Source organism: Rutidosis leptorrhynchoides, chromosome 4, assembly GCF_046630445.1.
Source record: "Rutidosis leptorrhynchoides isolate AG116_Rl617_1_P2 chromosome 4, CSIRO_AGI_Rlap_v1, whole genome shotgun sequence".
NCBI lineage: Eukaryota > Viridiplantae > Streptophyta > Magnoliopsida > Asterales > Asteraceae > Rutidosis > Rutidosis leptorrhynchoides.
In genome coordinates, this window is record NC_092336.1 from 127,253,419 (window position 1) to 127,325,507 (window position 72,089).

A 72,089-nucleotide genomic window follows, 5' to 3' on the forward strand; every position below is an offset into this window, starting at 1 on the left:
TCTTGAAATAATACGGAGTAAATATATATATGTAAATCGATTGAGAGAGTTTAGAGAAAAATATTTTCAAGTTTCTATGAAATAATGAAACCTATTGAATTCTATTTATAATAGATTTTTGAATTATTAAAGTGAATTATTAAAGTATGAATTATTAAAGTGAATTATTAAAGTATGAATTATTAAAGTGAATTATTAAAGTTAAAGTAAAGTAAAAATAAAGTAAAGGTAAAGTTTAAGTATAGTAAAAGTATAAAACTATGTACGTATAATACGCGTATAAATATATATAATATTAATTTAAATTGTTATATATATTTAATAAAATAAAATATAAATATCGTTATCTTTATCATACTAGTTAAGTAATGAGTTGTCAAAAGTGGTTCTAGATATTTATAAAAGTTATATACGTTTTAATAATAAAGTTCTTTTTAAACTGAAAACATTTTTGTACGTTTGAAACTAAATAGATCAATCGAGTCTTTATGAGATTCAATCTTCCACTATCCTTTGTCTAGTTCTCAATGATTGACAATTTGTTCTTATTTATAAATCACTTTACCATTTTCCGAATATTGTTAAAATGGAAAGATTTCTCAAATCAACGTGGGCCTTTCAACAGAGACTTGTAATCATAATTCAATATATCTGATAATTCAATCATTTGATCTTATCTTCTAATTCCATTGATAAACATTTTGAAACAGATACAATCATATAAAGTATTTAATCTAATATTTTGTTTACGTTTCAAGTTATAATATATATACACATATACATATATAATCATATTCGTTTAATGGTTCGTGAATCGTTGGAACTTGGTCGAGGTTGAATGAATGTATGAACATAGTTTAAAATTCTTGAAATTTAACTTAACAAATATTGCTTATCGTGTCGGAAACATATAAAGATTAAAGTTTAAATTTGGTTGGAAATTTTCGGGTTGTCACAGTACCTACCCGTTAAAGAAATTTCGTCCCGAAATTTGAGTGGAAAGGACGTGAATGATAATAAGTATGTTTTCATGATGCATACGGGTTGAAAATTAGAGTTTTATCATCAGCGAATAATTTGGATAAACAATCCATTTATATGAAGAGTACGAATGAAGCTAACATAGAAGAGTGAAATGAGTAAGTGTAGATTCATCTTATCATTTGACGTAGATATGATTGATTCCCAGATTTCAAGGGATTTGAAGAAAATCTTCTTAATAAGATTTGACTCTCCGGTAATCAAGGGAATTAGGATCCGCTTTAAATGCGATCATCCATTTTAATTGTTCTGTGGGAGATTTTCTTATAAATTCACCTCCTTCGTTTCTTTACAACTCACACCTTCTATTGATGCATTTTATGCAAGTCCCTAGACATCTACCCACGTCCATTACAGGTACAAAAATTTACAGGCCACCATGATTGCTCGTTATTATCCTATCCGTGTTTGTATGTGGTTACAGGAACTGCAGGAACGAGATTTAGATGTTTGACTATGTTAGACTTAGTCAGACGTACGAGTGAAGCCTCACTAGTACGGCTGACAGGCTCATACGCACGGTTGATGCTGAGCTAAGTCAAAATTACAACCTAAATGAGAAGACACGAGTGAGTGATCACCCGTATGGCTGATGAAGCCAACTCGTACGTGTGATGAATGAATCGTATGGGTGAGTCAACAGCAGGGGTATATAAAGTCTTATGTTCTTCATTTTAGGTTAAGCCTCTCATTTGTTACACACACTCAGATCTAGTGAGCTCCTCCGATTCTCTCTCAGTCCAAATCACCCAGGTGGTGAATAATAGCTCTAGGTGTTGATCTAATCACACTTGATTTAGTTGTGGTTTGACTAAATTAATAAAAAAAAACTTAACCTATTCACTAGAGGGTTTGATTCACTTATTCCACCATTGTGTGAGTTAAATCTGTTGATTTCTAAGTTCCTAGTCATGTTTCATCACCTTCTATTCTTTCCCCCTCAACTCATATTTTAAAGTATTCATCAATATGCTCCATCCAGTTCTGATTCTCGATATACTTCTAACTTTCATATCGATCATTCTTCTTTTTCATCTACCGCCGGAAGAATCTATTTACTTCTACTATACTCTTGGGTTTATAGTGTTTCTAGTTCTCCCGTGTCTTTATATTGCTATATGCATCGATATATATGGTTTATAATTTCTGGTTTGTCGTTGGGCTTTATATGTTCCCTTATATTTCAAAGTCTCCTCTTCTGTCTTCTATAATCATTATCATTCACAGTTAATGCTCTCTTTTATTTGTTGCAATTTATACCCCAATTTCTATTTCTAGTTTTGTCCTTTTGTTTCTTCTTCTTGCAATTAAGCACCGCTTGTAATGGTCCAGAATTCACAGATATGAATTTCGGAATGAACATTGTTAATGTTCTAGGAAGGAAATTGTGATGGCACGATCTTGACTTGTCAAATTACTAGAATACCTTGGAAAAGGCCGAATCATCAAGAAATATTTTCTTGATATTTTAGAGAATAAATAGAATACAAGAGTCATATAACATGGCACATGATGATGTTATGATCTGTAAATCTTCACGTTCTATTTAGAAACTCAGCATGACTTACTGTAATATAATCACATTGATCAAGTGTCATTATATTATACTAATTCATGCTTCAGTTCCCAACACTACTTCAAAATATTCCTATTTTAAACTTGAATGTTTCAGAATTTAGAAACTAAAATAATTTCTTTTATGATATAATACAGATAGCGCGAAGAGGTAAATGATTTCAAATAAGAAAAATTAAGAAAATATCTTCAGAAATATGGAGGAAATTTATAATGAAAGATATGATGATATTTTAGAATTTCTAATATCAGAGGATGATGAAGAATATTGTCCGCAGGGGTTTAGAGTCAGGAGCAAGGTATTCATTAATGACTTCAGCAGGTACTGAATCATTTGGATCCTTTGAAGTCAGGTTCAGTCTTTGTAATTTGTCCACAGCCTTCTTCCTACTTTGCTCAATCCGTTTTCCAGTTCCAAAACTTCTCTTTTTCTGCGCTTTGCCAGCACACTTCATCATTATCATCCAGCTTTTGCCGTTTAAAGTCGTTTATAGTTTTTGCTGCTTCATCAGCATTTTTTTTCGGAGAACCAATTCGTAGTTCGGAGTGTTTTTCAGAAACTTCACATTCAAATTAAGTCCAGAAGATAGACGTTATATATACACATATAACTGTTGGCGTAGACATGCTGTGAGATTTCAAAATACTGATTGCTAATTCCCAATGATTCGTATGACAATTCTCATTACAAGATGCGAATGAGTAAATGATGGGGTTTCAATGAATAATTATAATGACTTTTTGGAGAGGCTAAAGTCAAAGAGTAATGAAGTTGTTGGTACATCTGCTAATAATGTGGTGGAATGTAAAAGGTTCCCTGATAACGATGGTGTATATCTCAAGGTTATAATAAGGTTAGTCTGACTGAAAAGTCGAAGTTGACTTGCTGGAGCTGTGACAAAACTGGCTACTTTGAATAGGAATCGCAAAGTTATTTTTGCTAATAAATGCCAAAGAATCTGACGCGGATACGTTGTTTAAACTTTTACTTTGGTTTCAAGAGTTTTTCGGGTACATAACTGTGGGTAACATGTGGTTGGATCATCATCTCGATTACTCATCATTCGAAGTGTCTTCAGAAATTTTCGAAGGGTTTGAACACAGATTGTAATCGTTAACATACATTTGATGTTCTAACACCGTTTTGAAGTAAAAATATAGCTTGTGAAAGATGTAAGGATCTAAGAGTGATGATTTTGGTCATATCTCAAGTTGAATTTTGAGATTTCAAAATCAGAATATGTAATTAAATTTTGAATGAGTATGGTTGTTTTGATTTCTATAAAAGAATGTATATTGTTGTGAAAGTAGGGAGTATAATGGATGATTTGCTGAATCAGATTCGAAGAATGTAACATATTAATTGTGAATTTATATATCTCTCGGGTATTACCTACCCGTTAAAAAAAATTTCACAATTAATATTTTGTACAAAAGAATTTTATTACAGTCTTTATGAAAATATATATATGTATATTTTCTTCAGATGTAACATAGATTTAATGAGTTAATGTTAAATTAAACTCATTTGATTTACGGTTGAAACTAGAATTGAATAATCCCTAAAGGCTTTAAAAAGTACATAACTTTTACGCAGTATTTCTTTAATGACATTGAAATTATGAATCAATACTTCTTTATTTGTTGATGTATGATGTTCGGTTCGTGGAATTCTTGTGAATTTCGCAAAGTACGAATGATGTTATCTGAAAAGTTTCGGGTACATCGATGATGAAAGTGTAAAATCAAATATATACTTGATTTATTATGAATTGGAATTTGTTAAATTGCGACAGAGATTGTAGTTAACGCTGGTTAAGTTGCGGCCGAAGGACGTACATTATTGCATATTTGTAATATGAATTAACCGAGTAGTTAAGATTCACACACAATAGCTTAGTACGGAAAGATATATTTCAATATATATATATATATATATATATATATATATATATATATATATATATATATATATATATAATATACATATAATTTCTTCAGAGAGAATGAGTTAATTCTTCATAACTCGTTGATACAATATACATGTTATTAATTCGTAATGATGTCCACAGTGATTCTTGAACTGACGGAGTTTGTGATGTTATCTGTGTTGTTGATTCGGATGTTGACTGTACTGACGATGCTGGTAACGCTGACGGTGAAATGTCCCGTTCTTATTGATTAAAAATGTTCCATATTAATTGATTTCGTTGCGAGGTTTTGACCTCTATATGAGACGTTTTTCAAAGACTGCATTCATTTTAAAACAAACCATAACCTTTATTTCATCAATAAAGGTTTAAAAAGCTTTACGTAGATTATCAAATAATGATAATCTAAAATATCCCATTTACACACGACCATTACATAATGGTTTACAATACAAATATGTTACAACAAAATAAGTTTCTTGAATGCAGTTTTTACACAATATCATACAAGCATGGACTCCAAATCTCGTCCTTATTTAAGTATGCGACAGCGGAAGCTCTTAATAATCACCTGAGAATAAACATGCTTAAAACGTCAACAAAAATGTTGGTGAGTTATAGGTTTAACCTATATATATCAAATCGTAATAATAGACCACAAGATTTCATATTTCAATACACATCCCATACATAGAGATAAAATCATTCATATGGTGAACACCCGGTAACCGACATTAACAAGATGCATATATAAGAATATCCCCATCATTCCGGGATCCTCCTTCGGACATGATATAAATTTCGAAGTACTAAAGCATCCGGTACTTTGGATGGGGCTTGTTGGGCCCGATAGATCTATCTTTAGGATTCGCGTCAATTAGGGTGTCTGTTCCCTAATTCTCAGATTACCAGACTTAATAAAAAGGGGCATATTCGATTTTGATAATTCAACCATAGAATGTAGTTTCACGTAATTGTGTCTATTTTGTAAATCATTTATAAAACCTGCATGTATTCTCATCCCAAAAATATTAGATTTTAAAAGTGGGACTATAACTCACCTTCACAGATTTTTACTTCGTCGGGAAGTAAGACTTGGCCACTGGTTGATTCACGAACCTATAACAATATATACATATATATCAAAGTATGTTCAAAATATATTTACAACACTTTTAATATATTTTGATGTTTTAAGTTTATTAAGTCAGCTGTCCTCGTTAGTAACCTACAACTAGTTGTCCACAGATAGATATACAGAAATAAATCGATAAATATTATCTTGAATCAATCCACGACCCAGTGTATACGTATCTCAGTATTGATCACAACTCAAACTCTACATATTTTGGAATCAACCTCAACCCTGTATAGCTAACTCCAACATTCACATATAGAGTGTCTATGGTTGTTCCGAAATATATATAGATGTGTCGACATGATAAGTCGAAACATTGTATACGTGTCCATGGTATCTCAAGATTACATAATATACAATACAAGTTGATTAAGTTATGGTTGGAATAGATTTGTTACCAATTTTCACGTAGCTAAAATGAGAAAAATTATCCAATCTTGTTTTACCCATAACTTCTTCATTTTAAATCCGTTTTGAGTGAATCAAATTGTTATGGTTTCATATTGAACTCTATTTTATGAATCTAAACAGAAAAAGTATAGGTTTATAGTCGGGAAAATAAGTTACAAGTCATTTTTGTAAAGGTAGTCATTTCAGTCGAAAGAACGACGTCTAGATGACCATTTTAGAAAACATACTTCCACTTTGAGTTTAACCATAATTTTTGGATATAGTTTCATGTTCATAATAAAAATCATTTTCTCAGAGTAAAAACTTTTAAATCAAAGTTTATCATAGTTTTTAATTAACTAACCCAAAACAGCCCGCGGTGTTACTACGACGGCGTAAATCCGGTTTTACGGTTTTTTTCGTGTTTCCAGGTTTTAAATCATTAAGTTAGCATATCATATAGATATAGAACATGTGTTTAGTTAATTTTAAAAGTCAAGTTAGAAGGATTAACTTTTGTTTGCGAACAAGTTTAGAATTAACTAAACTATGTTCTAGTGATTACGAGTTTAAACCTTCGAATAAGATAGTTTTATATATATGAATCGAATGATGTTATGAACATCATTACTACCTCAAGTTTAGTAGGTAAACCTACTGGAAGTGACAAGAAATGATCTAGCTTCAAAGGATCTTGGATGGCTTGAAAGTTCTTGAAGTAGGATCATGACACAAAAACAAGTTCAAGTAAGATTTTTACTCGAATTAAGATAGTTTATAGTTATAGAAATTGAATCAAAGTTTGAATATGAATATTACCTTGAATAAGAAAGATAACCTATTGTATATAACAAAGGTTTCTTGATCTTAGATGATTACTTGGAATGGATTAGAAAGCTTGGAAGTAAATTAGTAAACTTGAAGGGATTTTTGAAGTGTTCTTGAAGTGTTCTTCCTATGATGATTATAGCTTGATTCTTGAAGTGATTTTTGATGAAGATGATGATTAACTACTGGAAAAATACGTTCATAATAGTGTGTGTATGTTGAGAGAGAATTAGAAAGAGAATTGGAAGTGAAATGGAGTGAATGATGAGTGGTAATTGGTGAGTGGTGAGTGGGGTTAAAAGGAGTTCTAGTTAGTTGACTAGCTCATGGTAGAAGTTAAAATTGATTAGTCATACATGACATAATCAAGAGTGGAATCCCATGCTAGTTCCTATTGGTATATACCTATAGTAAGTACGTTTTGAAGCTGTGTATAATACGGGTAAGAATACGACTAAAATTCTTGATGAAAGAAAAGAATGGGAAAGTAACTGTAACCATTTTCATTAAGTATGAGTGTTTTGATATATGTCTTGAAGTCTTCCAAAAGTATTTTAATACATCTAAATACACTACATGTATATACATTTTAACTAAGTCGTTAAGTCATCGTTAGTCGTTACATGTAAGTGTTGTTTTGAAACCTTTAAGTTAACGATCTCAATTAATGTTGTTAACCCATTATTTATTATATCTAATGAAATGTTAAATTATTATATTATCATGATATTATGATATATTAATATATCTTAATATGATATATATACATTTAAATGTCGTTACAACGATAATCGTTACATATATGTCTCGTTTCGAAATCCTTAAGTTAGTAGTCTTGTTTATATGTATATAACTCATTGTTAATATACTTATGGAGATACTTACTTATCATAATCTCATGTTAACCATATGTATATCCATATATATATCGTCATGTCATTTTTACAAGTTTTAACGTTCGTGAATCGCCGGTCAACTTGGGTGGTCAATTGTCTATATGAAACATATTTCAATTAATCAAGTCTTAACAAATTTGATTGCTTAACATGTTGGAAACATTTAATCATGTAAATATCAATCTCAATTAATATATATAAACATGGAAAAGTTCGGGTCACTACAGTACCTACCCGTTAAATAAATTTCGTCCCGAAATTTTAAGCTGTTGAAGGTGTTGACGAATCTTCCGGAAATAGATGCGGGTATTTCTTCTTCATCTGATCTTCACGCTCCCAGGTGAACTCGGGTCCTCTACGAGCATTCCATCGAACCTTAACAATTGGTATCTTGTTTTGCTTAAGTCTTTTAACCTCACGATCCATTATTTCGACGGGTTCTTCGATGAATTGAAGTTTTTTGTTGATTTGGATTTCATCTAACAGAATAGTGAGATCTTCTTTAGCAAAACATTTCTTCAAATTCGAGACGTGGAAAGTGTTATGTACAGCCACGAGTTGTTGAGGTAACTCAAGTCGGTAAGCTACTGGTCCGACACGATCAATAATCTTGAATGGTCCAATATACCTTGGATTTAATTTCCCTCGTTTACCAAATCGAACAACGCCTTTCCAAGGTGCAACTTTAAGCATGACCATCTCTCCAATTTCAAATTCTATATCTTTTCTTTTAATGTCAGCGTAGCTCTTTTGTCGACTTTGGGCGGTTTTCAACCGTTGTTGAATTTGGATGATCTTCTCGGTAGTTTCTTGTATAATCTCCGGTCCCGTAATCTGTCTATCCCCCACTTCACTCCAACAAATTGGAGACCTGCACTTTCTACCATAAAGTGCTTCAAACGGCGCCATCTCAATGCTTGAATGGTAGCTGTTGTTGTAGGAAAATTCTGCTAACGGTAGATGTCGATCCCAACTGTTTCCGAAATCAATAACACATGCTCGTAGCATGTCTTCAAGCATTTGTATCGTCCTTTCGCTCTACCCATCAGTTTGTGGATGATAGGTAGTACTCATGTCTAGACGAGTTCCTAATGCTTGCTGTAATGTCTGCCAGAATCTTGAAATAAATCTGCCATCCCTATCAGAGATAATAGAGATTGGTATTCCATGTCTGGAGACGACTTCCTTCAAATACAGTCGTGCTAACTTCTCCATCTTGTCATCTTCTCTTATTGGCAGGAAGTGTGCTGATTTGGTGAGACTATCAACTATTACCCAAAAAGTATCAAAACCACTTGCAGTCCTTGGCAATTTAGTAATGAAATCCATGGTAATGTTTTCCCATTTCCATTCCGGGATTTCGGGTTGTTGAAGTAGACCTGATGGTTTCTGATGCTCAGCTTTGACCTTAGAACACGTCAAACATTCTCCTACGTATTTAGCAACATCGGCTTTCATACCCGGCCACCAAAAATGTTTCTTGAGATCCTTGTACATCTTCCCCGTTCCAGGATGTATTGAGTATCTGGTTTTATGAGCTTCTCTAAGTACCATTTCTCTCATATCTCCAAATTTTGGTACCCAAATCCTTTCAGCCCTATACCGGGTTCCGTCTTCCCGAATATTAAGATGCTGCTCCGATCCTTTGGGTATTTCATCCTTTAAATTTCCTTCTTTTAAAACTCCTTATTGCGCCTCCTTTATTTGAGTAGTAAGGTTATTATGAATCATTATATTCATAGATTTTACCCGAATGGGTTCTCTGTCCTTCCTGCTCAAGACATCGGCTACCACATTTGCCTTTCCCGGGTGGTAACGAATCTCAAAGTCGTAATCATTCAACAATTCAATCCACCTACGCTGCCTCATATTCAGTTGTTTCTGATTAAATATGTGTTGAAGACTTTTGTGGTCGGTATATATAATACTTTTGACTCCATATAAGTAGTGCCTCCAAGTCTTTAATGCAAAAACAACCGCTCCTAATTCCAAATCATGCGTCGTATAATTTTGCTCGTGAATCTTCAATTGTCTAGACGCATAAGCAATCACCTTCGTTCGTTGCATTAATACACAACCGAGACCTTGCTTTGATGCGTCACAATAAATCACAAAATCATCATTCCCTTCAGGCAATGACAATATAGGTGCCGTAGTTAGCTTTTTCTTCAATAACTGAAACGCTTTCTCTTGTTCATCCTTCCATTCAAATTTCTTCCCTTTATGCGTTAATGCAGTCAAGGGTTTTGCTATTCTGGAAAAGTCTTCGATGAACCTTCTGTAGTAACCAGCTAGTCCTAAAAACTGGCGTATGTGTTTCGGAGTTTTCGGGGTTTCCCACTTTTCAACAGTTTCTATCTTTGCCGGATCCACCTTAATACCTTTTTTGTTCACTATGTGACCGAGGAATTGAACTTCTTCCAACCAAAATGCACACTTTGAAAATTTAGCGTACAATTCTTCCTTCCTCATTACTTGTAACACCTTTCTCAAATGTTCACCGTGTTCTTGGTCATTCTTTGAGTAAATAAGTATGTCATCAATGAAAATAATGACAAACTTGTCAAGGTATGGTCCACACACTCGGTTCATAAGGTCCATGAACACAGCTGGTGCATTAGTTAAACCAAACGGCATGACCATAAACTCGTAATGACCATAACGTGTTCTGAAAGCAGTCTTTGGAATATCATCTTCTTTCACCCGCATTTGATGATACCCGGAACCTAAGTCAATCTTTGAATAAACAGACGAGCCTTGTAGTTGATCAAATAAGTCGTCGATTCTTGGTAGTGGGTAGCGGTTCTTGATGGTAAGTTTGTTCAACTCTCGGTAGTCGATACACAACCTGAATGTACCATCTTTCTTCTTGACAAACAAAACAGGAGCTCCCCACGGTGATGTGCTTGGTCGAATGAAACCACGCTCTAAAAGTTCTTGTAATTGGCTTTGCAGTTCTTTCATCTCGCTGGGTGTGAGTCTGTAAGGAGCACGAGCTATTGGTGCAGCTCCTGGTACAAGATCTATTTGAAATTCAACGGATCGATGTGGGGGTAATCCCGGTAATTCTTTCAGAAATACATCGGGAAATTCTTTTGCGACGGGAACATCATTGATGCTCTTTTCTTCAGTTTGTACTTTCTCGACGTGTGCTAGAACAGCATAGCAACCTTTTCTTATTAGTTTTTGTGCCTTCAAATTACTAATAAGATGTAGCTTCGTGTTGCCCTTTTCTCCGTACACCATTAAGGGTTTTCCTTTTTCTCGTATAATGCGAATTGCATTTTTGTAACAAACGATCTCTGCTTTCACTTCTTTCAACCAGTCCATACCGATTATCACATCAAAACTCCCTAACTCTACAGGTATCAAATCAATCTTAAATGTTTCGCTAACCAGTTTAATTTCTCGATTCTGACATATATTATCTGCTGAAATTAATTTACCATTTGCTAATTCGAGTAAAAATTTACTATCCAAAGGCGTCAATGGACAACTTAATTTAGCACAAAAATCTCTACTCATATAGCTTCTATCCGCACCCGAATCAAATAAAACGTAAGCAGATTTATTGTCAATAAGAAACGTACCCGTAACAAGCTCCGGGTCTTCCTGTGCCTCTGCCGCATTAATATTGAAAACTCTTCCGCGGCCTTGTCCATTCGTGTTCTCCTGGTTCGGGCAATTTCTAATAATGTGGCCCGGTTTTCCACATTTATAACAAACTACATTGGCATAACTTGCTCCGACACTACTTGCTCCACCATTACTCGTTCCGACACCATTTGTTCCTTTCGTTCTATTAACCCCTGGTCCGTAGACCTCACACTTCGCCGCGCTATGACCATTTCTTTTACACTTTTTGCAAAATTTGGTGCAGAACCCCGCGCGATACTTTTCACACCTTTGGCATAGCTGCTTCTGATTGTTGTTGTTGTTGTGGTTATTATTGTTGTTGGGATGATTGTTGTAGTTGCTGTTGTTGTTGTTGTTGTTGTTGTTGTTGGGCCATTTGTTGTAGTTGCGATTGATGTTGCGATTGTTGGGATAATTGTTGCAATTATTGTTGTAATTGCTGTTGTTGTTGTATTGGTGATTCTTATCACCGTTTTCCTCCCACTTTCTTTTAACTTGCATCACATTGGCCTCTTCAGCAGTCTGTTCTTTAATTCTTTCTTCAATCTGGTTCACTAGTTTGTGAGCCATTCTACATGCCTGTTGTATGGAGGCGGGCTCGTGTGAACTTATATCTTCTTGGATTCTTTCCGGTAATTGATGTCGAACGAGGTGTATATAAAATAGTTTATAATTTACTAGAAAATACTATTAAATACGATACAATTTTACACAAGATATTTATTTATTTATAGAATGGATATACTTAAACCTTGCTACAACACTTATAGGCAGTGTACCTAATCGTACAGTAGTGTAGTTTTTAGTAAGTCCGGTTCGTTCCACAGGGAAATCTTAAAGCAAAGCTCAACGCTATATTAGTTTACTTTTATAAAAATACAAATATATATATAAGTGATATTATTATTATAAAGGGGGGTTTTTACCGTTTAATGACCGGTTTGTCGATTTTAAAACTTTAGTCGCAGTTAAAACCTAATGTAAAATATAAAATAAATACAAGACTTTAAATTAAAGCGTAAAGTAAATAACGATAATGAAATTGCGAATAATAAAAATGCGATAAAATTAAATTGCGATAATTAAAAGTATGATAATTAAAAGTGCGATAATTAGAAGTGCAATTAAATATAAAATAAAGGAAATAAAATATGAAATAAAAGAATTATGCTTATTTAAACTTCCGTAATCATGATGTTTGACGTGTTGATTTTAGTTTTATGCCCATGGGTTAATTGTCCTTTGTCCTGGATTATTCAATATGTCCGTCTGGTTTTTGTCCATAACAGTCCATCAGTCATAAATATAAATTGCAAGTGTCCTTGTCAAATTATTATTATACCCGAAGATAAATATTCCAACTAATTGGGGATTCGAATTGTAACAAGGTTTTAATACTTTGTTTAATGAATACACCAGGTTATCGACTGCGTGTAAACCAAGGTTTTACTACTTTGTTAACAATTACACCAATTACCCTTGAATGTAATTTCACCCCTGTTTTAATTATTCTAGTGGCTATTAATCCATTCCCGTGTCCGGTTAAATGAACGATTATTCGTACATATAAATACCCCGCCCATCGTGTCCGATCGAGTGTATATGGTAATTTATAGGGACGCCCAATTGTAAATCTTTATATTAACATTAACAAACTTTCATTTAGTTAAACAAATATAAAGCCCATTAATAGCCCATAGCCTAGTTTCCACAAGTGTCGTTCTTTTGTCCAAACCCCAATTATGGTACAAAGCCCAATTACCCAATTTTAGTAATTAGCCCAACATCATGATTACTTCGTTTTAAATAAGCATAATAATAACTTAGCTACGAGACATTAATATAAAAAGGTTGAACATAACTTACAATGATTAAAAATAGCGTAGCGTTACACGGACAGAATTTCGACTTACACCCTTACAACATTCGCTAACATACCCTTATTATTAGAATTATAATTAAAATATAAATTATAAATATAAATATATATTACTCGTATATATTGAGAGAGAGATGAAAATAATGTGTAAAATTCGATCAGAATTCGGTTGGCTTTATAGCCAGAAATGATTTTTGGGGCTCCGCGACTCGCGGCAAAAAGCCCTTCAAACTCCGCGAGTCGCGGAGAGGTATTTTCATTTCACACCCTTAGAGTTTCTGGCTGCCGACGGTTTTAATAATATATATATATAATATATATATAATTAATATAATTAATTATATATTATATTATATTTATATACATAGTTAACTTGTAATTTTTAGTCCGTTGCGTCGAGCGTTAAGAGTTGACTCTGGTCCCGGTTCCGAATTTTCGAACGTCCTTGCGTACAATTTAATATCTTGTACTTTGCGTTTTGAATCTTGTACTCTTGTGATTTCGAGACGTTTCTTATCAATAATTGGAACCTTTTTGATTGTCTTTTGTACTTTTGAGCTTTTTGGTCGTTTGCGTCTTCAATTCGTCGAATCTGTCTTTTGTCTTCACCTTTTATTATTTAAACGAATATCACTTGTAAATAGAACAATTGCAGCTAAAAGCTTGTCTTTCTTGAGGAATAATGCTATGAAATATATGTTCGTTTTTAGCATTATCAAATATTCCCACACTTGAGCGTTGCTTGTCCTCAAGCAATATCGTCTTGAAATACAAGAATCACTTTTTTATTCTTCACACTTTGTACATCAGTGATTTCTATACGGCGGTATAAACAATGGTAGTAACGATATGGTTTACAGTCCCACATGACTATAAAAATTTAGATCCATTAAGGAAATTGGATCTTTATGAAAACATTTGATCTTTTGAAAATTAAATCTAGTTTTTACCCTAGATAAGTTTTCCGGAATAACCCTTTACCGGTGTTTGCAAAATATTTTTGTGGGTTTGGTGGGTTTCAGATTTGAAAATTTTAGCTCAAAACTTGCGGTTTTGTGTCACCCACTTGCTAACCTTGTATTTGGAAAGCAACACGTCCAGTTTACTTGTTCCGTATATTACCTTTCGGCAAACTACCGTCCGGTTGTAAAGGAAAGCGTTGAACAAGCAACTGTTAAGGCAATGTCCCGTGACATGCTTTTGATTATGGTCTATAACGTGTCGGATGCAATTACTATCCTTGGTAGGAGCAATAGTAAAGCTCACCCTTATAATTTGTCGGTCTGGCACAAGGTCCTGTCTTTGACCATGCTATGCAACCACCGTTCTTACGGTTGACACCCGATTTAGTTCAGGTGACCTAATGAATTCTAGGTGAATTCCTAGGATTTTACGTTCAATGGTAATGAACGCATTGAAAAATAGGGTTTTCAGAAAACAAATCGGTTTATAATTTTGATCAAAATATTTTTTCGTTTAAGCTCGAGTTTAGATATCATTGAATTCCATGAGTTTTGTAATTCTCAATCTTTAAGGTCAATCTCTAGGATTGAGTAATATCAGTCTTAAAAGCTGATTTTTAATCTTTAAGGAGATTATCCTTTTTGGGGATCTGATTCATTAGTCTTATCCAGCTAATTTGCACGGTGCCTCCCCATTGTACGAGATAAATCCTTCTCATGGTTAGGATAAATCTGACCACTTGGCGACCCTGTTTAATGCTGAGGTCCGTGGATTTCCTGCTGATTTTAGTGATGACTTTTCTAGATTTTTCGTCAACCTACAGCTGGTCTGGACGACAACTTCATGACCTAAATCAAGAAGCGCGTGTCTTTTTCGGAAGACTTTACTTCCTTTTAATGATGGAATTGATTCATCGTGTAGATCCATCTCTTCTTTTCTTTCATCGGGTAAAACAGTTTAGTTTAGTCCAAAGCAAAAGTATTTTCAGTTATTTGTTACAAATATATGTGGCATATGTTTAAAATAACTTGGTAAATTTTCCCACACTTGGCTTTTTATTTTTCTTTTTATCGTCCTCTATTCCATTTTAAATGAATTTTAACATTTTAGTTTGTTTCTCAATTTATGTCCTTTCCGAGGTAACAATAATTTCGGTGTTAAAACCTAGTTTTATCGTTCATAAATATGTATAAACATGATTTTAATTCATTTATTTGAAAATTTCGAAAAATTTTACTAGAATTGGGTAGTCAGTATATAAGACTAGGGCTGTTCTTTTTATCAGAGAGCACTAGATTCTAATACAACTACTGCTTTACTAGTATTTTTAATGGTAACCAAGTGTTTAATATAAAAATTTTAAAATCCGAAAGAATTTAATCCCTTCCCACACTTAAGATCTTGCAATGCCCTCATTTGCAAGAAATCAGTAACAATTTAAATTATTGAGGGTGATTTGTGTGAAAATGATTAAATTTTTACCAAAGTTTCCAAATATATTGGCGTTTGTTTGCTGAATGATAAATGGTGCACGTCATTTGTTCATTCCGTCTTGTTGTTATTTCACATGTATTTTGCATCATTGTCGTCAAAATTACTTTCTTTTGCTGAACTTAATGCCAGTCTTTGAAAATGCGTTGTTTTACCCTGTTGTGTACATAAGATAAACTGCAAACATATATACATATTTTTGAAGTTTGGTTTATTACCCCACATTCAAAAATTATTAAAATCTAAGAATAAAAGTTAGAAATTATAAAAATGATTACAATATTAACAAAAATATTAAATATATCAATAATTACAAATTACAAAATAAAAATAAAAATAAAAAAAAACTAAGGATGATATTGGTACCAATAGGGGTTCCACGCATAACCATAAGTGCTATAGAATGCCTCGGCAGGGTCATACGTAGGATATGGTGGCTGCATCTCTATCGACCAAGGAGGGAAGACGGGTTTCGGTGTAGGAATATAGTTTCTACCTATGTGTTGGCAATGCGCTATGATCTGGTTCTGATGAACTTGCCAATCTTCAAATGCTCTCTGTCTAGCATTTTCGTATTCCTGAGAAGCTATAAACCTATGTATTTCTTGCCCCCCTCCTACATTACCTTGTTCCTGGTTTCTCTCTACCTGTGGATGTCTACCATTGTATCGTACTGCGGCGTTGTTTCGCCGTTTCAAAACTTTCGCACCATGGTACACATTTAAACCTATAGTGTCGCGGGGTTCCGGCTCTTCTACTAATAATCCCCCCCGACTTATATCCACACCGAGATATTCACCAATCAAAGTAATAAAAATACCACCCCCTATTATGCTATGTGGACGCATCCCTCGAACCATAGCTGATAAATAATAACCCACACAATATGGTATACTTACAGCGCTGTGTGGGTCTCGAATACACATATGGTAAAACAGATCTTGTTCATTTACCTTTTCTTTGTTTTTACCCCTTTGTGTAATCGAGTTAGCTAAAAACCTATGTATTACTCTTAATTCGGCTCTATCTATATCCAAATAAGAGTAGTTTCCCCCTTTAAAACGGTGATGGCTTGTCATTTGACTCCACACACCGTGTGTATCAAAATTTTCATCTATTTTCCTACCGTTTAGTATCAATCCTCTACAATCGGCAGACGCTAATTCCTCAGGCGTATATATACGTAAAGCCTGAGCCATGTCCAGTAAAGACATGTGGCGCATCGAACCGCCTAACAAAAATCTAACAAAAGAACGATCGGTTAAACTAGTTACCCGATCATTCAACTCTATACTACATAACAACTCTTCACACCATACTTTATATACAGGTCTGCGTATGGTGAATAAACTTATCCAGTCATTAAAATAAGAATTACCATACCTCTGTACCAGTAATTCCCTAATTGGCCCGGCCAATTCTACAGCTTCCAAGGGTCCCCATTCTATGACCCTCGGTACCTCAACAACCTTGGAATGAAGAGTATGCAATCCCCGTTGATATTTTGGATAATCTATCCAAAGTCTGTCAAATCGCAAGTTCGGGTGCAACTGTTCCAAGTGCATATCTGAAAAGGTCATGACTGGATGAGGTACATCCTGCTTGTAGTAGTTATCTACCTCCTGTTGTTCCAAGTTCTCAGCAGGAGCGTGACGGGCTTGGGATGAAGATTCACCCCTTTCAGTCTGCAAAACACATCAAACACAAATTTTGTGCATCCAAATATGCATTAGTGTCAGCAAAATCATCAATCAAAATAATTACAATGACATTATCAATTTATATCAAACTTAAGCTTATTTTCACATTTTTATCAAATCTACACTTTTTCAAATAAGCATATACGAAAATTTTCACCAAGTTCATAAGCATTCAATTCAAATAACATGTCAAAATAATCATTACTAGCAAATAAACAAGTCTCAAATGGCATTATCTTTCGAAAATCAAGTTCATGAATTTTGGACTTGAAAAAGTCCACTTTAATTCTCAAAATCATGTTTAGGCTCAAAGTTTGGATCATTTAACTACCTAGACATGTTACACTACTCAATTTAGCAATAATTCATGACAAAAATCGGCCATAACCTGTTTATATCAAAAAGCCCCAAATTTGCTCAAGAACACAAACCCTAGATTCTAAAGATTTTGAAGTTTTTGGCTTCAAATCATGTTAACAAGCATCAATCTAGGTTATACATGCATAATATACTAACAATTTAACACTAATTACACTAAAAATTAACAAAATTCAAATTATTAAAATATGCTCAAGAACACACTAAAATTCGGATTTAAAGGTGATTTGGGGTGTAATTGTACCTGTTTTCTTGAGTAGTTCCTAGATATCATCCTTCTCAACATGATTTTAGCAAAAAATTTGGTGATTAACGGTTAAAAATTGAGATTTTTGGGGGTGAAATTCGTGGGTTTTCGGGTTCTGTTCGAGCTGTATTTGGGTGTTTATGTGTGTGTGAGAGTGATCAGTTCGAGCAGCTAGTTTTATTTTTTTTTCTGTAATTTGGTCCCTCCGCGAGTCGCGGAGGTTTTCACTCAAAACTCCGCGAGTCGCGGAGTTATATTTTTTTTTTTATTTTTTTTTTTTTTTTTTTTTTATTTTTTATAATCTTTAACTTATAAAACAATTAAGAAATTAATTTTAAAATTTTGTTTCCCTTGTTATTTAGGACGAGGTCGTTTCGGATCGATGTCCTAGTCCGTTCCTCGACAAAATTTTAAAATTTGTCTTTTTGTAGCGATTGTTTTAAAAGCTAAGATTTTTGGGTTTTTTAATGTTTTTGGCATACTTTAAATCAACAAGATTAAAAATAATGATAATAAAAGTTCTCGTCCCTCCCTCGGGTAAAGCAATTTCGGTTCAAAGACCTAGTCTTCAACTTACGACGAATTTTAAAAATCATATTCTTAACTTAATGAGATAAAGTAAATTTTTTTGTTTTTAAATTCACACAACTTAAATAATAAATTCAAAATTAAAAAATTAAAAATTAAAAATTCACACCAAACTTAAAATTTGAAATGCATAAAATTAAAATTCATATTTTAAAAATTAAAAATTCACACCAAACTTAATTTAAAAATTCATAAATTCATATCAAACTTATATTAATTTTTCAAATATTTACAATTTTAAATATATTGTTTTTATAAAGTTTACAATATTAATTTAAGGTTTAAATATTAAGATTAAAAACATAATAAAATTAAAAATCTTTTTGTCTTTTTATCCCACTTTAATCAATCAAATATTATCAAAAATATGCGCCCCTCTTTTCGGTAAAGTAATTTCGGTTCCAAGACCTAATTTAACTCATGACGAATTTTTGAAATATTTTGGGTTGATTGTTTAAAGATATTTATACCTTAAGAATAAACGTTAAATTTCGCAGTGATGTAATAAATTTTTGAACGATATCAATAATTTCGGTCGCCAAACCTAATTTTATTTAATACCAATTTAATACTTTTTAGCGAACAAATTAGCGTTTATTATCAAAAGGTTAAAAATAAAAATAAAAATAAAAACTGTACAGACATACCTGTGAAATAGATTTCTTAGTTATATGATCTATTATATTCATAAGATAGTCGGTTTAATTGGTCTTCCATGGCTGCATAGGCGTAACCTCTAGCATTCATTGTCTTTTCTTCTAAACATATGAACGGTCCGTCTCTGCATAAAGTAACAAATTCGGTATTTGAATAGGTTTGATTATTTGAACATTTACCTCCATGTGACCATTTTCCGCATTTGTGACATTTTTCTAGGTGTCGTGCTCTTCTTTTCGCTGCGGATTTTGATTTTCCTTTACCAAATTGTAACTTATTATCTTCGCATCTGGATCCTTTTCTAACTCCGTCCATTCTTTTTCTGATTACTGATACTAATTCACTCGGTAGTATGTCATTATTTCTTTTAGTGATCAAAGCGTGTAGCATTAGACCATGGTTTAGTTCACAGGCAGTCTTCATTTTGTAAAAACCTAAAAAAAATAAAAATTCAGAATGGGGGGAGAAGACTAGTTCTTTAGGGTCTGCTAGGGAAAGACCATACGTGTTCCATTTTCGAGAACTACACGAAAACAGACAATCTAACTCTAACAGAAATACATATTATCCTTTAAAGACTTGATTCTCCCCACACTTAGTTAGCTGTGGTGTCGAAATTGTGATTAACTTCGTTGTCGACTTCCATCGGACCATGTATGTAATGTTTAACTCTGTGACCATTAACTTTAAATTCAATCCCATTTGAATTTATTAATTCTATCGTTCCGTATGGGAAAACTCTTTTGACTATGAATGGTCCAGACCATCTTGATTTCAATTTTCCAGGAAATAGCTTGAATCGTGAATTGAAAAGAAGAACTCTGTCTCCTTCTTTGAATTCTTTTGAACTTCTGATTCTTTTATCATGCCATTTCTTCGTTCTTTCTTTATAGATTAACGAATTTTCGTATGCTTCATGTCTTAATTCTTCTAATTCGTTTAGTTGACTTAATCGTAGACGTCCGGCTTCATGTAAATCAAGATTACATGTCTTCAAAGCCCAAAATGCTTTGTGTTCAATTTCTACTGGAAGATGACATGCTTTTCCATAAACAAGTCTAAAAGGTGTGGTTCCAATTGGAGTTTTGTAGGCTGTTCTAAAAGCCCAGAGTGCATCCTCCAATTTAATGGACCATTCCTTTGGATTTGATCCTACGGTTTTCTCTAGAATACGTTTTAAAGCTCGGTTGGTATTTTCAACTTGTCCACTTGTTTGTGGATGATATGCGGTGGAGATTTTATGAGTTACTCCATATCTTTTAAGAACTTTCTCAAGTTGATTATTACAGAAATGAGTACCCCGATCACTTATTAAAGCTTTCGGTGTTCCAAACCTTGCAAAAAGACGTTTTAAAAAGTTGACTACAACTCGTGCATCGTTAGTTGGGAGAGCTTGTGCTTCCGCCCATTTAGATACATAATCAATGGCTACGAGTATATATAGATTATTATGAGATTTTGGAAATGGACCCATAAAGTCAATACCCCAAATGTCAAATACTTCACATACTTGGATGACATTTTGTGGCATTTCATCACGTTGACTTATTTTTCCGGCCCTTTGACATGCATCACAGGATTTGCAAAGAAGGTGTGCGTCTTTGTAAATTGTAGGCCAATAGAATCCAGCTTCATAAACTTTTCTTGCTGTTAGTTGAGGCCCATAATGCCCTCCTGTTGGTCCTGTGTGACAATGGTTTAAAATTTTACTAGCTTCATCTCCAAATACACATCGGCGTATTATTCCATCGGGACAACTTTTAAACAGATGTGGATCTTCCCAGAAATAGTGTTTTATATCACTGAAGAATTTCTTTCGTCTTTGGTACGATAATCCTTTTTCAAGGAATCCACAAACTAAGTAGTTTGCATAGTCTGCAAACCATGGGATTTCTTTATAATCTATCTTCAATAGATATTCATCGGGAAAGTTGTCTTGTATGGCCGATTCATTTAGAACTTCTAATTCGGGATTTTCAAGACGAGAAAGATGATCAGCGGCGAGATTTTCTGCTCCTTTTTTATCTCGGATTTCAATATCAAACTCTTGTAAGAGTAAAATCCAACGGATTAATCTTGGTTTAGCATCTTGTTTTGAAAATAGGTATCTAAGAGCAGAATGGTCGGTATAGACCATCGTTTTTGCTAGAACGAGATATGATCGAAATTTGTCAAAAGCAAAGACAATAGCAAGGAGTTCTTTTTCAGTAGTTGTATAGTTCGTTTGTGCTCCTTGTAATGTCTTACTAGCATAATATATAGGTTGAAATCGTTTTTCAATCCTCTGTCCTAAAACGGCTCCCATTGCAAAATCACTTGCATCGCACATTAGTTCAAATGGTAGATTCCAATTTGGTGTTATCATGATCGGTGCATTAGTGAGTTTTTCTTTAAGAATATTAAAAGATTTGATACATTCATCTGAAAAGATGAATGGCGCATCCTTTTCTAGGAGTTTATTCATAGGAGTGGCAATTTTAGAAAAATCTTTTATGAAACGTCGGTAAAAACCGGCATGCCCTAGAAAACTCCTAACTCCTCTAACATTTGTGGGATGTGGAAGTTTAGCAATTACATCTACTTTAGCTCTATCCACTTCAATTCCTTCTTTTGAAATTTTATGTCCAAGAACGATGCCTTCTTTAACCATGAAATGGCATTTCTCCCAATTAAGTACTAGATTTGATTTTTCGCATCTAATTAGCATTCGTTCCAGATTAACTAGACATGATTTAAATGTATCACCGAAGACTGAAAAGTCATCCATGAATACTTCCATGCATTCTTCTATCATGTCATGAAAAATCGCCATCATGCACCTTTGAAAGGTTGCAGGGGCGTTACAAAGTCCAAATGGCATGCGTTTGTAAGCAAAAGTACCATAAGGGCACGTGAATGTGGTTTTCTCTTGATCTTCGGGTGCTATTGGAATTTGAAAATATCCGGAAAATCCATCTAGAAAACAATAGTAACTATTTCCGGCTAATCTTTCCAACATTTGATCTATGAAAGGTAAGGGAAAGTGATCTTTTCTGGTGGCGTCATTTAATTTTCTATAATCAATACATACACGCCATCCTGTTACAGTCCTAGTAGGAATAAGCTCATTTTTCTCATTTGTAATGACAGTCATGCCACCCTTCTTAGGCACGCATTGAACTGGGCTTACCCATGGACTATCAGAAATTGGATATATCAAACCTGCATCTAGCAGTTTAATAATCTCTTTCTTAACTACATCTTGCATATTAGGATTTAGTCTTCGTTGGCGTTGCACATACGTTTTATGACCTTCTTCCATAAGGATTTTATGTGTGCAATACGAAGGACTTATTCCTTTAATATCATGAATTTTCCATGCAATGGCTGGTTTATGAGCTTTCAACACAGAAATGAGTTGTGATTTCTCATTTTCAGTAAGAGAAGACGATATTATTACAGGTAATTCAGATTCACCATGTAAATAAGCGTATTCCAAATGGTTTGGAAGTGGCTTTAACTCTAATTTCGGAGGTTCTTCTATCGATGATTTATATCGATATCTGTCTTCTTCTTTTAGCATTTGAATTTCTTCTGTTGTTGGTTCATATCCATTAGCTATAAGTGTAGCTAACATTTCAGCTTCATCAATTGGTTCATTACCTTCTCCTAAAGAACATTCTCCTGTTCCTTGTAATTCTGGAAATTCTTCTAATAATTCTGCATGTGCATCTATAGTTTGAATATAATAACATGTATCATCTGCAGATTGTGGTTGTTGCATTGCTCTATCAACTGAAAAGGTAACACTCTCATCCTCTATACTTAGGGTCAGTTTCTTACCGAACACGTCTATCATTGCTTTAGCCGTGTTTAAGAATGGTCTTCCTAATATGAGAGGAACTTGAGAATCTTCTTCCATGTCCAAAACAACAAAATCTACTGGGAATACTAAAGTACCAACTTTAACTAGCATGTTCTCCATTATCCCTCTAGGATATTTTATTGATCTATCGGCTAGTTGTATGCTTATTCTGGTTGGTTTCAATTCTCCAAGGTCTAGTTTAGCGTATAGTGAATACGGCATTAGATTTATACTAGCACCTAAGTCTGCCAATGCTTCTATTGAACTAAGACTACCCAGAAAACATGGAATTGTGAAACTTCCTGGATCAGATAGTTTTTCTGGTATCTTATTCAACAGCACTGCTGAACAATTAGCATTCATAGTAACAGCCGAGAGTTCTTCCATTTTTTTTCTATTCGTGATTAGATCTTTCAAGAATTTAGCATACCTAGGCATTCCTGAAATCACGTCAATGAAAGGAAGATTTACATTTATCTGTTTAAACATATCCAAGAATTTGGATTGCTCGGCTTCAAGTTTTTCCTTCTTCATTTTACTCGGATAAGGAAGAGGTGGTTGGTATGGTTTAACATAAGGTTTAGCCTTAACTGTGTTATCTTCATTAACCTTTTCAACTACCGGTTCTTTTTCCTTATCCTGATCAGGTTGTGGTTCTTGTGTAGTAGGAATAGTTTCATCAGAAGTTACAGGTATTTCAGGTGGTTTAAGTGTTGTACCACTTCTTGTGGTAATAGCTTTAGCTGTTTCATTCCGGGGGTTAGCGTTTGTATCACTTGGTAGACTTCCCGGTTTTCTTTCACCTATTAACCTTGCTAGGTTGCTCACTTCTTGTTCCAGATTTTGAATAGAAGCTTGTTGATTTCTAAATGCTTGAGCATTTTGTTCATTTGTTTGTTTTTGAGATGTGAAAAACTGCGTTTGAGTTTCAACTAGCTTCGTCATCATATCTTCTAAATTCGGCTTTTTATCATCGGTTTGTTGTGGTGGTTTGTTTTGAAAATTCGGTCTTTGCTGATTGTAAGTATTATTGGATACTTGTTGATTGCTAGGACCTTGTTGGTTGTTGTATGGAATATTTCGGTTATAATTCTGGTTTTGATTGTAAATCGGTCTTGGCGGTTGATAATTATTCTGATAATTATTTCCAAGCCTTTGGTTTATGTATGAAATATTCTCTCTTTGTTCCATTGTTAATTCAATACTGAGACAATCTTTTGTCAAATGTGGTCCTCCACACTGCTCACAACTAATTCGTATAGCATGAATATCTTTAGTCATCTTTTCCATTCGTCTCTCGAAAGCATCTATCTTTGCGGAAATGGAATCTAAGTCATGGCTAGAATCGGCTCTAGCTGCTTTAGATGATCTAATGATATCTTTTTCTTGGTGCCACTCATGTGAGTGGGAAGCAGTATTATCAATAATTTTGTAAGCATCAGTTTCGGTTTTCTTCATAATCGAACCACCAGCTGCTATATCTATGTCTTTTCTTGTAGTGATGTCGCATCCTTGGTAGAATATTTGTACTATTTGACAAGTGTCTAAACCATGTTGCGGACATCCTCTTAATAACTTTCCATATCTTGTCCACGCCTCATATAGAGTTTCATTTGGCTTCTGTGTGAACGTAACAATTTCTGCTTGAAGTCTTACGGCTTTAGATGCAGGAAAGAATTGTTTAAGAAATTTGTCAATTAAAACGTCCCATGTATCGATTGCCCCTTCAGGTAACGATTCCAACCAATCTTTGGCTTCTCCCTTTAAAGTCCAGGGAAATAACATGAGATATATTTGTTCATCCTCCACTTCTCGTATTTTAAATAGTGTGCAGATCCTATTAAAGGTACGTAGATGTTCATTTGGATCTTCCTTCGGCGCACCACTAAATTGGCATTGATTAGTCACCATGTGTAAAATTTGTCCTTTGATTTCATAATCTGGCGCATTAATGTCTGGATGAGTAATTGCGTGACCTTGGCCAGTGCGTTTAGCTCTCATTCGGTCTTCCATACTTAAAGGTTCCAGATTCTCCATAATTGAATTTGTTGAATCGGTATCACTAGATGATTCTGATTTAATAGTTCGTTCCTCAACAATCTCTGTTTGAATGATTGGTGGTTCCGGAGGAAAGTTTAATGGTTCAGGATCTATGAACCGTTCCTGAATATTTTCTGGATTCTCAATTGTGAGGTCGGGTTCAAAAAATGGATTATCGGAAATTTGAACTGAAGTACTTGGTCGACTGGATGACGATTCTAAAGAAAAATCAACGGCGGTTATATTTGTTTAACGATGTCTTGATCGAGTTACAGGTGGTGAACGTACAAAAGGTGATGAACGTCTTGCTCGGTGCATTCACAGAATATCCTATTAGTTTTTAAAAGGAAAGAAAAATTATAATAAGTTATCCAATCAATAGACTTTTCTGATTTTGCCCACGTTTCGAATAGCCAAAAGATGCAGCAGAGGGGCAGGATTCGTTTGGTCTCAATATAATTGAGGACTGTTTGGCTCCAATAACCCGGTCCACGTACAAATCCAACTATTACTACGAACCAGAAAATTTTGATGTCTATTAATTTAACCACTTAAAATAAATTTTCGTAATTTTAAGAAATTAAGATAAGAAGTAGAATAAAATTCTAAGTCCTAAAAACTAGAATGGCGAGAAATAAGAAAGACAAAGAGTTCGTCGCAAAAGGTCGAAAAAGAAAAATGGTTGAAAAATAAAAGGTGACGGAAAAATAAAAGAAACTTATCAAAACTTAAAAATACTTAACTAATTTAACCTTATTACTACAACTAACTTAAAATTATAATCGCAAATTGAAATTACTAATTGAAATGATAATTGATACATAGTAAAAGGTCTAAAAATATTAAAGCTTACAAGAAAAACTAAATCCCAAATGAAAATAACTTAAAAAGAAACTAAAACTTAAAAAGGCGTCGCAAAATTCTAAAGCACCTAAATCTTAGTCTAAAGAAAAAGCACTTAAGGAATTCTACGGCAAAGCCTAAAAATCTAGGAGTAAAAATAACTATAGCAAAAACTAAGTTTAAAATTAAATATGAGCTAAAAATACAAAAGTTATGCTACAACGATTAAAAAGGTACAAAATATAAAAATATACAAAAAGTTGTAAAAAGTACAATTTTTATAAAAATATTATTTTTATATTATTTATTTTATATAACTATTAATTTTACAATTTTATAAAACTAATTAAAACTAAATTATAAAAAGTAAAAGTAAATTAAAACTAATAATAATAATAATAATAATTTAGGTTTTAATAATAATAATAATTAAAAATAACCCGTGATTAGGGTTTTGTCCGTGTGTCAGAAGCCCTCCGCGAGTTGCGGTGAATAAAGAGGAAAACCCCGCGAGTCGCGGGGTTCCAGAAATCAGTTGACAGGTTTTGTTTTTACGCGTTTTTCTTTATTTTTTTTTTTTTTTTTTTCTGTTTTTAGTTTAAATAAACGATTTTTAATAAAATTTATATTTTTATAAATTAAAATAAAGATAAAGAAACTTATAAAACTTAAATATTTAACAAAATCCTAAAAATACTTATATTTTTGTTTTTCTTTTTATATTTTTGAATAATTAAAACGTAATTTTTACAAAAACGACTTTTAATAAAAGTAAATAAAAATTTTTTTTTTATATTAGCGTTGCGCTTCCGGTTTTTAAGAGTGTTCCCCGGCAGCGGCGCCAAAAATACTTGATGTCGAACGAGGTGTATATAAAATAGTTTATAATTTACTAGAAAATACTATTAAATACGATACAATTTTACACAAGATATTTATTTATTTATAGAATGGATATACTTAAACCTTGCTACAACACTTATAGGCAGTGTACCTAATCGTACAGTAGTGTAGTTTTTAGTAAGTCCGGTTCGTTCCACAGGGAAATCTTAAAGCAAAGCTCAACGCTATATTAGTTTACTTTTATAAAAATACAAATATATATATAAGTGATATTATTATTATAAAGGGGGGTTTTTACCGTTTAATGACCGGTTTGTCGATTTTAAAACTTTAGTCGCAGTTAAAACCTAATGTAAAATATAAAATAAATACAAGACTTTAAATTAAAGCGTAAAGTAAATAACGATAATGAAATTGCGAATAATAAAAATGCGATAAAATTAAATTGCGATAATTAAAAGTATGATAATTAAAAGTGCGATAATTAGAAGTGCAATTAAATATAAAATAAAGGAAATAAAATATGAAATAAAAGAATTATGCTTATTTAAACTTCCGTAATCATGATGTTTGACGTGTTGATTTTAGTTTTATGCCCATGGGTTAATTGTCCTTTGTCCTGGATTATTCAATATGTCCGTCTGGTTTTTGTCCATAACAGTCCATCAGTCATAAATATAAATTGCAAGTGTCCTTGTCAAATTATTATTATACCCGAAGATAAATATTCCAACTAATTGGGGATTCGAATTGTAACAAGGTTTTAATACTTTGTTTAATGAATACACCAGGTTATCGACTGCGTGTAAACCAAGGTTTTACTACTTTGTTAACAATTACACCAATTACCCTTGAATGTAATTTCACCCCTGTTTTAATTATTCTAGTGGCTATTAATCCATTCCCGTGTCCGGTTAAATGAACGATTATTCGTACATATAAATACCCCGCCCATCGTGTCCGATCGAGTGTATATGGTAATTTATAGGGACGCCCAATTGTAAATCTTTATATTAACATTAACAAACTTTCATTTAGTTAAACAAATATAAAGCCCATTAATAGCCCATAGCCTAGTTTCCACAAGTGTCGTTCTTTTGTCCAAACCCCAATTATGGTACAAAGCCCAATTACCCAATTTTAGTAATTAGCCCAACATCATGATTACTTCGTTTTAAATAAGCATAATAATAACTTAGCTACGAGACATTAATATAAAAAGGTTGAACATAACTTACAATGATTAAAAATAGCGTAGCGTTACACGGACAGAATTTCGACTTACACCCTTACAACATTCGCTAACATACCCTTATTATTAGAATTATAATTAAAATATAAATTATAAATATAAATATATATTACTCGTATATATTGAGAGAGAGATGAAAATAATGTGTAAAATTCGATCAGAATTCGGTTGGCTTTATAGCCAGAAATGATTTTTGGGGCTCCGCGACTCGCGGCAAAAAGCCCTTCAAACTCCGCGAGTCGCGGAGAGGTATTTTCATTTCACACCCTTAGAGTTTCTGGCTGCCGACGGTTTTAATAATATATATATATAATATATATATAATTAATATAATTAATTATATATTATATTATATTTATATACATAGTTAACTTGTAATTTTTAGTCCGTTGCGTCGAGCGTTAAGAGTTGACTCTGGTCCCGGTTCCGGATTTTCGAACGTCCTTGCGTACAATTTAATATCTTGTACTTTGCGTTTTGAATCTTGTACTCTTGTGATTTCGAGACGTTTCTTATCAATAATTGGAACCTTTTTGATTGTCTTTTGTACTTTTGAGCTTTTTGGTCGTTTGCGTCTTCAATTCGTCGAATCTGTCTTTTGTCTTCACCTTTTATTATTTAAACGAATATCACTTGTAAATAGAACAATTGCAGCTAAAAGCTTGTCTTTCTTGAGGAATAATGCTATGAAATATATGTTCGTTTTTAGCATTATCAGTAATCCTTTCACAAACGCGTCGATCTTCTCTTCCCCATCTTCGAATGCTCCCGGACACAATAGGCACAATTCTGTGAATCGTCTTTCGTACGTGGTAATATCAAATCCTTGGGTTCGTAACCCTCTAAGTTCTGTCTTGAGCTTATTGACCTCGGTTCTGGGACGGTACTTCTCGTTCATCAAGTGCTTGAATGCTGACCACGGTAGTGCGTACGCATCGTCTTGTCCCACTTGCTCTAGATATGTATTCCACCATGTTAACACAGAACCTTTGAAGGTATGCGTAGCGTACTTTCCTTTGTCCTCTTCAGTACACTTACTTATGGCAAACACCGATTCGACCTTCTCGGTCCACCGTTTCAATCCGATCGGTCCTTCGGTTCCATCAAATTCCAAAGGTTTGCAGGCAATGAATTCTTTGTAGGTGCATCCTACACGATTTCCTGTACTGCTAGATCCAAGGTTATTGTTGGTATGTAGCGCAGCCTGTACTGCGGCTATGTTTGAAGCTAGAAAAGTACGGAATTCCTCTTCATTCATATTCACGGTGTGTCGAGTAGTCGGTGCCATTTCCTTCAAAATAGTCAAATGGAACAAGTTAATCATACAGAATATTAAGAGTAGTTAATAGTATTTCGTAGCATAATATGAACTCATTTATAAAAGCTTTTTCTTCATATTAGCGTTTTATAAGTTTAAATTCAGGTAGTACCTACCCGTTAAGTTCATACTTAGTAGCTAATATACAATTCAACTACTACAATTCTATATGAAAAACTGATTATAATAATATTTCGCGTTCAAACTTTTACACAATTTTACAAACTTACAATACCGCTTATTTTACATATAGCATGAAATATAGCACACAATAAATTTGATACAAGATGGTTGTGAAGATAATTCTAGCTAGTACACAAGTCGTTCAGCAAAGGCAATAAAGACACGTAATTCATACGTCCAGAAATAAGTCATGCATTCTGGTTTTACTAGGATTACTTCCCATCCTTGGTCTTGTGGAACATAACCGTTATGGCCGTTGATAAGACAGCGTGTTGTAATGTCTTCAAAGGGACGAGGGTTACGTAATGTCCAACAGTCCCGTAACAATCTAAAAACCTCATTTCTTACCCCAATTACCGACTCCGTCACTTGTGGGAACGTTTTGTTTAATAGTTGTAGGCTGATGTTCTTGTTCTCACTTTAGTGAGAAGCGAACATTACTAATCCGTAAGCATAACATGCTTCTTTATGTTGCATGTTAGCCGCTTTTTCTAAATCACGAAGTCCAATATTCGGATATATTGAGTCAAAATAATTTCTTAACCCATTGCGTAAAATAGCATTTGGGTTCCCCGCAATATATGCGTCAAAGTAAACACATCGTAACTTATGGATTTCCCAATGTGATATCCCCCATCTTTCGAACGAAAGCCTTTTATAAACCAAGGCATTCTTGGAACGTTCTTCGAATGTCTTACAAACTGATCTCGCCTTAAATAGTTGTGCCGAAGAATTCTGACCGACTCTAGACAAGATTTCATCAATCATGTCTCCGGGTAGGTCTCTTAAAATATTGGGTTGTCTATCCATTTTGTGTTTTTATACTGTAAAATAGACAAGACTTAGATTAATAAAAGAAAAATACTTATTAATACAAGCAATTTTTACATATATCATAAAGCATAAGCACACTATATTACTTATATTACACCACACGAATACAACTATCTTATTCCGACTCGCTTGTTTCTTCTTCTTCGGTTTTGGTTCGTTTTGCCAAGTTTCTAGGGATATATGATGTTCCCCTAATACGAGCCGTCATTTTCCACATTGGTTTAGAAAAACCTGGTGGTTTAGAGGTTCCCGGGTCATTGTTACAACTTAAGGACTTCGGGGGTTGACGATACATATAAAGTTCATCGGGGTTGGAATTAGATTTCTCTATTTTTATGCCCTTTCCCTTATTATTTTCTTTTGCCTTTTTAAATTCAATTGGGGTAATTTCTATAACATCATCGGAATTCTCGTCAGAATCCGATTCATCGGAGAATTGGTAATCCTCCCAATATTTTGCTTCCTTAGCGGAAACACCATTGACCATAATTAACCTTGGTCGGTTGGTTGAGGATTTTCTTTTACTTAACCGTTTTATTATTTCCCCCACCAGTTCTATTTCTTCATCCGGTTCCGATTCTTCTTCCGGTTCCGATTCTTCTTCTGGTTCCGACTCTTCTTCCGGTTCCTCTTCGGGAACTTGTGAATCAGTCCACGAATCATTCCAATTTACATTTGACTCTTCATTATTATTAGGTGAGTCAATGGGACTTGTTCTAGAGGTAGACATCTATCACATAATATCAAACGCGTTAAGAGATTAATATATCACATAATATTCACATGTTAAAAATATATAGTTTCCAACAAAATTTGTTAAGCAATCATTTTTCAAGTAAACACGGTCGAAGTCCAGACTCACTAATGCATCCTAACAAACTCGATAAGACACACTAATGCAAAATTCTGGTTCTCTAAGACCAACGCTCGGATACCAACTGAAATGTCCCGTTCTTATTGATTAAAAACGTTCCATATTAATTGATTTCGTTGCGAGGTTTTGACCTCTATATGAGACGTTTTTCAAAGACTGCATTCATTTTAAAACAAACCATAACCTTTATTTCATCAATAAAGGTTTAAAAAGCTTTACGTAGATTATCAAATAATGATAATCTAAAATATCCCGTTTACACAAGACCATTACATAATGGTTTACAATACAAATATGTTACAACAAAATAAGTTTCTTGAATGCAGTTTTTACACAATATCATACAAGCATGGACTCCAAATCTCGTCCTTATTTAAGTATGCGACAGCGGAAGCTCTTAATAATCACCTGAGAATAAACATGCTTAAAACGTCAACAAAAATGTTGGTGAGTTATAGGTTTAACCTATATATATCAAATCGTAACAATAGACCACAAGATTTCATATTTCAATACACATCCCATACATAGAGATAAAATCATTCATATGGTGAACACCTGGTAACCGACATTAACAAGATGCATATATAAGAATATCCCCATCATTCCGGGATCCTCCTTCGGACATGATATAAATTTCGAAGTACTAAAGCATCCGGTACTTTGGATAGGGCTTGTTGGGCCCGATAGATCTATCTTTAGGATTCGCGTCAATTAGGGTGTCTGTTCCCTAATTCTTAGATTACCAGACTTAATAAAAAGGGGCATATTCAATTTTGATAATTCAACCATAGAATGTAGTTTCACGTACTTGTGTCTATTTTGTAAATCATTTATAAAACCTGCATGTATTCTCATCCCAAAAATATTAGATTTTAAAAGTGGGACTATAACTCACCTTCACAGATTTTTACTTCGTCGAGAAGTAAGACTTGGCCACTGGTTGATTCACGAACCTATAACAATATATACATATATATCAAAGTATGTTCAAAATATATTTACAACACTTTTAATATATTTTGATGTTTTAAGTTTATTAAGTCAGCTGTCCTCGTTAGTAACCTACAACTAGTTGTCCACAGTTAGATATACAGAAATAAATCGATAAATATTATCTTGAATCAATCCACGACCCAGTGTATACGTATCTCAGTATTGATCACAACTCAAACTATACATATTTTGGAATCAACCTCAACCCTGTATAGCTAACTCCAACATTCACATATAGAGTGTCTATGGTTGTTCCGAAATATATATAGATGTGTCGACATGATAGGTCGAAACATTGTATACGTGTCCATGGTATCTCAAGATTACATAATATACAATACAAGTTGATTAAGTTATGGTTGGAATAGATTTGTTACCAATTTACACGTAGCTAAAATGAGAAAAATTATCCAATCTTGTTTTACCCATAACTTCTTCATTTTAAATCCGTTTTGAGTGAATCAAATTGCTATGGTTTCATATTGAACTCTATTTTATGAATTTAAACAGAAAAAGTATAGGTTTATAGTCGGAAAAATAAGTTACAAGTCGTTTTTGTAAAGGTAGTCATTTCAGTCGAAAGAACGACGTCTAGATGACCATTTTAGAAAACATACTTCCACTTTGAGTTTAACCATAATTTTTGGATATAGTTTCATGTTCAAAATAAAAATCATTTTCTCAGAATAACAACTTTTAAATCAAAGTTTATCATAGTTTTTAATTAACTAACCCAAAACAGCCCGCGGTGTTACTACGATGGCGTAAATGCGGTTTTTCGGTTTTTTTCGTGTTTCCAGGTTTTAAATCATTAAGTTAGCATATCATATAGATATAGAACATGTGTTTAGTTAATTTTAAAAGTCAAGTTAGAAGGATTAACTTTTGTTTGCGAACAAGTTTAGAATTAACTAAACTATGTTCTAGTGATTACAAGTTTTAACCTTCGAATAAGATAGTTTTATATATATGAATCAAATGATGTTATGAACATCATTACTACCTGAAGTTTAGTAGGTAAACCTACTGGAAGTGACAAGAAATGATCTAGCTTCAAAGGATCTTGGATGGCTTGAAAGTTCTTGAAGTAGGATCATGACACAAAAACAAGTTCAAGTAAGATTTTTACTCGAATTAAGATAGTTTATAGTTATAGAAATTGAATTAAAGTTTGAATATGAATATTACCTTGAATAAGAAAGATAACCTGCTATATATAACAAAGGTTTCTTGATCTTAGATGATTACTTGGAATGGATTAGAAAGCTTGGAAGTAAATTAGTAAACTTGAAGGGATTTTTGAAGTGTTCTTGAAGTGTTCTTCCTATGATGATTATAGCTTGATTCTTGAAGTGATTTTTGATGAAGATGATGATTAACTACTGGAAAAATACGTTCATAATAGTGTGTGTGTGTGTGTTCAGAGAGAATTAGAAAGAGAGTTGGAAGTGAAATGGAGTGAATGATGAGTGGTAATTGGTGAGTGGTGAGTGGGGTTAAAAGGAGTTCTAGTTAGTTGACTAGCTCATGGTAGAAGTTAGAATTGATTAGTCATACATGACATAATCAAGAGTGGAATCCCATGCTAGTTCCTATTGGTATATACCCATAGTAAGTACGTTTTGAAGCTGTGTATAATACGGGTAAGAATACGACTAAAATTCTTGATGAAAGAAAAGAATGGAAAAGTAACTGTAACCATTTTCGTTAAGTATGAGTGTTTTGATATATGTCTTGAAGTCTTCCAAAAGTATTTTAATACATCTAAATACACTACATGTATATACATTTTAACTGAGTCGTTAAGTCATCGTTAGTCGTTACATGTAAGTGTTGTTTTGAAACCTTTAAGTTAACGATCTCAATTAATGTTGTTAACCCATTATTTATTATATCTAATGAGATGTTAAATTATTATATTATCATGATATTATGATATATTAATATATCTTAATATGATATATATACATTTAAATGTCGTTACAACGATAATCGTTACATATATGTCTCGTTTCGAAATCCTTAAGTTAGTAGTCTTGTTTATATGTATATAACTCATTGTTAATATACTTATGGAGATACTTACTTATCATAATATCATGTTAACCATATGTATATCCATATATATATCTTCATGTCATTTTTACAAGTTTTAACGTTCGTGAATCGCCGGTCAACTTGGGTGGTCAATTGTCTATATGAAACATATTTCAATTAATCAAGTCTTAACAAGTTTGATTGCTTAACATGTTGGAAACATTTAATCATGTAAATATCAATCTCAATTAATATATATAAACATGGAAAAGTTCGGGTCACTACAGACGGTACTGTTGATGCTGTTGGTAAAGCAAGTTTAGCTTGTTAATCACACACCATTTTTGTCAGGGTTTCTACTCTTCCTTCTATCATTTTGGTTCGCTTAACTGATTTATGTTAGGGCTAGATTAGATAATCTCTAAGACTTTAGAGATTACATAATCACCGCGGAATGTTTCTCCAATGAAGTTATGAATTAATACTTCGCCAGTTATTGTTGTTGGTACTCCTTGGTATCTATGGTGCGTATGACGTTGATGCTCATGGGACAGATTGTGAAGTTGAGGTTTACGACGCGGTTGTGGTTGGAGGTGGTAATGGTACTGTTGGCGTTGATGATAGTGGTACTGGTTATGCTGCTGCTGCTGCTGCTGGTGTTTGTAATCTCTGCACCATATTCTCCAAAGCCACTACCCGAGCGCGAAGCTCGTTGACTTCTTCTATTACACCGGGGTGATTGTCGGTTCGGACGAGAGGATAAATAAAATCTAAAATTTGATGTAATATATAATCGTGACGAGATACTCTGGAAATGAGCGAGAAAATGGTGTTTCGGACAGGTTCGCCGGTAAGAGCTTCAAGTCTTCGTCAAGAGGGCAATGTGGTGGATGGAAGGGATCACCTTCTTCTTGTCTCCAATGATTGAGGAGGCTACGAACCCATCCCCAATTCATCCGGAATAGGTGATGACTTATTGGTTGATCTATTCCGATCACACTGCTTTCGGAGCTTGAATGGGATTCCATTTCGGAATCTGAGTGACTTGAACTGATGACGAATTCCATTTCGTACGATTGGATAAAGGATTTTTTTTTTCGATATGAAATGATTTTGGCTAACGGATGGTATTCTAATTACATAGAATATATATATATATATATATATATATATATATATATATATATATATATATATATATATATATATATATATATATATATATATATATATATATATATATATATATATATATCAAAAGATTTCGTAGATTACGGAGGACTTTGCGGGATATGTCAGGCAAAGTTTAAAGTAACAGATACGATAAGATATGATTTAGCAGATATGCTAAGATATGAATTTTTGTCTATACACTATTCATGCAATCAATGCAGCAAGACGTGTCTTAGACTAAAAATGATAAGCAGGTAATTTCCTGAGGATGATAAGTAGTTAATTTTCGACACAAAATGATAAGCAAAACTTTTGACATGCATACACGGTCGAAGTCCAGACTCACTAATGCATCCTATCGACTTATCAGTTAGACACACTAATGCAGACCTGGTTCGATAAGACCACCGCTCTGATACCAACTGAAAGGACCCGTTCATATACATTATAAACGATTCACAATAGTTGATTACATTGCGAGGTATTTGACCTCTATATGATACATTTTACAAACATTGCATTCGTTTTTAAAAGACAAACTTTCTTTACATTGAAAATTGACAGGCATGCATACCATTTCATAATATCCACTATCCAACTATAAATTGATTTAATAATAATCTTTGATGAACTCAATGACTCGAATGCAACGTTTTTCGAAATATGCTATGAAAGACTCCAAGTAAAATCTTTAAAATGAGCAAATGCACAGCGGAAGATTTCTTTAACACCTGAGAATAAACATGCTTTAAAGTGTCAACCAAAAGGTTGGTGAGTTCATTAGTTTATCACAATCATTTATTTCCATCATTTTAATAGACCACAAGAATTTCATTTCCATTTCTCATAAATATACGTCCCATGCATAGAGACAAAAATAATCATTCATATGGTGAACACCTGGTAACCGACATTAACTAGATACATATAAGAATATCCCCTATCATTCCGGGATCCTCCTTCGGACATGATATAAATTTTGAAGTACTAAAGCATCCGGTACTTTGGATGGGGTTTGTTAGGCCCAATAGATCTATCTTTAGGATTCGCGTCAATTAGGGTGTTTGTTCCCTAATTCTTAGATTACCAGACTTTAATAAAAAGGGACATATTCGATTTCGATAATTCAACCATAGAATGTAGTTTCAATTACTTGTGTCTATTTCGTCAAACATTTATAAAAGCGCATGTATTCTCAGTCCCAAAAATATAAAGGGTAAAAAGGCAAATGAAACTCACCATACTGTATTTCGTAGTAAAAATACATATAACGTCATTGAACAAGTGCAAGGTTGGCCTCGAATTCACGAACCTAAATTAATTATATATATTTATGTGTTGGTCAATATTTGTCTAACAAATTAGGTCAAGTCATAGTGTACCACAATCCTAATGCTCGAGACTAATATGCAAAAGTCAACAAAAGTAAATTTGACTCAAAATAATTTCCAAAAATCTATACATGATTAATATATAGTTTAAATATCGTCGTTTTATATTTTTAAATATTTTTAAAAGATTTATTAGAGTAAATAATATAATTTATTTATTAATAAATAAAATTTTATATTAAATTTATATAATAAAATATACTTTTATATATATATTAAGTAATAAAATTTATAGGGTTCATTTAATATCATAAAAATAATATGATAGGTATTATTAAAGTAAGTTATTACACGTAGTAAAATATGTTTGTATCACATATTTATTTGATAAAATAATATCTATAATGATAGTAAGTAAAAGTTGTATTATTTTGTAATAATAATTATTATTATAAAAATATCAATATTTATAATTACTAAGATGACATTATGATAAAACGATAATTCTAATTATGATAACTTTAATATTTACGATAATTTTTAATATTATCTTTAAAATAATAATTATATTTAAAATAATAATAATAATGATATTTTATAGTAACAATGACATTTCTATTAAAATTATAATTTTTGTTAAAATGATAGTTTTAATACTAACGATACTTTTAATAATAATAGTAATGATAAAAATAATAAGAACGATAATTTTATCTAAATCAATATCTTATAATATTTTAATTTCATCATGATACTCTTACTCATTATTTCCTAATCGTTTCGTTTAATAGCTTTTAATCGTCTTTTATATCGTGTTCATAATAATGATAATAATAGTAATCAAAATAATTAGGTGTTACAAATATTTGTTTTAATTACACTAATATTAATAATGATAGTTACTATAACATTATTAACGATAATACTAATAATTATCTTAATGATAATATAGTAATAATAATAATAACAATAACAATAACCATTTTTAAATAATGATATATATATTAATAATGATGATAATAATAATAATAATAATAATAATAATAATAATAATAATAATAATAATAATAATAATAATAATAATACTAATAATAATAATAATAATAATGATTGGATAATAATAATAATAATAATAATACTAATTGTAACTTTAACGATAATAACGATAGTAATAATAAAAAATAACAATTTTTAATGATAAATCCCTTTTATTGATAAAGATAATAATAATCATAATAATAAGATAAAACTAGAACGACGATAAAAACGACGATAATAATAATCATTTTTAATAAAAATATCGAAAATTCAATTGATTATAACTTCTAATCCGTTCATCGAAACCATTCGTTATCTAAAGGAAAAGTTCTTAATTTTTCGCTAGCATTCCAAGGACATGCATATATTATACCTTATCTCAACCTCAAGTGTAACTAATTCAAGATTCAACCTAACCTGTCTAAGGGCAATATCAAAAGTACAAGCATGCATAATCCTAAATACTCGAGCACTAGTCAGGGATACACTATTAGTATGTAAAAGTTAAATTATGAGTACTCACGTATCAATATTGAGATTCAATATTGCAGGAAAGGTACGTAGACGCAACGAAAATGATAAACACTATATTGACCTCACGAGCATACCCATGAACCATACTCAATCACCTCCATAGCTATAACCCATAATTTCCTTAATCCTATCCTACTCGAAAAACAATTTCGAAACCACTCGGACAGCACTCCGTCGTAATATTTTATGTATACAAATAATATCTTGAAATAAAACGGAGTAAATATATATATGTAAATCGATTGAGAGAGTTAAGAGAAAAATATTTTCAAGTTTCTATGAAATAATGAAACCTATTGAATTCTATTTATAATAGATTTTTGAATTATTAAAGTGAATTATTAAAGTATGAATTATTAAAGTGAATTATTAAAGTATGAATTATTAAAGTGAATTATTAAAGTTAAAGTAAAGTAAAAATAAAGTAAAGGTAAAGTTTAAGTATAGTAAAAGTATAAAACTATGTACGTATAATACGCGTATAAATATATATAATATTAATTTAAATCGTTATATATATTTAATAAAATAAAATATAAATATCGTTATCTTTATCATACTAGTTAAGTAATGAGTTGTCAAAAGTGGTTCTAGATATTTATAAAAGTTATATACGTTTTAATAATAAAGTTCTTTTTAAACTGAAAACGTTTTTGTACGTTTGAAACTAAATAGAACAATCGAGTCTTTATGAGATTCAATCTTCCACTATCCTTTGTCTAGTTCTCAATGATTGACAATTTGTTCTTATTTATAAATCACTTTACCATTTTCCGAATATTGTTAAAATGGGAAGATTTCTCAAATCAACGTGGGCCTTTCAACAGAGACTTGTAATCATAATTCAATATATCAGATAATTTAATCATTTGATCTTATCTTCTAATTTCATTGATAAACATTTTGAAACAGATACAATCATATAAAGTATTTAATCTAATATTTTGTTTACGTTTCAAGTTATAATATATATACACATATACATATATAATCATATTCGTTTAATGGTTCGTGAATCGTTGGAACTTGGTCGAGGTTGAATGAATGTATGAACATAGTTTAAAATTCTTTAAATTTAACTTAACAAATATTGCTTATCGTGTCGAAAACATATAAAGATTAAAGTTTAAATTTGGTTGGAAATTTTTGGGTTGTCACAATTTCAGCTATATTTCAGCGATGCAAAAAGAATTAAGTATAACGGAGCTAGAACGAAGAATCTAGAGCGAAAACGATGAAAGACAAGAAATCAAGTTACGATCCATTGATTTCAGCTGACCAGGCAAGCCAAACGGGCTGCCAAACGGCTTGCCTGTATGGTAAATGGCCTGCCACACGGCCAGAACAAACTGGCACAACAAATGGCTGATCGGACCAAACGGGCACGCCAAACGGCCTGCCAAACGGCCTACCAGCCGTTTGCTGGCAAAATTTAATTCTATTTAAAGGGCTCTTTCCATCCATTTCAACACACACTGAATTTGCAATTCATTTTATATTTTCAAGCTTTTTAGTTAGTTTTTAGTAGTAGCTAGCTTAGCTTTTATTTTCCAGAGGATATCTCGGCGAGTCCCTGCGATCTCGGGCATATTTCGTCAGCCTTTTCAGGTTTTTATCTGAAACGCTTGTCTTTTGTATTAAACATGTATTCTTACCTTGTATGCTTAATAATGCGTTCCGATATTATCATGTTAGCTTAATTAATCTGCATGTTGCCATGATAGAAGTTTGGGTTAGCGTAGTTATGTTAAATTAGTACGGTTACTGTTGTTATGCTGAACTTGTGAGTCTGATAGATTTGTATGCTGGCATCTTAAGGATTGACCAACCTAGGTTGTGATTAGGACTTGTCCACCTATATGAACTTAGCTACTTCATAGGATTAAGACCCTTGGTTATACTATATCTGAAGATTCTATGAACTCGGTATGGCCGGAGTTCCCGAGAGGCATCTAATGCGCTTTTAGGACACGAAACTTAGGAATTGAGACATGAATGACCTAGTATGCCTATTAACAATTCTAAGGAGACCTCTTAGGAGCTGTTAAGATCTAGCTAGTGCCTTGACTGTATGATCCAAACCTATTGCATGTTCTTGTTTGATTATTGCCCTAGGATTAAGTCATGTCAACTGTTTAGGTATCTGTTAGGTTTCTATCTGCTTTACTTTCAGTATATCAACTGTAATGCTGTATAATATTTGATTTGGTTTTATCTCATTAGTATGATGAAATGGTTATTAGTTTTCATTTAAGGTTTTGTCAACTTAACCCGACGGACTCCTTCCATCTGTGATCAGTGTTCAATCAACACGGCACGTTGTTATTCAGTTAACTAAACTGATAGTGAGGGTTTGGATTAGAACTCAACTCACTAATAAACCTAGTGCTTTACTAAGGATAACCTCCAAGGTATAGTTACCTTTCAATTATACAAACAAGTGACATACTTTTCACTACTCAACGAGAACTCTGAGAGTGTAGAGATAAGTAGGTCTGTGTAATTGGCTCATCTAACCAGATCTACACCATTCCAATCATAGTTTTAACATCAACATAATTACCTTTCCCTAGTCCAAACTAATATCTTGGTCAACATTTCCTTGATCTGCTACTCCGGATATCCTTCCACTTTATTTACTTTTCTGCATTTAGGACTATTAGCTTAAAACAAACTACTACCATTTACTCAGGTAATTTAACCAAAGACAATTATCCACTTGATCTTTAATTTGTTAATCCATTCAAAAATACAACCCTGGGCTAACTTACACCTTCTACCATTAGAAAGTCAAAAGTAAATTTAGGCCCTGTACAAATGAGAAACACCGAAGAATAGAACTTAATAAATGAGAAACACCGAAGAAGAACTCGACCGAAAAATGCCTGTAAAAAATCACTCCAAAAGGAGAAAAGTTCAAAAGTGCTTCTCAAAAATATCAGCACTCCTATCTATCTTTCCTTTCCGAAATTCAGAATAGAAGTCTTTTAAAGGACGATTTTACCCTTTCACACCCTTTAAACAACTTCACCACCACTCCAAAATTCCTTTTTCATCCTTCCAAATTGACAAATGACCTGGAAGCTATGGTTACTACCGCTTTCATATTAGTGGCAAAGATCTGAATATTTATCAAGCCTATCACGATGGGTGCAACATGACTGGATATGAGTGAATTCATTTCTTAGATCTATAGGGAACCCTAAGCACTTGTGTGATTTGAGTGACCCGTGAAAGCTAGCCAAAGTCATGTAACCTCCTTGCATGTTTGCAGAGATAGTTTCAACCATAACATAGAGGACTCACCTTATTTTTTACTCTTATAATAAAAAGGCAAACCGCTTAGGCCAATAGAAAGGAAACTTCGAAAAGATTTCTTGAAGTTAAAAAGGAAAAGTTTGCTTGAGGACAAGCAATGTCTAAGTGTGGGATATTTGATATCGGCTAAAAAGTCACATTTTCACCCCGGTATTAAAGCCCAAAAATAATAAAGTTCCAAGCTTTATCGCTAAAATACTTGCTTTGTCGGTTAAAATTGAAGACGATGAAAAATGAATCAAGAAAAACGGATCTAAAACAAAGATTCTAGAGCGAAAACGGTGAAAGACAAGTTACGACCCCGAAAACCAAGTTACGATCCTGGGAACGAACAAGATGATCTAAGAAAATAGCAAACCAAAGATGATCTAAGAAAATAGCAAACCAGGGCCTGGCATTGGCCTCCTGAGCCGGATTGCCAAGCCGGCCTGCTACATGGGTGACGGCTTCCCAATTGGTTTGGCCACCGGGCACTGGAGACGGGCAATAGAAACGGCTTGCCTGGCACCGACCTCCCACACCGGCCTTTGGGGCTGGCTTGCCAGGCCGGCCTTTCAGCCGTTTCCCAGCCAAATTTCATCTATTTAAGGGCCATTTGTCATCCATTTTTCACACACTTCAATTCACTTATTTCTCTCTCTTTTTCTACAATAATTAGTCATACTTTCAAGGTCATCGACTCCGAGCGGGAAAATTAGTACCCAGAGAAGAACGAAGATTGTATTAGGAGCGGTCTGGAGTTTGAAGTTGTCAATTTTGTATTTTCGAAACTCGTTTAATATACTGGTACTTCTATCCTTTGTCTTTGTATAATGTCTTGCATTATTATGATTTATGATATTGTTATCATGATTAGCGAGTAGTTATCTTTAGTGTATGCTATGATGTAGTTAGTTATAATGCAGAAATAATATTATGTTTTGTGTATGTTGTTGAGATGCTTTCCGATTATGCTTTAAACTCAATCGCTTTTCCAACTAATATAACGTAGTTATTGGCTCTGTTATTGGAAGTCGCAAACCCCGATTCAGAGTACACTATATGTGTCACCCCTTGGTAAGAGAAGTCTATCGGATACAACGCAAGTTTGACTGAGGCACACCGGTTGTAGTAAGTCCACCGAGCTTTGGATTCCGATTGAGGACTCTTTCGTAGTGAAACATCTAACTAGGCCCATAGTACATTGTCGTTCCTAGACCATGCTAGTGTAGTCACCAAGCATATAAACTTCGTACGTACATGCTGAAGCGCAACGGTTGTTGTAAGCTGTACCTCTGCTAAGTAAGGCCATGGAACCCGGTCAGTGCTGACTAGTACACTTCACCATAACGCGGTCTCTAGCATTGCACCCCGCTTGAGGGATTCATATTTAATTCAGGAACTGTTTATACTCATAAAGGATTAGACCGTTAGGATAACCGAAAGTGTTCATGGAAGTCACACCAACTTGGCCATGGTGTTCCTTATGGTTAAACTATTTTAAGGACCTAACTATCTTTTAAACCCAATCATTAACGAATGCATCGAAACACATCACGTCTCTCAGATATGGCATACATTGTATTTCATTATGCTTAAGATAGTTTAGACCTTTTGAAACGTTAATACGTCACCTAACCGAATCACTCAATTGGATGAGCCGTTTGAATGTGTATGCCTGTAGTCAAGCTGCACAGGTGTCGGGGGTATGAAACGTTGTTGTCTATTCAGAATCTTCAAGCCTAACGCATTACCCAATGAAGATGAAAACGGGTTTTAGGAGGGTGAGATTGAAGATGAAAACGGTAATTGGAGTTTAGAGAAAAAAGACATGAAGGGAAGGAAAATATATACTTAACTAGGGAAGGAGTAAGTGAAGTGAAAATAAGACATAGTAGGTGAGGATAAATTAAGATTCCAGATAAATTAAAGTCCCTGTTTAAAAATATGAATTACAAATTTTATCGCATTTCCTTTATTTTATCTTATAAAGTAGAAAACCCAAAATTAGGTAATTTACAACTACCCCTGAAGCGACTCGACAAAATCGTCATTGACGGTGCCGTCTACTTAGGTCATGTTACGTGGTCATAAGTCTTTAAAATGATGTTTGACCAAAAATATACCGCATTCATTTCAAATGTAAAGATGTTTCAATTTACAAAAGTAGTTCAACGACTAGTTACATTACAACGTTTAATGTACAAATGAAACCTATGCGACACAATTTAAAAGTAAGTCAAAAGATGCTCCATGTATGCATATATACTTGACATCCAAGCAAGTATCAAAAATAGTAAGCGGAAGCATGTATCACATAGCGTTCATGAAAGGACCCGTTCATATACATTATAAACGATTCACAATAGTTGATTACATCGCAAGGTATTTGACTTCTTTATGATACATTTTACAAACATTGCATTCGTTTCTAAAAGACAAACTTTCTTTCCAACGAAAGTTGACGGCATGCATACCATTTCATAATATATCCAACTATAATTGACTTAATAATAATCTTGATGAATTTTAACGACTCGAATGCAACGTCTTTCAAAATATGCCATTAATGACTCCAAGTAATATCTCTAAAATGAGCAAATGCACAACGGAAGATTTCTTTAACACCTGAGAATAAACATGCTTTTAAGTGTCAACCAAAAGGTTGGTGAGTTCATTAGTTTATCATAATCATTCATTTCCATTGTTTTAATAGACCACAAGAATTTCATTTCCAGTTCTCATAAATATACGTCCCATGCATAGAGACAAAAATCATTCATATGGTGAACACCTGGTAACCGACATTAACAAAATGCATATAAGAATATCCCCTATCATTCCGGGAAATCCTTCGGACATGATAAAAATGAATTCGAAGTACTAAAGCATCCGGTACTTTTGGATGAGTTTCGTTAGGCCCAATAGTTCTATCTTTAGCATTTGCGTCAATTAGTAGATCGGTTTACTAATTCTTAGGCTACCAAGCAAAAGGGGCATATTCGGCTTCGATCATTCACCCATATAATGTAGTTTCAATTACTTGTGTCTATTTCGTAAAACATTTATAAAAATTTCGCATGTATTCTCAGCCCAAAAATATAAAGGGTAAAAAGGCAAATGAAACTCACCATACTGTATTTCGTAGTAAAAATACATATAACATCATTGAACAAGTGCAGGGTTGGCCTCGGATTCACGAACCTATATTAATTATATATATTTATGTGTTGGTCAATGTTTGTCTAACAAATTAGGTCAAGTCATAGTGTACCATAATCCTAATGCTCGAGACTAATATGCATAGATCAACAAAAGTCAATTTAACTCAAAATGATTTCTAAAATCTATACATAATTAATATATAGTTTAAATGTCGTCGTTTTATATTTTTAAATATTTTAAATAAAATTTATTAGAGTAAATAATATAATTCACTTATTAATAAATAAAATTTTAAATTAAAATTTATATAATAAAATATACTTTTATATATATATATATATATATATATATATATATATATATATATATATATATATATATATATATATATATATATATATATATATATATATATATATATATATTAAGTAATAAGATTTATAGAGTTCATTTAATATATAAAGATAATATGATAGGTATTATTAAAGAAATTTTATTACACGTAGTAAAATATGTTTGTACCACATATTTATTTGATAAAATAATATCCATAATAATAGTAAGTAAAAGTTGTATTATTTTGTAATAATAATTATTATTATTTTATTAATAAAAATATCAATATTTATAATTACTAAGATGACATTATGATAAAATAATAATTCTAATTATGATAACTTTAATATTTACGACACTTTTTAATATTATCTTTAAAATAATAATTCTATTTAAAATAATAGTGGTATTTTATAATAACAATGACATTTCTATTAAAATGATAATTTTTGTTAAAATGACATTTCTATTTTATAATAGTAATGATCATATACATAGCATTGTATATGTATATTTTATTTGCTAAAGGCCAAGGACAGAACTGTGCGAACTATAAAGCAAAGTTATGAAGGGTTCGCTGAAAATAAGATCAGCACATGGATTCCCGCGCTAATAAATGACTGCGGTTTAATCCGCTGAATTTCCGCGGATAGTTAAGTGACTCGCATACCGCGGATATCTCGAATAGTATAAATAGGGAGCATGGCCTCTCATTTATGGGTTGTTGATTCTCTGCCATTTTGCCTAAGCCTTTGTAATTTCCACTTGTGATCTTGCCCAAGGAATTTTTACATCGCGCAAAGGTGAATTATGCTAATTAACAATCAAGACCGGGTCGGGGTGGTTGATCACTTGATAGTTAAAGTGAAAGACGATCATCGGGGCCCAAAATAATCATCAAACATTCCATCCTCCATTGTAATCTTATTGCACTCAATCCATAATTAAGTAACATTATTAATTAAGGATTGATCAATTAGCGCCATCCGTGGCACACGTTTTACAAATTAAACTGAAAATTTTTTGTTTCGTGCCATCAAACAATTAATTCGTCGGTTTAATTTCAATCGTGTTTTTTTTGTGATGATTTGCAGGTGCTTTTTGAATACGCAATCAGTTGATCTGCTTGACAGTCATGATGACAAATGCAAAGCAAACTGGCGTTTATGCGAATGCTGATGCACTGCCTGGCAATTCGCAGAACGTCGTGATATTTTCGTTGCAAACAAATGCTGGTATAACCGCGGGAAAATCGGTTCAAGAACCGATTGCTAAAACATCCACTGTAAACAACGCTAGTGATTCGCAGCCAGAAATCGCTGCTGAGAAAATGATTGCGCGCAGAACTTTGCTGCAAAATCGCGATGAAACAATCGCTGATGGGAAGCGAGTAAAAGTTTTATCTGGAAAATCTAGTCTGCGAACTGACAAAATTGTTGGTACTGCTATCGAGCAAGCTAAGAAAGATGCTAAGTGCAGTCGTGAGTCTCGCATACCATGCACTTACTTATGGCCATTGAACGATTTAGGATCACAAGTTGATCGCTCAGCTCTTGAGCGTAATGATAGCGATAGTGATAATGCAGAAGATCACATTCATTTGAATTCTGCATATAACTCAAAAATGGCGAAGATGCTAAGAGAAGAAAGCGAATTTTCTGATGATTCGGACAGCGTGGAAGAGTTTGTTAAAAATCCACATGTTAAGCGAAAGCGACCACCAACACCTTTCCCTCGTTATGGGGAAGAGAGTGAAGCATCTGATGCTGCTCGCAGAGAAAATGCCCAAAAATTTTTGGCATATGCTTTCAGAAGCATTGCGCCAAAATCAATGCAACATAAGTTTGATCAGCCAATTTTTTTGCAAGACATGCTTACCAAGTTTTGTGCGGAGAATGCAGATACTCGCATAAAAAAGGCAACAGAAATCACTACTGCCGCGGACAAGTTTTCCCAGCATATTTCTGACTATCCAATTGTTTCTCCGCCGATCGTGCCGGCAACTCTGGGAGTCTATTCGGGTTTAACCGATCCCTGAGATTTTCTGCAATGCTTTGAAGGGGTGGTAAGCACCTATAACTGGGATGAACCAGTTGCGTGTAGAGTGTTCTTCATGGCTTTGCAAGGGTCAGCAAGGGAGTGGTTTCATAGTCTGCAATCTCGCAGTATCATTGGCTGTGTCGATTTGCGCGAAATTTTTTTGCTGCAGCTTCAAAATCTTTTACCGCAGAAAAAGACATATATAGAATGTCATGATATTAAGCAAGGTAACAAGGTAACTTTGAGCGCATTACTTACGCGGTACATTTACGAGTGCCAAAAAATTCCACGATTGAATGAAGATCAAAAAATTTCTGGTTTTTTGCATGCTATTAACCCACAGTGACATCCTACTCTTGTGCGAAGATTGCGAAGAGATGTCCCGCCAACTTTCGCAAAAGTTCAACAAGAAACATATGATTATCTCCGCGGTGAAGAGGATAGCAGTATAACCCCTGCGTGTGGGTGGGGTAGAGACAAAAGTTGGCGAGATGACAATGACTCTTTTCGCGATGGTAACAGTGATAAATACCGTGGATCAGGTTTTCCGTGGAGAAATGGCGGAGGTGGATACCCGCGAAATGACAGGTTTCAAGGTCAAAATGATAACCATGGATATGGCCATCGTGATCGCTATTCTACGCGAAAATGGAACAATGAATCTTTCAATATCATTCAGATGCTAAAAAAAACACCAAAGGAGATTTTGTTACAGGAAAGAGTCGCTAAATCTTTTCCTGATCCGTAGCCTTTGGGAGAAAATAGCAGGCGCGATCGATCAAAGTTTTGTGTTTTCCATGATGATTATGGTCATGACACCAATCGCTACAGAGATTTGGCGGAATTCATTGCAGAAGCATACGAGTAAGGCAAGATGGACCATTTAATTGCACAGAACACTGCAAATGCGATTATAATGCCTACAGAAGCTAACACCTCAAATGCATCAAATGCGGTTGAGCGAAAAGCTCCCGCAGTGAAAAATCTGGGGGTAAAGATGGTGAATAAGAAAGAAAATCAGCGCGGAATTCAAGTAATTAATGTGGTAGAAGTGCAGGGCGAACTGTCAGTACTTCAAATTTCTGAGCAGATTGTAAGTTGGAGGTGCCCCTCCATTACTTTTCCTCCTGCAAGCTTGACCGCGGATGTTGATAAACCTGTGGTGGTTTCATGTCGCATTGCGAATACTGGTATAATGATAATGAAGGTACATGTAGACACTGGTAGCAGTGTCGATGTCATGTACGAACATTGTTTTAGCTAGCTGCCCGCGAACATTCAAGCTTTAATGAAACCTACTGCGGTTTCACTTGCTGGGTTCTCAGGAGAGTCATCCTGGCCTATTGGCCGGTTGGAATTGCAAATGGAGCTAGTTGATGACAGCGATGAGTCGCTAAGGCAACAAGCTTTATTGAATCTGTACATAATGCAAAATCAATCGCGATTCAATATGATACTTGGGCGCACTGCTCTGCGCATGTTTTGCGCTATTCCTTCTACTATACATGGCATGGTTAAATTTTCTGTCAATAAGGGAATTGGCACGCTAATTTCTGCGGAGATGGAGCCATTCTGCGCTATGATTATGGAAAATGCGAATATGGGTATTGAAGGACATTCAGTTAATCCTGAATAGTGCGAAATTTTAAAAGTTGTAATGAGATGCTAAGGCAAACTTCATCAATGTATGATATAATGATGCGAATATGATTGTTGCGTTTATTTTTGAACCTTGTAATGCGAAACAATAATGAATGAGGCAAAGTTAATTTCAGTGTTAGTAATTGTTTCTTTAACAAAGTGAATGCACTGCGTGTGGCCACAGTAGTGATAATTTCGCAGAATACAATTACTTATCTTTTATAACACTAAGTTAATGTTTGTTCTGTGGATACTTTAAGTAAAGTGGCATGGTTTTCGCTAAACGTGGCCTACTTAAATGTTATAATAATGCAAAAATGCATTGTGAAATAATTTGTTAAAAACAAAGTGATGAAATTGCCCACTTGTGTTAATAATTGCGAAAGGATAAAATTTCTTAAGTATTTGATCTTGCCAATACTTAGATGCTTCGCAATGCTAAATTTGCCTAAGGATCGATTTGTCGGACTTAGAAGATTCATAATGATTAAAAGATTGTTTTGCATAAAGTACGCTTTGTTATGTGCACAATAGCGAATGCGGAAATTGCAAAGGGCAAGTCTGAATTATGAATATATAATAATGTAAAGCGCTATATAAATAAAAGAAGTTGCAACTGCGAATTGTAAATAAGTCATTAATATTAAGCGTGGAAACAACGCAGATCATTACAAAAAACGCAATTCAAGATTGCGAGAATACATTCAAAAGCTAGCTAAGGCAAATTTAAAGCTCTAATGCTTCAATATCTACGAATGAAACGCCCTCGCGCTGACTAAGTTCCTCCAGGGCAGGTATGCTGACTTTTTCAACCTCCTTCTTCGCTCTCTAGAGTGCTTCGCGAGCAACATCTGTGGCGCATATTTCTTTCGCCATGTCAGAAGGTAGAGGTTGAGAAAGATCGCCAAGCTTGCACAATAGATCATACCACTCACAGCGAGTGGCAAGTTTTGCTGCTTGGGCATACGCTTAAAATTTGTCAGTGACTGGATTGGAGTCCATCACTTTATCTGCGAAAGTTGGGAGATACTTGACCAGCTGTGCAAAATTTTGTTCCGCAGTTTCCGCCCTCTTTTTGAGCTTGGCGTTCTCTTCCGCATCCTTTTTAAGTCGCGCCTTAGCCCTTTGCGCTTTTTTCTCGTTAGCGTTGGCAATCTTCACCACATTATCATATTCATCCGACATCTCGGTGAAGCGCTCCATGCTGTCAATTGTTAGATAAATTCCATTATAACAATTATGCAGCCGCTGTCTTGCAGCTTCGGGGTATGATAGTTTGCAAAATTGCTCTTTTGTTTCCTGGGGAACAAATTTATAAAGCCTGCGGTATAATCTATTGGCATGTTCTGCTGCTGCGGTTTCTTCTGCATCAGCTTCTCCTTCCTCCTCCTGATTAGACGCTTCTGCGTCATATGGAAGAGACAAATCTTCTTGTCCGGGCTCTTCAAGAACATCTGTGGGGATGCTCCCTCTGATGTTGTAGAGTGGGGTGGCTTCAGCGGATGACTCTGAAAGAACAACTATAACCAGATAAACAAATATAACGAGCTTATGCGAAAGTAAAAAACGCATAATAAATAAATACCGTGAATTCACAATTATGTACTCGTTTCTTGTTCAGCAATAGAGCGTAACCGTTTTCTACGCGGGGTGGTGGCACCTTCCACAACTTTACGCTTGCCGCGGTCTTCGCCACCAGTAATATAACATGTATTGATGATTGGCTCATCAATAAGAACAATGTCACTGTCGCCATTCTTTAGGCGACGAGCAGGGTTGATCCTGCTGATATCGGCAGACCTCATGATAAGGTCAAGAGAAATCTCTGCGAAAATATAAACATATAGTGTTATGTGAAGAAAAAATATACTGTGAAAAGTATAAAAAGTATTATGCGATAAGTTTAAGAGAAATACCATTTTTGCCTGGTCAACCAAAAGCGCATCATAGTCGCTCCATGGCCATTGAATTGAAACTCTACCGATGTACAGTGGTACATTCGAATAAGCTCGCAGAATTAGGCCTGCGTTTTTGAGTGTCTTGAGAATATCATTCTCAAGATCATCAAGTACAGGTTTCTCATTAAGATTGGGACCAAGTTCCGTACACCATGTTCTTGGTATATCACTGTCCACATTGGCGGTGTCGTTAATGTAAAAGAAAGAACCGCGCCAGTTGCCGATTGAGTCTTTTGGTGAAATCATTGTGCCCAGTTTGCTGCGGAATTAAAACCATCCCACATCGTATAAAATCAGACTGTTACACTTGCGAAACACCTTTAACAGCGGTTGTACGTTGGTGGCATTGCAAAACATCTCAAACAACACAATTTTATTAATTGCGTTGGGATGAAGCTGCACCATGGCAATCTTATAATACTCACAAACACTGCGGAAGAATTGAGTGAGCGGGAATCGTAGGTTGCCCTATGAGATGGCAGCCTCATATACGGTAATCATCCCCTTAGGGGGAGTGTCAGCTCGTTGTTCTGCCGCGGGTGCGGTAGGAGCAAATTGGGCAAGTGGCGGATACCACTCCTGTAGGGTTTGGAGTTTTGTTTCCGTCATATAGGAAACATAACCTCCAAGAGTATGCATAGATGAAGACGATGCCATTTGTAATAAGGAAAATAAATCGGATGTTGGAATTGAAGAAATTAAAGGTTGGATTCGTTAATTGCTCGGTACGATTGTGATTAGATGAATTTGATTGAAAATGAAATCGAGTGAGAAAGCGTAAAGTTTTTATGCGGATTATTCAGCTATTTATAATTGGAATTAGGGCGATCAAGTGGAAAAGGTAATCATTACATTTAAACGGCTGAAATTACCGCAACGTATAAACGGTAAATTTATAACCGTTACAGCGTATTGATTTGACAGAATGGCGAAAGTTACCGTTGTAATTACGCGTTGAGCCTAATAAAAACAACGGTAATAAATGGACGGTAAAAATTATAAAATATTGCTTGTGAAACATTTTAAATAAGCACTTTTTTATTTTTAGAGTTTATCATGATACATTTGCTTCGCGAAAATGTATCATAATAAACTGGGGGGGACTTGATCATATACATAGCATTGTATATGTATATTTTATTTTCTAAAGGCCAAGGGCAGAACTGCGCGAACTATAAGGCAAAGTTATGAAGGGTTCGCTGAAAATAAGATCAGCAGATGGATTCCCGCGCTAATAAATGACTGCGGTTTAATCCGCTGAGTTTTCGCGGATAGTTAATGACTCGCATACCGCGGATATCTCGAATACTATAAATAGGGAGCATGGCCTCTCATTTATGGGTTGTTGATTCTCTGCCATTTTGCCTAAGCCTTTGTAATTTCCACTTGTGATCTTGCCCAAGGGATTTTTACATCGCGCAAAGGTGAATTATGCTAATTAACAATCAAGACCGGGTCGGGGTGGTTGTTCACTTGATAGTTAAAGTGAAAGACGATCATCAGGGCCCAAAATAATCATCAAACATTCCATCCTCCATTGTAATCTTATTGCACTCAATCCGTAATTAAGTAACATTATTAATTAAGGATTGATCAATAGTTAATACTAACGATACTTTTAATAATAATAGTAATGATAAAAATAATAAGAACGCTAATTTTATCTAAATCAATATCTTATAATATTTTAATTTCATCAAGATACTATTACTCATTATTTTCTAATCGTTTCATTTAATAGCTTTTAATCGTCTTTTATATCGTGTTCATAATAATGATAATAATAGTAATCAAAGTAATTAGGTGTTACTAATATTAGTTTTAGTTACAATAATACTAATAATGATAATTACTATGACATTATTAACGATAATACTAATAATTATTTTAATGATAATATAATAATAATAATAATAACAATAACAATAACCATTTTTAAATAATGATATATATATATATTAATAATGATAATAATAATAATAATAATAATAATAATAATAATAATAATAATAATAATAATAATAATAATAATAATAATTAAATAATAATAATAATAGTACTAATTATAACTTTAACGATAATAACGATAGTAATAATAAAAAAAATAACAATTTTTAGTGATAATTCCTTTTATTGATAAAAATAATAATAATAATAATAATAATAATAATAATAATAATAATAATAATAATAATAATAATAATAATAATAATAATAATAATAATAATAATAAGAAGATAAAACTAGAACGACGATAATAATAATCATTTTTAATAATAAAACAAAAATTCAATTGACTATAACTTTAAATTCGTTCATCGAAACCATTCGATATCTAAATGAAAAGTTCTTAATTTTTCGCTAGCTTTCCAACGACATGCATATCTTATACCATATCTCAACCACATATGTAATTAATTAAGGATTCAACATATCCTATCTAATATCAATATCAAAAGTACAAGCATGCATAATCCTATATTCTCGAGCACTAGTCAGGGATATACTATTAGTATGTAAAAATTAAATTATAAGTACTCACGTATCAATATTGAGATTCAATATTGCAGGAAAGGTACGTAGACGCAACGAAGATGATAAACACTAGATTGACCTCATGAACATACCCTTGAACATTACCCATCAACTCCATAGCTATAACCCATAATTTTCTTAGCCCTATCCCACTCGAAAAACCATTTTGAAATAATATACTCATGACTTCGTCGTAGTATTTTATGTATAATATTAATAATAATAACGTTAAGATTAATAATAATATTATTCTTAATAATATTAATAATATTAATTAACTTAAGTAATATTAAGTAATATACGAGCATATATTGTAGAATGGAAAATGGATTTAACGAGCATATTACTTCGAGCTTTTATAACCCGAAGAACCTCCGCAATTGCAAAAGTGTTGTGTACATATTTTCCACAATCATGACACTTAAAGGGATCCAGCTAATGGTTAACTTGCTCCAACTACCGACAATTTCTCTTTTTTTATTTAATATATATATATAAATAATATATTTAATTATATATTATATTAAATTCACGTGCATAGTTGACTTGTAATTTTTGTTCCGATGACTCATACGTTGTCACTCGACTTATGTCCCGCTTCCGGTTTCTCGAACGCATTTTCGTATATTTAGAAAACTAGCCTTTTACGTTACGCGACGTGTACCCTTATTAATAATTTGACTTTCTCATCAACAAATTACCTTATAATAAATGTAACTTATAAAATTGAGCATTGTGGTCATTTGCTTCTATAAATCAGAGTCTCATTGTTTACTATAATACGTTTAATAAAATCGAAACGTTTTATATTTAAATTATACATTAACGCGTTTGTAAAATATATATATATATTCTTACTTAAGAATATAATTTTGTATATCTTATATATAATTGAAATATCTATCTAATTATATTTCAAAGTTCAAAATGTTTAAGCAATAGAAAATATTATGTCGTATCACGTTTTACATTTTTGAAACAATATATATATATATATATATATATATATATATGTAATTTATGACACAAAGCTTTAATTAAGCTTCTTAAAATTTATGAACAATTTATAAAACGTTTCACTAATAAAGTTCTTTAAAATTTGTTTTTGTACGTTTGAAACAATATTAATTAAATATGAAAACTTTGTTTTCCAAAACTAAGTATATTTAAGAATAATTTTACTAACAAGGTTATGTTAATAGAAATTGTTATATCATAAAACATTTTAGAGAAATAAGATTGAATATACTTTTCATAGGTTTCAAGTTTTTAACGTTTGTTGGTGCAACTTGATATAAAGTTTAAAGGTTAGATAAACGTACGAAATCACCTTAATGTAAAATGTCGATACCCAAAGTCTAAGTTATTTACATTCCACATTCCAACTTTAAAATGATAGTCATAATAGTTTTCTTATTAACATCACGAGGAAAAATGTTGTAAGGTATGAATTGAAAATCAAATAGGAATCTTTACTAACACTTATCTAGTTCTCGTTAGTTGACACTTTGTTCTTATTTGTAAAATCACTTTACCATTTTCCGAATATGGTTAAAAGGGAAAGGTTTCCTAAATCAAAGTGGACCTCCTAATAGGGACTCGTAGCCATAATTCAATGTATCTAATAATTCAATCATTTGATATTATCTTTTAAATATATTTTGAAACAAATACGTTTATATAAAGTATTATACGTCTAATACTTTGTTAATGTTTTCAAATTATAATATATACACATATACATATATAATCATGTTCGTTCATATAATGGTTCATGAATCATTGGAATTTGGTCGAGGTTAAATGAGTGCATGAACACAGTTTAAAATTCTTGAGATTCAACTTACAAACTTTGCTTATCGTGTCGGGAATATATAAAGATTAAAGTTTAAATTTGATCGGAAATTTCCGGGTTGTCACAGTACCTACCCGTTAAAGAAATTTCGTCCCGAAATTTGATTGGGATGGTCATGGTTGACAATAAGTATGTTTTCATGAAACATATAAGCTGAAGATTAGGGTTTTATCATCATTGAGTAATTTGGATAAAACCATTTGATTTTTGTGAAGAGTACGAGTGAAGCTATTACCAAAAGAGTGAAATGAGTAGGTATAGATTAGTCATATCTTTTGACGTAGATAGGATTGATTTCCAAGTTCAAGAGATTTGGAGAAAATCTTCGTAATAGGATTTGATTCTTCGATAATCAAGGAAATTAGGATCTGCTTTAAATACGATCATCTGTTTTGATTTCTCTGTCGGATATTTTACTATAAATCTACCTCCTCCATTTCCTTTTAACTCACACCTTCCATTATTTCTAACTCATACTTTAAAGCATTCATCAATATGCTCCATCCAGTTCTGCTTCTTGATATATTCCTAACCTTCATATCGGTCATTTTTCTTTTTCATCTACCGCCGGAAGAATCTATTTACTTCTACTATACACTTGGTTTTATAGTGTTTTTAGTTCTCCCGTGTCTTTATATTGCTATATGTATTGATATATACGGTTTATAATTTCTGGGTGGTTGTTGGGTTTTATATCTTCTCTTATATTTCTATGTCCCTGCTTCTGTCTCCCATAATCATTGTCATCTCCAGTTAATGCTTTCTTTTATTTACTACGATTTATACCCCAATTTCTGTTTCGGAGCTTTGTCCTTTCATTTCTTCTTCTTGCGATTAAGTACCGCTTGTAATGCTCCAGAATTCGCAGATATGAATTTCAGAATGAACATTGTTAATGTTCTAGGGAGGAAATTGTAATGGCACGATCTTGACTTGTCAAATTACCAGAATACCTCAAAAAAGATCGAATCATCAAGAAAATATTTTCTTGATATTTTTAGAGATTAAGTAGAATACATGAGTCGTATAACATGGCACATGATGATGTTATGATCTCTGAATCATCACGTTCCATTTAGAAACTCAGCATGACTTACTGTAATATAATCACATTGATCAAATGTCATTATATTATACTAACTCATGCTTCAGCTCCCAACACTACTTCAAAAGTATTCATATTTTAAACTCTAATGTTTCAGAATTTAGAAACAAAAATAGTTTCTTTTATGATGTAATACAGATAGCGCGAAGAGGTAAATGATTTCAGATAAGAATAATTATGAAAATATCTTCAAAAATATGGAGGATATTTATAATGAAAGATACGATGATATCTTAGAATTTCTAATATCAGAGGATGATGAAGAATATTGTCCGCAGGGGTTTAGAGTCAGGAGCAAGGTATTCATTAATGACTTCAGCAGGTACTGAATCATTTGGATTCTTTGAAGTCAGGTTCAGTCTTTGTGATTTGTCCACAACCTCCTTCATACTTTGCTCAATCCGGTTTTCAGTTCCAAGACTTCTCTTTTTCTGCGCTTTGCCAGCACACTTATTCATTATCATCAAACTTTTACTGTTAAAGTTGTTTATAGCTTTTGCTGTTTTATCAACATTTTTTCATTTTCGGAGAACCAATTCGTAGTTCGGAGTGTTTTTCTTCAGAGACTTCACATTCAAATTAAGTCCAGAAGATAGATGTTATATATACACATATAACTGTTGGCATAGACATGCTGCGAGATTTCATAATACTGATTGCTAATTCCCGATGATTCGTATGGCAATTCTTGTTACAAGATGCGAATGAGTAAATGATGGGGTTTCAATGAATAACTATAATGACTTTTTGGAGAGGCTAAAGTCAAAGGATAATGAAGTTGTTGGTACATCTGCTGATATTGTGATGGAATGTAAAAGGTTCCCCGGTAACGATGGTGTATATCTCAAGGTTATAATAAGGTTAGTCTGACTGAAAAGTCGAAGTTGACTTTCTGGAGCTGTGACAAAACTGGCTACTTTGAAAAGGAATCGCAAAGTTATTTTTGCTAATAAATGCCAAAGAATCTGACGCGGATACGTTGTTTAAACTTTTACTTTCGTTTCAAGAGTTTTTCGGGTATATAACTGTGGGTAACATGTGGTTGGATCATCATCTCGATTGTCATTATTTGAAGTGTCTTCAGAAATTTTCGAAGGGTTTGAACACAGATTGTAATCGTTAATATACATTTGATGTTCTAACACAGTTTTGAAGTCAAAATATAGCTTTGAAAGATGTGGGAATCTAAAAGTGATGGTACCGGTTATATCTCGAATTGAATTCTGAGATTTCAAAATCAGAATTGAGTTTGAATGAATATGGTTGTTTTGATTTCTATGAAAGAATGTATATTATTGTGAAAGTAGGAAGTATAGTTGATAATTTGCTTAATCAGAATCGAAGAATGTAACATATTAATTGTGAATATATATATATATATATATATATATATATATATACATACATACATATATATATATACATACATATATATATATATACATACATATATATATATATATATATATATATATATATATATATATATATATATCTCGGGTATTACTACCCGTTAAAAAAAATTTCACAATTAATATTTTGTACAAAAGAAGTTTATTACAGTATTTATGAAAATATACATGTATATATTCTTTTCAGATGTAACATAGATTTTAATGAGTTAATACTAAATTAAACTCATTCGATTTACGGTTGGAACTAGAATTGAATAATCCCTTGAAGGCTTTAGAGATTACATAAGTATTACTACCTCCGTCTCATTCCAATAGGGCAGTATTCCATTTTGGGCTGTCCCATTCTGATAGTCCACTTCCATAAATAGAAAGGAAAGAAGATGTTTCATTGGTGGATCTGGAGAGAGAAGATATTTTATTGGTGGAGAAATGAAGTTAGTGAAATTTCCTAAAACTGCGTGTATTTTGTCTGTGGACTATTGGAATGAGACGGAGGGAGTATAAATCAATACTTCATTTTTTGTTGAGGCGTGATGTTGGTTTTCGTTAAATTCTTGTGAACTTTGCAAAGTACGAATGATATTATCTAAAAAGTTTTGGGTACATCGATGATGAAAGTGTAAAATCAAATATATACTTGATTTATTATGAATTGGAATTTGTTGAATTGAGACAGAGATTGTAGTTAATGATGGTTAAGTTGCGGGTGAAGGACGTACATTATTGCATATTTGTAATATGAATTAACCGCGTAATTAAGATTCACACATAATAGCTTAGTACGGAAAGATTTATTATGGTTTGGAAATTTATATATATAAGATATACATATAAATCCTTCAGTGGAAATGAGTTAATACTTCATATCTTGTTGATATGACATACTTGTTGTTGATTTGTAATAATGTCCATGGTGAATCTTGAACTGTCGGAGCTTATGATGTTATAGGTGCTGCTAGAGCTGATGAAGCTGATGATACTGATGGTGCTGGTGATGCTACGGTACTGTTGATGCTGTTGGTAAAACAAGTCTAGCTTGTGAATCACGCATCATTCTTGTCAGGGTTTCTACTCTTCCTTCTATCATTTTGGTTCACTCATCTGATTTTTGGTTAGGGTTAGAATAGATAATCTCTAAGACTTTAGAGATTATATAATCGTTGCAAAATGTTTCTCCAATGAAGTTATGAATCCACTCTTCATCGTTTGTTGTTGGTGGTATCTCGTGGTATCTCTTGGTATCTACAGAGCGTATGATGTTGATGCTCGTGGGACAGATTGTGAAGTTGAGGTTTACAACGTGGTTGTGGTTGGAGGTGGTAATGGTACTGTTGGCGTTTGATGATGGTGGTACTGGTTATGCTGCTGGTGCTACTGCTGGTGTTTGTAACCTTTGCACCATATTCTCTAAAGCCACTACCCGAGCGCGAAGCTCGTTGACTTCTTCTATTACACCGGGGTGATTGTCGGTTCGGACGAGCGGATAAATAAAATCTAAAATTTGATGTAGTATGTAATCTTGACGAGATACTCTGGAAATGAGAGAGAAAATGGTGTTTCGAACAGGTTCGCCGGTAAGTGTTTCAGGTTCATCACCAAGAGGGCAATGTGGTGGATGGAAGGGATCACCTTCTTCTTGTCTCCAATGATTGAGGAGGCTACGAACCCATCCCCAATTCATCCAGAATAGATGATGGCTGATTGGTTGATCTATTCCGGTCACACTGCTTTCTGAGCTTGAGTGAGATTCCATTTCGGAATCCGAGTGACTTGAATTAATGATGAATTCCATTTCGTACGATTGAATAAGGATTTTTTGATATGAAATGATTTTCGGTTATCAGATGGTATTCCAATTACATAGAATATTCATAGATATAGAACAAAAGATTTCGTAGATTATGGAGGAATTTGCGGGATATGTCAGGCAAAGTTTAAAGTAACTGATACGATAAGATATGATTTAGCAGATACGCTAAGATATGAATTTTGTCTATACACTACTCATGCAATTAATGTAGCAAGACGTGTCTAAACTAATAATGATAAGCAGGTAATTGCCTAAGGATGATAAGCAGATGATTTCCGACTAAAAATGATAAGCAAAACATTTGACATGCAGACACGGTCGAAGTCCAGACTCACTAATGCATCCTAACGACTTATCAGTTAGACACACTAATGTAGACCTGGTTCGCTAAGACCATCGCTCTGATACCAACTAAAAGGACCCGTTCATATACATTATAAACGATTCATAATAGTTGATTCCATCGCGAGGTATTTGACCTCTATATGATACATTTTACAAACATTGCATTCGTTTCTAAAAGACAAACTTTCTTTACAACGAATGTTGACGGCATGCATACCATTTCATAATACATCCAACTATAATTGACTTAATAATAATCTTGATGAATTTCAACGACTCGAATGCAACGTCTTTTAAAATATGTCATGAATGACTCCAAGTAATATCTCTAAAATGAGCAAATGCACAGCGAAAGATTTCTTTAACACCTGAGAATAAACATGCTTTAAAGTGTCAACCAAAAGGTTGGTGAGTTCATTAGTTTATCATAATCATTAATTTCCATTGTTTTAATAGACCACAAGAATTTCATTTCCAGTTCTCATAAATATACGTCCCATGCATAGAGACAAAAATCATTCATATGGTGAACACCTGGTAACCGACATTAACAAGATGCATATAAGAATATCCCCTATCATTCCGGGAAATCCTTCGGACATGATAAAAATGAATTCGAAGTACTAAAGCATTCGGTACTTTGGATGGGGTTCATTAAGCCCAATAGATCTATCTTAAGGGTTCGCGTCAATTAGTAGATCGGTTTACTAATTCTTAGGCTACCAAGCAAAAGGGGCATATTCGGCTTCGATCATTCACCCATATAATGTAGTTTCAATTACTTGTGTCTATTTCGTAAAACATTTATAAAAATTTCTGTAACACCCCGTCAAAAATCCCATTAACGGAATGTTAACTCTGGTCCCAGTGCTTGGCTTGACTTCTATGTAACAGCAATATTCTACAGCGGAAATAATTAATACCTGAGAATAAAACACGCAAACGGATCAACAATAATGTTGAGTGAATCTACAGGTTTTAGGTAAACAATACAGTATGTTTAAGAATTAATATTAAAAAACGTTTACTAGTGAAAGACCACCAAAGTTTAATGTTAAGGTTTTAGACAACACCGTTTCTCGTTTCAAAAGTTTGTTGACACTACTATGTCAGGTTTCAATCATTTGTAGACAACACCCTGTCAAGTTTTATCTCATTTGTTCGTAAACCACAGTTTAAATAACGTTGTATAGTATCTGAAAAATAGTTGTCAGAAAAATAGTTTAATTTTCTTGACCACAAGATTCTATCGCTTGCATAAACCGAGCACCTGAATACTAGCAAAGACCCGAGTATAGAAGCCACTATACCCACCTTACCTCGTAAAATGTTATACACTGTTCAGATGTATTAAATGTTCAAAGTAAATGCACCACTTCTTTTATAGTAGGTGAGGTTGTCAACCTAACAGATCCGTCCATCTAAATTGTGCTTACACCGATGGTATTAAAAGTATTCAAGCTAGAGGCTTTTTAAACAAACTCATATGCATATGTGTAGTACTCATGTCAATATAAAGCATTTGAAAATGTAAATATAACAGCGTGTATTCTCATCCCTGAAAACATGTAAAAAGCGGGACTGTAGACTCGCCTTTGATTTAAGCTCGGATTGAAAGACAAATGACTTGTACGGTTTAGACCCGAGTAGTGTAACCTAAGTATACGTATGTAGGTTGGTCAATATATGTATCTTAAATAAGTGTGGTTTCATAGTGTACGTTGTCTTATTGCTCGACTTGACGCTATTTAAAGTAAAAGTCAACTATATCATGCAAGTAAAACAAAGTCAACTAAAGTCAAACCAAAAGTCAAACTTGGTCAATATAGTCAACTAAAGTCAACTTCAGTAGGTTCATGTCAAATATTGGTCAACATATCAAACCTAAGTCATACAATACGTTTTAGGTCATGAATGATCATTTTCACAATTTCAGTTTATCGTTATGCACAAAGTTCATGAACACGTAGCATACTTAGCACATTATCTCATAGTACAAAATTCAAGTAAACATGGAAAGCTCCAGATAATAATTATACTTAAAATCAATTCCAAAAAGTCCAGCCAGGGATTCATACGACAATTAAATGTTAGGAATCAGAAGGGGTACATTTGGAGTTTACCAAGTCAGTGTCTGACCGCGCACTGATTTGGTTTTGGCTATAACCGGAGTTAGGAACATGCAATTGATACAAGACCAGTGGCTATAGTTCAAGGACAAATCAAAGTAACACATATCAAAAATCTAGCAACTTTTGTTTAGCCAATTTGTACAGTTTATTCGTGAAAGTTGATCATTCAGTTTTCAGCTCAAATCAGAATTCACATAAAGTATACCTCTATTGTGCCCAATGCATAAGGTTTCAGAGATTGACATAAACTAATAATAAGTCTCATATCATTTTAAGTTTCATTTTCCAGAAGTATACATGCTCGAACAATATACAAAATTCACAGAGTACAAAACCGTGTGCAATTTACAGATTCGATTCTCATTTAGTTAGTCACATTCGCATACGATTATCTGAAGATCTAAATACAATTAGCCTATGATATCCACATGAAAGATGAAGTAATTTTTGTCTACTTTTTAAATATGCAAAGCTTTAATCACAGAAGTTAACAAATTTTATCATACAAGGTTATTTTCATGCAAGTGCTGTATAAAACTACTTTTACACTAATTCTAGCATATCTCGGGCTATACATAAGCAAACGACATGATATCCTAGTCTAACTTGAGTGTTTTTAATTTATATTTCCAGTGGTATAAGTCTCACATGTGAATTCATTTTATATCAATGCCAGATTTCTGATCAAGCAACAAAAACACAACGATAATTCAAATCGACATAACTTAATCATACGGAAACGAAATCAAGCGAATCCAAAGCCTAAACTCAATAGTTTTATGCAAGGAATCTGATTATCACATAATATCATGTATTTGAAAAATCAAAATTCGCTGATCATGCAATATATAATTCGGTTTTTACATCAAACAATCAAGACGAGCAATTTAACGCATTAAACAATAAACAACCATCAAGACTTGAGCAATAGACATCATCTACTATGAAACTTCAATAAAAATCAGATTTAATAAGGTTAGGGTTCATATGATTTTACCTTGGATCATAAAATTGTTTATACCAATGCGTTGCTAGCGTTGTGAATTGCAATTCTTGTGTTAATGACTTAATCTAAAAATTAGAAATCGATGGTGTTTGTGTGGGAATGATGAATGACGAAGGAGAAGCAGGAGGGGGATTAGTCAACTGTTTTTAGGGTGTAGAGAAATAATGAAGTCTAGGTTTTTCACTAATTAATTATATTAAGCCCTAAATCTAATTAATCATGGACTAAAACAAATAAATGGCCCAAAATAGAAATTAAAGGGTGGGGAGGGGATGTTCAGTCGTGGCCAACTTGGGATGGGTTCCCGGGCTCGTGTTGTCCAATTCCTTGTACTCGTGGTCCGTTTCAAGTATCGTTTAGTCGTACCGAAGGCCGGAACGCTAAACCGATCGTTAAACGCGACCAATCGTTTAATTTATTAAAAACCCAATAAATTAAATATTTTAAAAAGTTAAAAATTAATAAAATTAATTATTAAAATAAACCCGAGCATTTCGTTGCTCAAAAAGCTTTTATCAAAATCGTATCGTTTTTATCGTATTTCATTATCCGAAATATTTATTTGAATTAATATCAACCCATATTAATTATTATAACCCTCCAAAGATCAAGTACGCATTTAACACACGTAACCGCATAAAAGTTAAATAATCGCCGTTAAATAAACTAACAGAAGGTTTACGGAAGTAACGGAAAAATAAGGGTTGTTACATTACCCACCTGTTATTGAAAATTTCGTCCCGAAATTTTAGTGATCGTCCACTGAAGTAGTTTCCTCGGGAAACAATTGTTGATACTTCAGCCTCATCTGGTCTTCACGCTCCCACGTGAACTCTGGTCCTCTTCTCGCGTTCCACTGAACTTTAACGATAGGAATTCTGCTTTGCTTCAACTGTTTGACCTCGCGGCCCAAGATTTCAACAGGTTCCTCAATGAAATAAAGTTTGTCGTCGATACGTAGTTTCTCTAAAGGAATAATCAAATTATCATCGGCTAGGCACTTCTTTAGATTGGATACATGAAAAACGTCGTGAATACCGCTGAGTGCTTGTGGAAAATCCAACCTGTAGGCTACTGGTCTAACTCTTTCAGTTATCTCAAATGGTCTAACATATCTAGGACTCAGTTTACCTCGCTTCCCAAATCGTACAACACTCTTCCAAGGTGATACTTTAAGCATAACTTTGTCACCAACTTGGAACTCTAAGTCCTTTCGTCTAACATCAACATAACTCTTTTGACGACTTCGAGCCGTTCTTAGTCGTTCCTGAATCTGTAGAACTCTCTCAGTTATTTCCTGAATAATCTCAGGACCTTTCAACTGACTATCCCCCAATTCGCTCCAACAAACGGGAGATCTACACTTCCTTCCGTACAACGCTTTGAAAGGTGCAGCTTTAATGCTCGCATGATAACTGTCGTTGTATGAAAACTCAGCTAGTGGTAAATACTTATCCCATCCGTTTCCGAAATCAATGACACACACTCTCAGCATGTCCTCAAAAGTCTGAATAGTTTGTTCGCTCTGGCCATCTGTCTGGGGGTGATATGCTGTACTCATATCTAAACGGGTTCCCATTGCTTTCTGCAATGATTGCTAAAACCTGAAAGTAAATCTACTATCGCGATCGGATATAATGGATATAGGCACTCCATGACTAGAGACGACTTCATTAATGTAGATCTGAGCCAACTTCTCCATCTTATCAGTTTCCCTTATCGGTAAAAAGTGTGCGGACTTAGTGAGACGATCTACGATAACTTAAATAGTATCGTGACCTCCCGCCGTTCTCGGCAGTTTCGTAATGAAATCCATGGAAATACCTTCCCACTTCCACTGGGGAATCTCTGGTTGAGTTAATAAGTAGCAATGTCAGCTTTCAAATTTGGCCACCAATAAAATGCCTTCAAATCCTGGTACATTTTATCTGATCCCTGATGAATTGAGTATCTCGACTTGTGTGCTTCCTCCAATACTAGTTCTCTCAATCCACCAAATTTTGGTACCCAAATTCGGTTAGCAAAGTACCGTGTTCCGTCCTCCTTGATGTCAAACTTCTTATCCATCCCTTTGAGAAATTCAACATCAACATTCTCTTGTTTCATGGCTTCTTGTTGTGCTTCACAGATTTGTGATGTGAGATTTGTACGGACAACTATGTTAAGCGCTTTAACCCTAAGAGGTTTCTCTCGTTCCTTCCTGCTTAAGGCATCTACCACAACATTCGCCTTGCCCGGATGGTATTGAAGTTCACAGTTATAATCGTTAAGTAGTTTCATCCAACGTCGTTATCTCATGTTGTGTTGCTTCTGATCGAATATGTGCTGTAAACTTGTATGGTCGGTGAAGATAGTGAACTTGGTTCCAAACAGGTAGTGTCTCCACATTTTAAGTGCAAAGACAACAGCTCCTAACTCAAGGTCGTGCGTAGTGTAGTTCTGCTCGTGAATCTGTAACTGACGCGATCCATAAGCAATAAATTTGTTTCGTTGCATAAGCACGCAACCCATTCCTTGACGTGAGGCATCACAATAAACCACAAAATCTTCATTTCCCTTGGGTAGAGACAATATCGGGGCAGTTGTCAACTTCCCTTTCAACAACTGAAATGCAGTCTCTTGCGATTCTGACCACTCAAACTTCTTGCCCTTATGAGTCAATGCAGTTAATGGTCAGGTAATCTTAGAGAATCCTTCAATGAATCTCCTTTAGTAACCAGCTAGACCCAAAAATTGCCTAATCTGTGTTGGCGTCTTTGGAGTTTCCCAATTCTTAACCGACTCAATCTTTACTGGATCGACCTGTATTCCATTGGCCCCTGCAACATGGCCAAGAAATTGTACATCTGGTAACCAAAAGTCACACTTAGAGAACTTTGCATACAACTGCTCTTCTCTAAGCATAGTCAATATCGAGCGTAGATGCTGTTCGTGCTCTTCTCTGTTCTTGGAGTACACCAATATATCATCATTGAACACAATGACGAATTTATCTAGGTATGGCTTACACACACAGTTCATGAGGTCCATGAACACTGCTGGTACATTCGTCAAACCAAACGACATCACTGTAAACTCATAATGTCCATAACGTGTTCTAAACGCTGTCTTCGGGACATCAGCTTCTTTGACTCTCAATTGATGATATCCGGATCTCAAATCAATCTTCGAATAACAACTGGATCCCTGCAGCTGATCAAATAAGTCATCAATCCTCGGTAGCGGATACCAATTCTTGACTGTCAGCTTGTTCAATTCTCTGTAGTTGATACACAATCTCATCGACCCATCCTTCTTCTTAACAAATAGGACCGAAGCTCCAACTCGGAAATTCATGGCTATGTGACCCACCTTCTAGTACCGGTCGTAAATTAGGGCATTACAACTCTGATGTTCTTCACTACGGGAAGCTCTTGTAGTTCTAACGGTGCAAGTCCGTATATCGTACGCGTAATGGGTGCAGCTGCTGGCACCAAATTAATCCGAGGGCCTTTGGCCTAGCGGTATCAAGGAGTCCTTCTGACTCTGAGGTAATGGGTTAAATTCTCGTTTAGTAGATTATTCGTGTAAAATTATCGGATGTTCGACTCATTCAACCCTTTATCAACTTCACGGTAGGGTGGACGTGTAACCTCAGGGCAATCTCTAATGGTCGGGAAATACTCGGGTCTCTTAAATGTCGGCTCATCTTTACTCACATGTGCCAGAATTGCGATACATTCTCATATCATGTACTTCTGGACCTTCGAGTAATTAGCGTAACATGACGGTGTACTGATCTCTTCTCCGTACACTATTATTATTGGTGAAAGAAATTCGAATAGTCTTCGGGTCGTAGCTGCCTTGGTTGTATCGTCAGATAACCAGTTTATTTCAACCACGAGGTTAAAATTTCCCAGTTCAATAGTTCTATAAAGTACACATTGTCTAAGGGAGGCACAGGGTTATAAAGGTTGTGACCAATTTCTCTAGCGTTAAGGCTTCAATCAGCACCGGTGTTGACATCATGTATAAGCATTATGATCGGTGAGTGAGAGCAGTTTCGTGAAGAATTTCATGGAAAACGAAATTGAATAAGGTATAATGGTAACCCGAAAAAAATCTGATATTTAATCGAAAAGGGTTGGTACAATCTCCCAGACGTGTGTGCCTCGCGGGAAACAGATGGAGTGTAGTTCGTGTCGATGCGTTCAAAGTTGGTTGGTAATGTTTGTGGGTATAACAAAAATGATTGCCGCTTAAGAAAAGTACGTTGGGGCAGAATGAGAAAGGATATAGTGACAAGTAGTATTACTAGTAGTAACGAGTGATGGGGTTAGCGATAAGTAGCGATGGATGGTGATAAGCAGTGATGATAGCGGTGGCGAATAAGTTATTAGATAGCGTGCTCGCATCATGAGTATATACATATGTATACTAATGAACCCAATATGGAATAATAGTTATCAATCGGTAGGCTCGTGTTGGGAAACAAAATCATGATCGGCGGGTGACTGAATGATAGGTAAGTTGGAAATCGAGTGGACAATATCTACTACGTATTGTGCGAGCTGTTACCAGGAATCCTCCTCTAAATACGTATCAGAATTGAGTTGTGATGCACAGTAGTGAGTAGTAAAGCGTGTATGTGTTAATGGTGATGAGTAGTGATTGGTAGTGGTAAGTAGTAATGATTAGTATTGAGTAGTAGCAAGGGGTAATAGTAAGTAGTATTTACTAATGACAAGCGGTGAGAAGTAGTGATCAGTCGTGACTAGCAGTCAGAGGCAGCATGGAGTAGTAGTTAGCAGCAATAAACAGTACTGAGTAGTGGTATGAGATGACGAGTATGTTTAAGTAGTGTCTTTGTAGTGACGGGTGGTGATCGGTGGTGACAGGAAGTGTCGAGCGGTGAGGAGTGGTGTTATGCTTACAAGTTACTTATAAGTTATAATAACAATTAGTTTGCACAGTGTAAGTCTCTACTCATATTTAAGGTTATACAGTTTGTGTTCACAACGCTGTTTATCCAAGTAACCTACTTGACTCGCTCCCAATTCCTTATTTTGCGATGTCGGAACTTCTATATGAGTCACCGTAATGTAATCCCGGTCATTACATTACGCTATCTCACATATCCATTCGACATCACTCCATAAGTTTAAGATAGCGTAGTAACTTAATTTAGTTAAATCTGGCTTTGTTTGTACGTATGTGTTTCATGATATAGTATATTTAGTCCAAGTCCATATTGTATGGTATAAGGCATATATGTATGTGGTGTAATGTGTAGCCCTACATGTAGCATTGTAAAGCAAATAGTGCAGGTATGGTGTATAAAAGTCATCCAAGACACACAGCTATAGACTAGACTTCACTAATGCGTCCTACGGTTAGACACACTAATGTATCCTAGTTCCCTATAGCCAAAGCTCTGATACCAAATGTAACACCCTGTCAAAAATCGCATTAACAGAATGTTAACTCTGGTCCCAGTGCTTGGCTTGACTTCTATGTAACAGCAATATTCTACAGCGGAAGCAATTAATACCTGAGAATAAAACAAGCAAACGGATCAACAATAATGTTGAGTGAATCTACAGGTTTTAGGTAAACAATACAGTATGTTTAAGAATTAATATTTCGAAAATGTTTACTAGTGAAAGACCACCAAAGTTTAATGTTAAGGTTTTAGACAACACCGTTTTCTCGTTTCAAAAGTTTGTTGACACTACTATGTCAGGTTTCAATCATTTGTAGACAACACCCTGTCAAGTTTTATCTCATTTGTTCGTAAACCACAGTTTAAATAACGTTGTATAGTATCTGAAAAACAGTTATCAGAAAAATAGTTTAGTTTTCTTGACCACAAGATTCTATCGCTTGCATAAACCGAGCACCTGAATACTAGCAAAGACCCGAGTATAGAAGCCAATATACCCACCTTACCTCGTAAAATGTTATACACTGTTCAGATGTATTAAATTTTCAAAGTAAATGCACCACTGCTTTTATAGTGGGTGAGGTTGTCAACCTAACGGATCCGTCCATCTAAATTGTGCTTACACCGATGGTATTAAAAGTATTCAAGCTAGAGGCTTTTTGAATAAACTCATATGCATATATGTAGTACTCATGTCAATATAAAGCATTTAAAAATGTAAATATAACAGCGTGTATTCTCATCCCTGAAAACATGTAAAAAGCAGGACTGTAGACTCACCTTTGATTTAAGCTCGGATTGAAAGACAAATGACTTGTACGGTTTAGACCCGAGTAGTGTAACCTAAGTATACGTATGTAGTTTGGTCAATATATGTATCTTAAATAAGTGTGATTTCATAGTGTACGTTGTCTTATTGCTCGACTTGACGCGATTTAAAGTAAAAGTCAACTATATCATGCAAGTCAAACAAAGTCAACTGAAGTCAAACCGAAAGTCAAACTTGGTCAATATGGCCAACTAAAGTCAACGTCAGTAGGTTCATGTCAAATATTGGTCAACATGTCAAACCTAAGTCATACAATACGTTTTAGGTCATGAATGATCATTTTCACAATTTCAGTTTATCGTTATGCACAAAGTTCATGCACACGTAGCATACTTAGCACATTATCTCATAGTACAAAATTCAAGTAAACATGGCAAGCTCCAGATAATAATTATACTTAAAATCGATTCCAAAAAGTCCAGCCAGGGATTCATACGACAATTAAAAGTTAGGAATCAGAAGGGGTACATTTGGGGTTTACCAAGTCAGTTTCTGACCGCGCACTGATTTGGTTTTGGCTATAACCGGAGTTAGGGACATGCAATTGATACAAGACCAGTGGCCATAGTTCAAGGACAAATCAAAGTAACACATATAAAAAATATAGCAACTTTTGTTTAGCCAATTTGTACAGTTTATTCGTGCAAATTGATCATTCAGTTTTTAGCTCAAATCAGAATTCACATAAAGTATAGCTCTATTGTGCCCAATGCATAAGGTTTCAGAGATTGACATAAAATAAAAATAAGTCACATATCATGTTAAGTTTCATTTTTCAGAAGCATACATGCTCAAACAATATACAAAATTCACAGAGTAAAAAACCGTGTGCAATTTACAGATTCAATTCTCATTTAGTTAGTCACATTCGCATACGATTATCCGAAGATCTAGATACAATTAGCCTATTATATCCACATGAAAGATGAAGTAATTTTTGTCTAATTTTTAAATATGCAAAGCTTTAATCACAGAAGTTAACAAATTTTATCATACAAGGTTATTTTCATGCAAGTACTGTATAAAACTACTTTTACACTAATTCTAGCATATCTCGGGCTATACATAAGCAAACGACATGATATCCTAGTCTAACTTGAGTGTTTTTAATTTATATTTCCAGTGGTATAAGTCTCACATGCCAATTCGTTTTCTATCAATGCCATATTTCTGATCAAGCAACAAAAACACAACGATAATTCAAATCGACATAACTTAATCATACGGAAACGAAATCAAGCGAATCCAAAGCCTAAACTCAATAGTTTTTCGCAAGGAATCTGATTATCACATAATATCATGTATTTGAAAAATCAAAATTCGCTGATCATGCAATATATAATTTGGTTTTTACATCAAACAATCAAGACGAGCAATTTAACGCATTAAACAATAAACAACCATCAAGACTTGAGCAATAGACATCATCTACTATGAAACTTCAATAAAAATCAGATTTAATAAGGTTAGGGTTCATATGATTTTACCTTGGATCATAAAATTGTTTATACCAATGCGTTGCTAGCGTTGTGAATTGCAATTCTTGTGTTAATGACTTAATCTAAAAATTAGAAATCGATGGTGTTTGTGTGGGAATGATGAACGACGAAGGAGAAGCAGGAGGGGGATTAGTCGACTATTTTTAGGGTGTAGAGAAATAATGAAGTCTAGGTTTTTCACTAATTAATTATATTAAGCCCTAAATCTAATTAATCATGGACTAAAACAAATAAATGGCCCAAAATAGAAATTAAATGGGTGGGGAGGGGATGTTCGGCCGTGGCCCACTTGGGATGGGTTCCCGGGCTCGTGTTGTCCAATTCCTTGTACTCGTGGTCCGTTTCAAGTGTCGTTTAGTCGTACCGAAGGCCCGGAACACTAAACCGATCTTTAAACGCGACCAATCGTTTAATTTATTAAATACCCAATAAATTAAATATTTTAAAAAGTTAAAAATTAATAAAATTAATTATTAAAATAAACCCGAGCATTTCGTTGCTCAAAAAGTTTTTATCAAAATCGTATCGTTTTTATCGTATTTCATTATCCGAAATATTTATTTAAATTAATATCAACCCATATTAATTATTATAACCCTCCAAAGATCAAGTACGCATTTAACACACGTAAATGCACAAAAGTTAAATAATCGCCGTTAAATAAACTAACAGAAGGTTTACGGAAGTAACGGAAAAATCAGGGTTGTTACAATTTCGCATGTATTCTCAGCCCAAAAATATAAAGGGTAAAAAGGCAAATGAAACTCACCATACTGTATTTCGTAGTAAAAATACATATAACGTCATTGAACAAGTGCATGGTTGGCCTTGGATTCACGAACCTAAATTAATTATATATATTTATGTGTTGGTCAATGTTTGTCTACCAAATTAGGTCAAGTCATAATGTGCCATAATCCTAATGCTCGAGACTAATATGCATAGGTCAACAAAAGTCAATTTGACTCAAAATGATTTCCAAAATCTATACATAATTAATATATAGTTTAAATGTCGTCGTTTTATATTTTTAAATATTTTAAAAAAAATTATTAGAGTAAATAATATAATTCATTTATTAATAAATAAGATTTTATATTAAAATTTATATAATAAAATATACTTTTATATATATTAAGTAATAAGATTTATAGAGTTCATTTAATATCATAAAGATAATATGATAGGTATTATTAAAGAAATTTTATTACACGTAGTAAA